The sequence below is a fragment of the Sorex araneus genome, chromosome 4 (assembly GCF_027595985.1).
Source record: "Sorex araneus isolate mSorAra2 chromosome 4, mSorAra2.pri, whole genome shotgun sequence".
Taxonomy (NCBI): domain Eukaryota; kingdom Metazoa; phylum Chordata; class Mammalia; order Eulipotyphla; family Soricidae; genus Sorex; species Sorex araneus.
Window position 1 is genome coordinate 12,051,943 of NC_073305.1, and position 64,701 is coordinate 12,116,643.

At 63.2% G+C, this 64,701-nt stretch overlaps 1 protein-coding gene across 2 annotated transcripts; it reads right to left on the reverse strand.

The window, feature by feature from the left end:
• Positions 1-23,146: 23,146 nt before the first annotated feature.
• Positions 23,147-60,601, reverse strand: PLXNA1 (plexin A1). 2 transcript variants are annotated; one of them, XM_055135114.1, is made up of 32 exons: positions 60,532-60,601; positions 55,464-56,737; positions 52,152-52,334; positions 45,407-45,547; positions 44,931-45,031; positions 44,539-44,662; positions 44,279-44,432; positions 44,053-44,152; positions 43,318-43,432; positions 41,155-41,355; positions 39,965-40,061; positions 38,830-39,023; positions 38,596-38,747; positions 37,582-37,702; positions 37,300-37,436; positions 36,236-36,403; positions 35,806-35,899; positions 35,427-35,666; positions 35,043-35,186; positions 34,658-34,892; positions 32,133-32,275; positions 30,953-31,209; positions 30,594-30,660; positions 28,435-28,581; positions 28,182-28,341; positions 27,667-27,770; positions 27,140-27,236; positions 26,710-26,900; positions 26,437-26,606; positions 24,819-25,031; positions 24,579-24,729; positions 23,147-23,285 (listed from the first exon to the last, which is right to left on the reverse strand). In XM_055135114.1, the coding sequence occupies exons 2-32, from the start codon at positions 56,658-56,660 to the stop codon at positions 23,190-23,192; spliced, it is 5,694 nt and encodes a 1,897-aa protein (XP_054991089.1). In that variant the 5' UTR covers positions 56,661-56,737; positions 60,532-60,601; the 3' UTR covers positions 23,147-23,189. The 2 variants fall into 2 exon arrangements, with proteins under 2 accessions (XP_054991089.1, XP_054991088.1); XM_055135113.1 differs by having other exon boundaries at positions 30,953-31,257.
• Between the last annotated feature and the right edge of the window lie 4,100 nt (positions 60,602-64,701).

Consider the following 64,701-nt stretch of genomic DNA (forward strand, 5'->3'; position numbering starts at 1 on the left):
GTGCATGAGCACAGAGCACCCAATTAGCTCTGGATTGCGAATGGAAAACCCATGGGTGACAAGACCAATTCAGGAAGCCAACGCGAAGGCAAGCAGAAAAGGAAATGAGAAAGATCGGGTAGAAAACAGAAGGAAACTTTTCCTTCAGAGGCCAGTTCAGTCTCACAGAGACGAGCAAAATGCTCAAAACAAGAGCCACATTCTCATATTGAAAGAAGAAACAAACCAGCAAGCCACACCAAGGCAGGGGCAGAGCAACAGCCACCCTCACCAGCTACGAGAGGGCCGTGAGACGGCAGACTTCCGTAGGGGAGGGCCGCCATTTCTTCCAAAGCCAAACAGTCTGGATCCCCGCTAGGAGCCAGCAATCAGGCTCCTGGGTACTTACTTACCCAACTGAGTTGAAAACCCATGCCTAGGGCTGGAACAATAGTACAGCAGGGAGGGCGTTTGCCTTGCACTCGGTCGGTCCGAGTTTGATCTCCAGCATCTCATATGGTCCCCCTAAGCACCGCCAGGACTAATTCCTGAGTGCAGAGCCAGGAGTAACCCCTGAACATCACCGGGTGTGAGTCAAAAACAAAAAGAAAACCTATGTCCACAACACACACACAAAAACACTGTTATGTGATAGCCTCTTAATAATTTCCCCAAACTGAAGGCCTAACAATAGGTGTGTGTGTGGCCAAACAAACGGAATAATCTGCAGTGATGTAGACATGCGCTGCCAAACACACGTACACACACATACACACACACACACAGGCGATAGGTAGAGGATGGCAGGATGACAAGACTATACACCTCTGAGCCCAACTCTATGACATTCTGGGAAAGGCAGAACCATAGAGAGTGAAAATATCAGCAGTTGCTAAATAAAGCACAGGGCATTTTGTAGGGCAGTGAAACTACTGTGTGTGCTACTGGCATTTGGCATCACTGAAAGAGATAGTATGAGGCTGGAGAGATCGTATGGGGATTAAGTCACTTGCTTTGCATGTGGCTGACCCCAGTGGAATCCCCAGCATTGCATGTGGTCCCCTGAACACCACCAGGAATGATCCCTGAGCACAGAGTCAGGGGTAAGTCCTTAGCACACCCAGGGTGATCCTCCCCCCCACACCACAAAAACCCACAAAGAATGTACAACACTAAGCATGAGATAGGCATGAGTCAGGAACAGGGTGTTAATGCAGGTTAGTTCATTGCAATGGTGCGGTCCTCTCATGCAAGATGATTATAGAAAAAGAACGAGCACGCTGGAGGCAATCACAGGGCACCCTCTGTGCAATCTCCTTATCTTCTCTGAGAAGTTCGAACTGTTAAAAACAGAAGCATGATAAAAATTGCGATGATAGCTGCAAACTATGAAACTCAACCTCACACATTATAGACCGTTAACTCACACGGGCCAGAGATAAAGTGCTGGCCTCACACGTGACTTTCCCCACTTCAATCTCCAGCGCCGCCACATATGATCCCCTGAGCACCACTGGGAGTGATCCCTAAGCTCAGAGCCAGGAGGAAGTCCTGGGCACAGCTGGGCTTGGCCCTAAAACAAAACAAACCAACCAAAACAAAACAAAACAAAAAAAGCAACAGACTGAAGTGTAAAATGTTTCGGAAAAGCAGGAGAAGGACTTCAGCATCAAAGGGGCTTTGCAGAGACCCCTTAGGCTTGACCCCAAAGCATGACCCACAAAAGGAAACCGTGGTCAGCTGAAGTTGTCAACATTCAAATGTTTGCTCACAAAGGACCCTCTTAAGGCGATGAAGAGGCAAGGTACAGACTAAGGAAATGGTTGCAAACTCCATGTCCAGAAAGTTCAACATCTAGAACGTAAAAGAGAACTCTCAACATTTAGCAGGGAGAAAAACCCAAACAATTCAATAGTAAATGGTGGCCACGGGCAGGAGAGATGGAATAGGGGGTCGGGTGCTTGCCTTGCACGTGGCCAACCTTGGCTCGATCTCCAGCATCCCATACGGTCCTTGAGGGCCACCAGGAGTGATCCCCGTGCACAGAGCCAGGAGTAAGCCCTGAGCGCAGCTGGGTGTGGCCCCCACCTCCCTCACCCCCACACACAAAAAAATTGTCAAAGAGGTAAACAAACATTTCACTGAGGAAAACACACAGATGGCAAACGAGCACATAAAAAGATGTTCTGCATCATTAGTCATCGGGGGAAATGCAAATCGACATGAAAACTGCACAGATAGACCACACACCTATCTATCGGAAAGGCTAAGATGTAGCTCCCGTGAAGTTATGTGTTTACTGCAGTTTAGTTACTGTGGTAACAAAGCTTCGACATTTATGATTTCGAGGTGCAAAGTGACTGCGGCATCCTCCCCGCTGCCAAACCGCCCGGCCCAGATCCGCACCACTGTCCTTATGTCACTTCTAGTCCTCGAGTGACTACAATTTAAAATGGTGACCACGCCCGAAGCTGGCGAGGACACTGAGAAACGGTTTTGCTCATCTGGCTGGAATGCAAAACGTCCTACCCCTCTGAAAATGAGCTTGTCAGGAGGAAACGTATCATTACGCACAATCCAATCACGGCCATCTTGTGCCTTGATCACAAAGAAAACGGGGAGAGGCTCCTAGGAGGGTCTGGATGTAAATATTCAGGGCAGTGCAATGCAGAGTCGCCCCAAGCTGAGAGAACTCCGTGTCCTTGGGCGGGCGCAGTTTTCAGCAGACGTGGCCGCTGATCTTAGAGCTGCAAGCAATAAAGAACTTCTCCCGGTCCCTCAGAGGCAGCTGGAAAGACCTCCACTCCACACGGCTGCCCGCTGCTGTCTGATCCCCATTCACAGAATCTTGGAATGACAAAATCCTAGACATGGAAAACAGATGCACGGTAGCCACGGAGCGGGACGGAGGGGGTGGGGAAGGCGGCGTGTGTCTCTCGGAGCAAGCGGGAGCGGCAGCCTGGTAGACACGCCACATTCTGCGTGTCCTTGTCAGTATCCTGCTAGAGAGCAACTCTCAGGAAAACTTGAATCAGGGGCCCAAGTGATAGCACAGCGGGTAGAGAGCGTTTGCTTTGCACACTGCCCACCAAGGTGGGTGATCCCCGGCATCCCGTATGATCTCCCGAGCACCATCAGGAGGAGTAATTCCTGAACACAGAGCCAGGAGTAACCCCTGAGCATGGCCAGGTGTAACCTGAGAAGCCAACAGTAAAGAAAATTTTGATTAAAAAACATACTACCGCGACGTATATATTTTGATTAAAAATTTTAAATTGTTGGGGCTGGAGTGATAGCATAGCGGGTAGGGCGTTTGCCTTGCACACGGCCGACCCGGGTTCAAATCCCAGCATCCCATATGGTCCCCTGAGCACCACCAGGAGTAATTCCTGAGTGCAGAGCCAGGAGTAACCCCTGTGCATCGCCAGGTGTGAGCCAAAAACCAAAAAAAAAAAAATTTTTTTTAATTGTTTATTTATTTATTTATTTTTGCTTTTTGGGTCACACCCAGCGATGCACAGGGGTTACTCCTGGCTCTGCACTCAGGAATTGCTTCTGGCGGTGCTCAGGGGACCATATGGGATGTTGGGAATCGAACCTGGGTCGACCGCATGCAAGGCAAATGCCCTGCCCTCTGTGCTATTGCTCCAGCCCCCAAAATTTTTAAATTTTGAATTAAAATTTTGAATAAAAAATATATACATTCCCGGGGCTGGAGCAATAGCACAGCGGGTAGGGCATTTGCCTTGCACGCGGCCGACCTGGGTTCAGTCCCCGGCATCCCATATGGTCCCCCAAGCACTGCCAGGAGTAATTCCTGAGTGCAGAGCCAGGAGTAACCCCTGAGCATCGCTGGGTGTGACCCAAAAAGCAAATAAAAGCAAATATATATATATATGTATATATATATATATATATATATACACACACACACATTCTCTAGGCTTTTGTAATCTGCCTAAGGAATAACGTAGAAGCTAGAAGTGCTGTAAACACAGTATGCTCCAACTCAGAAAACTGAGAACGAGCTCTAATTTTCTTCTTTCCTCCTCTGGTTTTTTGTTTGTTTGTTTGTTTGTTTTTCTCTTTGGGTCACACCCAGCAATGTGCAGGGGTTACTCCTGGCTCTGCACTCAGGAATTCCTCCTGGCGGTGCTCAGGAGACCATCTAGGATACTGGGAATCAAACCCGGGTTGGCCGTGTGCAAGGCAAACGCCCTCCCCACTGTGCTATGGCTCCAGCCCCTCCTCCTCTCTTGTGTTTGTGTTTTCTTCTTCACTTGTTTGTTTGGGGGCCACTCTTCAGTCAGTCCTTGGGCTTTGCCTGTGGCAGTGTTGGGGTGTCCAGGGGTCACCGAGCAAACATGTGCTCCAGCCTCTGAGCGTCTCTCCAGCCCCAGAGAAGAACTTCTGAGGAACTCCTAGACATCCAACAGGTGGGAGCAGGCTTTAAAAATTCCCTAGGACGGTCTGGAGCGATAGCACAATGGAGAGGGCGTTTGCCTAGCACGTGGCCCACCCCGGTTCAATCCCCAGTGTCCCATGGGGTCCTCTGAGTACCAGCAGGAGTAACTCCTGAGTGCAGAGCTGAGAGTAACATCTGAGCATCTCCAGGTGTCCCCCTCCCCCCAAAAAAATTCCCTAGGTGCCCCCTACCCCCACTGCTCAGCAGGAAGCACCTGCCTCACAGGACCGAGGCCTCAGGTTTAACCCCCAGGCTGAGCGCAGCTCTGGCAGCCGTGCCCATGGGGTGTCCACACGGAAAGCATATGTGGTCTTCGGTGCATCATCATGTGTGTGTGTGAGCACCCCGCCCTGTCCCCCCAGGAAAGCAAAGGGAAACAGGGAGGGAGGGGGAGGAGAGAGGAGTTAGGGAATCCCCCGAGAAGGTCTGGTCCAGTACAAAGGCGGGAGAGACGGTGAGAAAATCAGAATGGCCGGAGAGTTGGTACAGAAGGTACCTGCTCTGTGGGCAGCTGACCTGGGTTTGACCCCGGGCACGCTACATGCGCCCCCCCCCCCCCAGCCCTGCCAGGAGTGATCCCTGAGCGCAGAGCCAGGAATAAGTCCTGAGCACCTGCCCGTGGCCCCAAACATCCCCACCCCACCCCACCCCACCAAAAAAAAAAAAATTAGTTAGAAAAGCCCTCGGAAGATCATGGACCAGGGATGTGAAATGTCTGAACAATGGACGTTCCCAGAGAAGAGAGAAAACCAAGGAGAGGAAATGATGCCAGAAAGGGAGAAGTAACAACTCGGACTATCCATGGGGAGCCTCCCGAAGGGCCAGTGAATGGGGCCGGGTGACCCTGAGCGTCCCTCACCCCACCCCCCACTCCATTTGGTCCCAGACACCGAAGGCAGAGACACCCTGCAGCTTTCCACAACCCACACTGGCCCCTGCTCAGACTTGGAACACCACCTTCTGCCGGGCAATCCCAGAAGCCAGCAGGAGGCGGTGATGTGCTCTCGAGACACCCACACCTGGCATATGAGGAGCAAGCACAGATGTCAACTGTCCACCCGAAAGTGTAAATGCAAAGTTTGATATTGGGAATGCACAAAGGTGCACAAAGGTGCAAAACTTTAAAAAAAAAAAATGGTTGCACAAAGGTTGCTCCCATTCAGGCGCTGAGGAAGGAAACAACTGGAGAATGCGCTGGGTGGACGGTCCAGCAGGAGCCTGGGAGGAAGGAGGCCACAGGCCCTGAGGCCGTCGCCAGCCTGGCAAGCAGGAGAGAGAGTTTTCGGGCCACAACAGCTGCCAATTTGAATCTCTGGGGGTTGTCATCAGGAAAAAATGTAAATGGGGGGAGGGAGAGGGATTACTTATGTGTCTGAATAATATTATTAATAATAAAAATAAGCAAACACACCCCCCGAGCAGAGACATTCCAGTGGGAGAATTGTTTAAACAAAAAGAAATGTGCTCGTGGTTTGCTGGATGACTCAGCACCGAGTGTGTACAGGCCCAGGCTGCGCCCAGACTTCACCAAAATTCCTGCAAAGTGGATCCAAAGGGACCTTGAGGTCACAGTGAATACGTCCAGGTCTGAGAGGAGCAGGTGCCCACTGTCCTAGGAAGGACACGCGCCAGCAGAAAAGGCGTCTGGAGGGCGGGAACCCGGGTTCGAGGAAGAGCTGGAGTTAGGGGACAGACTCTCTGCCTGAAACTTGGCAGTGCTCCGGGCACGACGCCTATTTTCTCCGACTGGACACGTTTTATTGTGTTGAAAATGGCTACAAAAAAAAAAAGCCAAGAATTCTCTGCTCACAATCAGACCAGCTGGCGCTCACAGACCATTCTTTTCTCTCAGAAGGACGTTGAAACCAAAGGAGGAACCCCATGCAGCCTTCAAAGACAAGAACAAGACCTGCTGTTGGGGGGTATTCGGAGGGAAATGCAGAACCACGGAGACTGACGTTAGCAGACAAGCGGCGAAGACAATCATTACATCATGGTGCCAGGGGATAGCCGGGAGGACGCTTGCCTTGCATGCAGCCGACCCAAGTGCAATCCTTGGCATCCCATATGGTCCTTAGAGCACCACCAGGAGTGACCCCTGAGCTCAGAGCCAGGAGTGACCCCTAAGCACTAAGTGTGTCCCACAATCAAACAAATGAACATTAAATTGCCTCCTGATTTAATCCAATTTCAAAGTTTGTTCCCTCCCTCGCTCCCCCTCCCCCCACTGCGATTGTTGTTTTGTTTTTGTGTTCACTGTGATTATTTTGTTTGTTTTTTTTTACTTGGGGGTTATGTAAGGGAGGGAGGGGCTATACCAGTAGTGCTTGTGGGTTACTCAGGGGACTGCCGTGCCAGGCAGAGCACTGGGGGGCCCCGCAGGCAAAGGATGCGTTCCATCTTCCCACCCCGAGTCTCTGCCGTGGCTTTGAACTTACCAACAAAGCAGTTCCTGACCCCTAAGCTCCCCTGCATTCCGACCCCCTGGGGAGAGTGTCAGAACCTGGGGGACGATCTCTGTCCCCAGCTCTGTCCCTTAGTCACACACACACACACATCCAGGCTGCCCTGCGACAATTCTGACTACCGACCGGCTAGAGATGTGGGGTTCCTGGAACTTGCTTTTGTGGGTTCACAGAACCCAGAAGTTCTCTAGCTGCCAAGTCTCTGGTTAAGTATCCAAGGCGATCTCATCAGCATCGGTCGGCTGCGAGGGCTCACAGGGGAGGGGGGCGCCGGGAAGCTTCCTGGGTACCACTCTCCCCAAACGCCCCCCAATTTTGCCGCTAGAGCTCTGAGCCCATCCTTGGGCCATTTTAAGTTCATTACTGTTCACTTTTCAGTTCATTACTGGTAACAGAATCCAACTTCCAGCCACTCTCCTCCTGGGAACACCGGCTCTTTTAAAGGGGACCTGGGGACGCTGGTCTCTTAGAGGGGACCACCCACCAGCTGTATCTGAAGTCACCAAAGGCAGAGGTGCCTGAGGGAGGACAGCTGCAGCGAGCCTGTGACCCAGCTTTGCAAGCTGACCCACCCAAGGCAGTGGGAGGATGCGACCAAGTGACCTGCCCTGACCCCTCCTGCCCACGGGGACCTAGGAGCCGCCCAGAGGAGCTGGTCACCCTCCGTGCTAGATTCAGGGAGCTGGGGGAACATGTAGGCAAACCAGCTGCTTCCCTGTTGGGATTCTTTGCATTTGCTGGAATGTTCCAGAATGTGTCTGGAGTCCCAGACAGGTGTGGAGAAAATGGCTGGAGGAATGGGACCGGAGTGGCGAGTGTTTGAATGTCACTTGACATGTCTGAAGGGGACTTTGGGTGCAGGAAGAACTGGGGTCACTCAGGAGCGAAGTGGGGTGAGGCAAGGAAGGGCGTGAAGCAGCCCCCTGGGGCTCTGGGGGGTGTCCACAGGCCCCCACTCTGGGATCCGCCTCATCCAACTAGGGGAAGTAAGTGTCCTTGTGGGGCCGTGGGGACTCTTGTCCCTTTGGCTCCAGCCCCAGGCAGACCTGGGTGTGGAGGTCAGATGAAGGTCACAGCTGTGCCGTCAGGCTGATGCTTGTCAGTGGGACACAGACCCAAGCAGTGAAAGAGCGAGAGAACGAGGGAAAGAGCGAGAGGGAGCAAGTGGGCGCCTAAGAGAGTAGTGAGGGTGAGTGAGAGGGAGGGAGGAGGGAAGGAGGAGGGGAGGGAGGGAAAGGAGGGAGGGTGCTCAGCAGCGGCCAGCAGTGGTCACCAAGTCCTACAGCATCTGGACACCTGAGAGGAACTAGGGCTGAAATCCAGAACCTTCTGCTAAAACTGTGACACAGCCGGCAGGAAGCCATGGGCTGGAGATGAATGGCATGAGAAGATCATCAATGAAGCAGGAAGGAAAGACGGGGCAGGAGCGATAGCTTGGGGGAGCGTGTTCGCTCTGCACGCAGCCAGCCTGGGTTCGATCTCCGGCATCCCTGAGACTCCTGATACCGCCGGGAGTAATTCCTGAACGCAGAGCCAGGAGGAACCCCTGAGCAGCACTGCCTGTGTCCCCCTGCCCCCCACATAAAAAGAAAGACAGATGACACAGATTGTCAGACAATGCAGCCGCTCAGTTCTAAGATCAGGCGAGTCCACAGACCTTCAAACTCCCTCTCAAGAAGGCTAGTTAGTGAGAGGCAAGAAAGGTGAGTTCAGGAGGAAACAAAAGGAGAGTTTCGGGGCCCCCGGAGGAGGGAGACCACATCCCTCACAGGAACGAGGGCCAGGACTCGAACCCTGGTACCATGAACACACACCCTTCCCCACCCCCATCTCCCTGCATGAGCGCGCGCATATGCACGCACGCACACACACACACACACACACACACACACACACACACAAAGGGAGCCTTTTTCCTGTGCATTGGCATCAGACAAAAAGATCAAATCTCACAACAATTCAACACTTTTGCCCAGAAAAGACGCTTTTAATAGATCAGAGAATGGGAGAAAATGTTCGAGGATGTGAGGGACTGAGATTCAGAGCAGAGTGAAGGGAGTCCTGTACTGCACTGTATCACTGTATCACTGTCACCCCGTTGTTCATAGATTTGCTTGTGCGGGCGCCAGTAACGTCTCCCTTTTTGGGGGCTCTTTCAGGATCAGGGGAATGAGGACCATCGTTGTTACTGTTTTTGGCATATCGAGCATGCCAAGGGTAGCTTGCCAGTTTCTGTCGTGTAGGCGGGATACTCTCGGTAGCTTGCTGGGTTCTCTGAGAGGGACAGAGGCTTTGGGGGTGGCCTCTAATCACCTTTACAGGTGTTCCCAGTCTACCGAATGTAAGCTTTTGGTCGACTGGCATGTTGTAATGATCTGCACACTGACAAACACGCACCTGCCTGTGTCTCTGGGCAGCACCTGGGACATCTGCAGCCTCAGGTTGATCTCCTTGAGGTTGATGGAGTGTGCCCGGCGGTTGTTGAGCAGCTGGCAGAGCAGGACCCTATCGAGGAGAGTCTGTGCCAGGTCAAACCCCTGCACCGAGTCCCAGGTCACCCGGTGGTTGGCTGACAGCACCCCACAGTGGATGAGCCACCGCGTGCACTGCCGCCACGGCTCTAAGTCCCACGGTGCTGCGACTTGGCCCGGCTGGGGCAGGCGATGAAGCTGCGGCCACCGCTGTGGTTTCTCCATGCCCCACTGATGCCATTCTGTCCGAATCTTGCAAAACAGCCAGCAATGTCCATCAGGAATCACACGTAGAATTCCAGCAGGGGTCACGCGTGGAGTTTCATGCCTGGCGTGCTGAGCCGCGTGTTGTCTAAGGTGAGATGGTGAGCCGGGTTAGGGAGAGCGCAGGGGGTTGTGGCCGTGTCAGCACCATCTTGCCTCCACTCAAATATGGTGTGGTAGTTACGGAAAATGAGTAGGGAGTGTTTTATGATGTGTTGCATGGCCGCTTTCACGGCCCTGTGGGTTAGGAATATGTTCACTCATACATGAAGCTCGGCTGAAGCATGGCGGCGGTTGGGTTGTGGAGGTCGGCTGCCGGGGCTGGGTAACTTGGGGCGGGGAGGGTTCTCACCCGGCCCCCTCTGGGGCACCCCAAGTGAAAACAGCCTGGCGTGAGGAGTCCGGTGGCATGGTTATGGGAGCCTCATTTTATCTGCTCCCTTCCGGGAGAAGCAGCCGTGAGTTCTGGAGGGTGGCCGAGGAGGAGATTATCTGGCGCTGGCAGGAGGTGGCTTATGGCCGTGACTCCTGGGCCACCAGAGACTGGGGGAAGCAGGCAGAGGATCTCTGCTCCCGGGTCCCGTTGAGCCCAGAGTCCAAGGTAATGCAGAACTTCGTGACCTTGGACTCCGGGCCTGTAATGCAAGCACAGCAAAAAGGCCACGGAGTTGGATTTTTCACATTTCAAAACATAAAACCCAAGTTGGAATGTGAACAGATATGAGTCAGATATGAGGAAAGGAATGCAAACAGCCAGCAGACCCATGAGAAGAAGCTCGCCATTACTCGTCCCTGGGAAAAGGCAAGTCTAAACAGCCACGAGAAAAAAGGAGTTCGCATGTAGACACATGTACACATGTACACACATGCTACACACGTGCACATATGCACACACGCGCACACACATGCATATGCACACATACACATGTATGCACACACGAATACATGCACATGCACACATGGACACACACGTGCACACACACACACACACACACACAGGGCTTGTGCTGGTCTGTGATCATGGAGTCCTTCCTTTCACACCAGTGCCGGGCGTGGAAAAAAATGAAAAGGAGAAAAGTGTGGCGCTTCCTAAAAACTGTGAAATGCGAATTACCTATAATTCAGGAATTCCCCCACCCAGAGTGATCCCTGACACAAGCCCGGAGTAAGTTGTGAGCACCGCCCTATGTGGCCCCCAAATAAAACCAAATTTTTGACTTCTGGGTTCCATCCTGGCTATGAGCCCCAGAGTGTTGTGTTACTCTGACAATATTTTCACTCCTTTAGTTCCGGGGTTAATAGCAATGATAATGGCATAATGACATTTGGTAATTGTTTCTATTCTGATAGTTTAATGCCAGATGATTTAAGGAACTTTCCCTACTAACTGTATACATCCCTCTTCCAGAATCTTTGGTTCTCTCACTTTCAGATCAGATTGTCCTTTGTACCCAAAATAGTTTTTATTGTAAATTTCTATTTCTAGAATTCACTCAAGAAGCAGATTGAAAAGCCCTATTCCCCAACCCCCACCCCAGGATACTGTAGAATCATCTATTGTTATTCTGAATCTAACATTCTTTCAGTACATTTTGTATTAGCACATAATAAAACCACATAACAGAAATCATCAGTGCATCCTGTGTGGAATATATTTTATTGGTATCTCATACTTTCATAGTTTCTTAAGTACATTTTAATGCTTTTAAAAAAATTTGAGCATACTCAGTTGCCAAAAACAGCCCATCTCCTAGATAGAAGGGATACACAAAGTATTGGACATCTCAGAGAAATATATTGGGAAAGGGGAAAAAGAAATGATAGAGCAAAGTTTCTAAAAGGAGGAGGAAGGAAGGAAGGAAGGAAGGAAAGAAGGAAGGAAGGAAGGAAGGAAGGAAGGAAGGAGGAAGGAAGGAGGAAGTAAGGAAGGAAGGAAGGAAGGAAGGAGGAAGGAAGGAGGAAGGAAGGAAGGAGGAAGGAAGGAGGAAGGAAGGAAGGAAGGAAGGAAGGAGGAAGGAAGGAGGAAGGAAGGAAGGAGGAAGGAAGGAAGGAAGGAAGGAAGGAAGGAAGGAAGGAAGGAAGGAAGGAAGGAAGGAAGGAAGGAAGGAGGAAGGAAGGAAGGAAGGAAGGAGAACATTCACATAGGGTTGGAGTGGGCTCAGAGGACAGCGCAGTTTTGCATGCAGGAGGCGGGGTTTCAGTCTCCAGCACCACGTGACCTGAGTAAGCCCTGCAGGTGCCAGGAGTGACCCTGAGTACCAAATCAGGAGTTGGTACCATAGCACCATTCATGTGGCCCAAAAACAAAAAAAGAAAGAAAGAAAAGTGAATGCATAAAAGCAGAACATTCTAGAGGCACTCTGCAGAAAGACAGAGGGGGAGACCTATGCAGGCCAGGCATGCCCCAGCCCCCTGGACTTGCTCTCTCTTCCTCCCTCCTCCCCCGTATTTCCTAAGGGAAACTTTTCACTTGGCTGAAAAAGGAAAGTGAGGGACCAGAGTGAGAGTGCATGGGCAGGGCGCTTGCCTGGGTCAACCCAGGTTCAACCCCTGACACCTCACAGGGTCACCAGAGCACCGCCAGGTGTGATTCCTGAGTCAGAGCCTGGAGCCACCCCCGGGCATGGCCAGGTGTGGCTCCCCAAAACCAGAAAAACAAGAAACAAGAAAGAAAGTGAGCAGACAGCCCACACAACGGAAGGCAGATTTTGCAAATCCTCTCTGGTAACAGAACTGCTTCTCGGATGCTCCCACATGAATCATCGAAAGACAGCCCAACTTCAAACTGGGCCAAGAAGGGGAACAGATGCTTCTCTGAAGGAGACATCTGCCAGGGAACAGCTGGAAAGATGTTCATCCTCGGGAGCCCTGGGGGGAAGATATGATGTCCTGGGAGGTGCCAACCCCCCAACCCCCACCACAGAAACAAGCATGGACTAGAGGCTCCTCCAACTGCAAATACTCATCTTGCACCTCACATTGTGGCTTCTCAGTGTCTGGTCCAACAGCCAGAGAGGAAAGCACCCCTACACCTGCCCCTTACCCGATGAGTGGGTGAGAAGCTGAGCTCCCTCTGCCGGGGGGAATATTACTCTGCCCAGAAGAGGGAGGCTGAGCAGATGCTGCGAAAGCATGGTTTGGAATGAGAGGAGCCTAGTATAGAGGTGTCCCATGTGCCTCCACTTATGCAAAACATTTGCACCTGGCACATTATGGCGACTCAGAACTGATTAGGGGTTGCCAGGGGCTTGGGGCAATATGTTAGGGAGAGGTAGAAGCAGAGGGGTTTGGGGTTTCTTTGGGCTAGGGAAATCCAGGGGAGTATACCAAGAAGCACTGACGGGCCCAGTCCAAGTGGGTGGGTTCTGGCTCAGCAGAGCTGCCTCAGAAGCAGAGTGCCTTCTTCTCCCTGGCCTCACCCCAGCCTGCCCACTCAGAGCCACCACACAGCAAAGAGAGAGCCCAGAATCGTCTCCTTTGGGAGTAGAGAAATCAGCGCCAACACTTGCACATACGTGCACATGCACACACACAGGTGTGTGCACACACAGGCACACACAGCACACACAAAGACACCCCATACTCCCAAGAGAAGAATGAGGGAGGAGAGAGAGAGAGAGAGACAGAGACAGAGACAGAGACAGAGAGACACAGAGACAGAGAGACACAGAGAGACAGAGAGACAGAGACAGAGAGAAATCACAGTGGACTGGGCCCTGTCTGGTCCCAGAGGGCCTCACCCTCACCCTCTCCTCAGTGCCTCTAAGATGCTCCACTGTTATTATTCATGCATTTCTTTTTCTTTCCTCTTTGATTTGTTTCTGGGCCACATCCATGGTGCTCAGGAAGGGGGGGGGCAGTCCTATTCTAGTCCATAGAAACAGGACAGAAGCCAGCACATGTACCAGAAATGCAATTCTACATTTCCTGGTGCACAGTTAAAAAACTTAAGAAGGAACAGGTCAAACGAGATTTAATCGTGTGCTATCTGATAGGGTATCACAGCAACAGGCAATCAGAGTAAACCGTTTTTTTGGAGCTAAGGGTACTTTAGGTCCATAGTTGGTGTTTGCAGTTCTCCACGGTCACACATGACCATGACCAGCACAGGCCACCCAAACTCTGGAAACTGCACGTGACAGAGTGATCTGAAGAGCGTGATAGAGTAGCGAGGGCACTCAGGTGTGGCTGGATCCAGGAGACCCGTCTTCCTACTCACTGCCTCTACCTCTCCATCTGTTCCTACACTCTTTCTTTCTCTTATCTTGACTATTTCTTGTCTTTTTATTCCTCCGAGCTGGCTTCTCTCTGAGCCTGGCTTGTACAGTAACTCACCCCTTCCTCCACTTGACAATGCACTCAAGGGGAAAAAAAATCATGTCTCTAATCAGAGGGCATGCTTCAAGATCATTTCCCCTGGGGGTGTGGCCAGCGCTGAGCGGGGAGGGGGCCCAGGGCTCTGAGCAAGGCTGCAGGTCTAGCCGGCACCCCTGCACCCCACCCCTGCACCCTGCACCACGGCCAGTGTGCCATCTCTGCTTTGCTCAATGGTTTATGCATTTCTCCACCGTCTCAATTCGCTGTAACTTGCTCCCAAACTTCTGCCCTATTTGGAAGCTGAAACAAAAATCTTGAACTTTAAAAATATCTCAATTGAGCGCTATTTAAACAACCTCGTGGTTCACATCATCTCTTTTGGAGGGAACATTAAATCCGAGTTACAGTTCAACTTCCTCACCGGATCCTTTTCTTCCTTCTCCCGGAGATGGCACTGGGGTCTTAAAGGCGCTGGATAAAACTTCCTGATACTTACCCATCTGATAAGCGGTGAATGTCAAAGATATATAAGGCACTGGTAGACGTTTACAAGAAAAACAAATCCAACCCTCTCAAAAACTGGGGAGAAGAAATGAACAGAAACGTCCTCAAAGAAAAAAATACAAATGGCCAAAAGGCACATGAAAAAATACTCTACATCACTACTTATCAGGGAGATGCAAATCAAAACAACAATGAGACTGGCACACATCAAAAGAACAAGAACAACTGGTGCTAGCGCCAATGTAGGGAGAATGGGACTCTCTTTCATTGTGGGTGGGAATGCCAGTTGGTCCAGCCCTTTTGGAAAATAATATGGGCATTCCTCAAAAAAACGAGAAATTGAGCTTCCGTACAACCCAGCACTAGCACTTCTGGGAATATACCCTAGGGGCCCAAAACTCGCAGCAGAAAAGCCATCTGCACTTCTATGTTCACTGCAATGCTATTCACAATAGCCAGAATCTGGAAACAACCGGACTCTCAGAGAACACACAACCGGATAGAGAAACTATGGTACATCCTACACAGCTACCAGGGAAAATGAAGTCGTGAAATTCGCTTGTAAGTGGATGGACATGGAGAGTATCATGCTGAGTGAAATGAGTTAGAGGGAGAGAGAGAGACATAGAATGATTGCATTCACTTGTGGGATATTAAAAAAAAAAATCCATAACATGAGACTAATACCCACAGACAGTAGAAATGATGACCAGGAGCACTGACCCACGGTGGGAAGTTTGCTACAAGTGGGGGAAGGGGAGGCCAGTGAGGCTAGAGAAGCTCACCATGACGGTGAGAGCTGGGAATGGCCGCTCTGGACCAAGAACTGAGAGCTGGGGGTAGGTAAAGGGCTAAACATGATCACCTTTCAGTACCTGTATTGCAAACCAGGGAGAGAGGGAGACGGGGGAAGGAGGGAGCGAGGGAGACGGGGGAAGGAGGGAGAGAGGGAGAGAGGGAGAGAGGGAAGGGAGGGGGGAGAGAGAGAGAGAAAGAGAGAGAGAGAGAGAGGAAAAGAGCTGTGCCACAGAAGCAGGCTGTCGGGGTGGTGGGAGGGAATCTGGGGACATTGGTGCTGGGAAATGTACACTGGTGGAAGGATGATGTTGAAACATTGTATCACTTGAAACCCAACCATGAACAACTTTGTAACTGTATCCCACAGTGATTTAATTAAAAAACAACCCCCCCTCCAAAAAAAACAAAACCTTCTGATACTAGGTGACATTGGGCACATTGGGCATCTAGAGATCAATCCTTCCGTTCCCCTAGAGGGTCCTGTACGGAGGGGCAGGTTGTACACTGCACAGCTGCTGGGCGGCCCTGGCCATGGCGGCCCACTGCGGGGAACCTGCTTCCCCCGGAGCTGTGCGTGCAGCAGCCCAACCCGCTCAGCTCTGCTCCCCTTCCTGGCTCCAGGCCCTTCCCTGCTGCTCAGGCAGCGTCCCTGGGCCCTGGCCCAAGGGACAGGCAGCTTCAGGATAGCTGGCAAGAGGACCCTCTCTGCCCAGAAGCTTTGATCCCTGTCCCCCACCCCCACATTGCTGTCCTGGGTGGGGCTCTGGGGCAGAAGTAGGTTCTTGTGAGTAGGGACGGGGTGTGAGCATTCCTTGGGGGGGGGGGCCCTCCAGGCTGCGGGGCCACAGCGGGGGAAGCTCCCTTTGTGTTTCCCGCAGAGGGGCGTCACGCGGTGCAGGGCCCCCTACTTCGCAGCCAAGGAGCCGTGCCCCAAGCACTTGGCACGGAGCAGACAGCCCGAGCCCCAGACCTCCTCCTCCCGAGCCCCCAGGGCCACAGGGCACTTGTCTGGAAGACGGCAGCCCGGAACCCGCTCCAACACTGTCTGGCTTTCTCTTGGCCCAAAGCCTGTCCCGAGCTCTCAGGTCTGCGTGTTCAAGCCCCGCGGAAATGCTAGGAACGGCAGGAATGTCACACACCTGCTGGGGAGGGGCGGGGGAGGGCGGGCCGGAGCCTGCTCAGATGCTCAGACGCAGCCACTCGGGCTCTCCGGAGCGGAGCGGGCGGTCCAGGCGTCCCGCAAGGACAGGGACTGCTCCGAGGGCCTCTGTGGGACAGGGCCAGTAGGGGCCAGAGCCTGCCGCTGGGCTTGTGCATGGGGGTGGCCCAGACAGGGCAGGCTGGTGTTAGACAAGACGGAGATTCCCCCACCCCAGGGCAGGTTTCAGGGGGACCAGGGGCAGGGAGGGGGACAGGATGTGTGGTCACCTGTTGGAGGGGCTGTGGGCTCTGGGCACCAGAGGTCCAGTCATCCCGGGGGGAGACCAGGGTCCTTCTCTCTCTGCACCCCAGTACCCCGGCCTCTCCCCAGGCAGGAATCACGGGCACCGTCTGGAGCAAGGGCAGTGGAGAGGGGCAGCACGGGGCAGAGCCGAGCCGGGTGGGGCTGGGTAGAGGGGAGCCTGGTGGGGTGGAACTGGGCAGGGCAGGGCAGGGCAGGGTGGCGTAGGGCAGAGCCAGGCAGCATAGAGTTGATCAAGGCAGGATGGGTCCGAGCAGAGCAGGGCAGGGGAACCTCGGCTGAGCTGAGCAGGGCAGGGGAGGGCAGTGCGGGGCAAGGGTGGGCAAAGGTGGTGCGGGAGTCCATCGTCCAGTCAGTGTCCCCTCTGCCCTGTGGCTACTGCTGGGAAACTTTACCGGCCAGGAGCACTTTCTGGGGCTGGAATTTTGGGGAGTCTTTGCTGAGCTCGAACTGGTTGTCCAGATGCCCCCATTTAAGGGATACGGCCTGCCCCTGAGTTCCCCACCGAGTCTTCTTGTGACAGAAGAGAAGGTACATTTAGAGAGAATTCAGATTTGGGGCAGGAGAGGCTGAGGCCAGGGAGCAGGCGCGGGGTCCTGAGAAATGGGTCCAGGGTAAACCCGTGCTTCCTGCTTCTTGGACCAGCAGTGGCCCGGTGAGCCAGAGAAGGGAGAGAGAGAGAGAAGTGGGGGTCTGGAAGGGGGCTTCCTCCGGGTCCCAGCCAAGCCATCTGTCAAACGATATTTTGAGACAGTTGAGGAACTCTGATATGCAAATATTAATTGTTCGTGTGCTGATGACACAGCGGTTACATAAAGAGAAGAGTCTTTACCCACTAAAGACAACAAAGCATGCTCAGGAACAAAGAAGATGTGATTGTGGGGGCTGGGCCAGGGTGGAGGGCGTCGTCCCAAGCAAGGACAGGAGAGGGGCAGAATCCAGGAGGGGGTCTGGCAGGCCAGGGTCACCCACTGTGGGACTCAGGGTCTCTACCCACGTGGGCATTCTGCCTGCCCATTCGGGAAGGCTGGTGCCACCAGGCCGAGGGCTCAGAAGCTGCCTGCAGTGGCAGGGGTGGGATGTTCCCCAGAGGGAGGCAGATCCAGCAACCAGGGGTCTCCCAGGTAGGAGACAGGTGGGGAGGGGCTTGTATTGCTGCTGGGGACCCAGAGGAGACCACCCAGCTCAAAGGAAAAGGAAGTGTCCTCCAATTCCAGAATATTCTGTGGCCCTCCCATGCGAACAAAGCTCAGGCCCTTTATGAAGAGATTCTTTGGAAGTGGTCAGTGGATGATGCTCACGTGCCTGGGGCTGGACGCCCGTTGTGGCCTTGGTCAGGCTCCAGAGCTTCTCACATGGAGCCCGCCCCCAGGAAACACTGGCTTTTTCATGGGCCGGATTGTCCCAGGGTTCCACCAGGCTGCAGCATGTCAGAATTTCCTTCCTCCCCTCTTGAGGGTGAACAATCTCCCATTGTTACAGGCCAAGGATGTCTCTGTTCATCCTCCAGGGACAAGTCGGGAGAGTTTGCGTCTTGGGCCCCCCACGAACAGTGCTGCCAGGTGCGTCTGGGAGCTGCTTTCGGATCCGGGTGCATACCCCGGAGTGGGGCTGCTGGATCCCAGAGTGCCTCCCGCCCTATTTAAGGCAACGCTGCCCTGTTTTCCACAAGCAGCAGGACACCTTGGCCGCCACCATAGGTGCAACCTGGCTTCCAGTATCTCCTGTCCTCGTCTGCTGTGGCAACTCCGTCTACGAAGGGAGGCACTCGGGGCCATGGTGACGCTGTCTGGGCTCAGCCTGGCTGAATCTGTGGGCACATGAGTGACACCAAGGATGCACAGACAGCAGCGCAGAAAGTGTGAATGGACTGACCCCGCCCACTGAGCATGTGACCTGAGGCCAGCCAATCAGAGTCCCCCGTCCTTCAGAGGCTCGATGGGGATTGGCTTCACTAGAGGCACGTGCCCTAAAGTTGGCCAATGAAATCCTTCACCCAAATACTTGCGGTCCTCTCGATTCATCTTGATGGACAACCTGGTGCACCTGAGCTGCAGGTCGCCTGCAGTGGCTCCCCTTTGGGTAGCACTCAAGGTTGCATAGAGGACAGGAGGAGAAAGATTCCCCGGGACTTTGTGGGACCCCCGCCCCGCCCTAGATCCAGCCCTACCGGAAGCCAGACGTAGCGTGGCCTTTCTACCCCAAGAGCCTGCTGCTTCCCATTCATTTCTCAAGCCTGCTCAGGTGAGGCACCTGCCATTGATTGCCGTGGGCCACCCAGTCCGGGAAACTCGCTTAGGTGTTTGGGAGAGAGGGATGGGTGCCCCTCACCGTCAGTTACTGGGCCAGCCCACCTGGTCTCCTGTCTTATTCCTGCTCACACAAGGGGCTCCGTGGAAGGTGCTGGATCACAGGCCAGCCTCACCCCTCTGCCACCCGCCGACACGCCCTGCTTGGCACAGCCGACAAGCCCCGGTATTAATAGCTGATGGTTTTAATGCCCTCGACGAGCAATCAGGAGGCGCGGCCTCCCTCCCGCACTGAACTCCGTATAATTACTCTTGATCACGGCGCCGCGTGCTGATTGCGGGCTCCGAGCCGGGGCGCCCGTTTTCAGGCTGGTGGGGCCGGAGCCCTGGCGCCTAACGAGGGTAATTGAGGCAGGGCTGATTGTGCCGGAAAGCTGGGGGGAGACTGAGCCGTGAGAACGGGCCGCGTCACACCCCAAACGGGACCGCATTTGCTAAATTTGTTTCCGATGCAATTTCATGGTGATTACACTGATTTCGTCTCCGTAATTGAGCCTGGCGCTGAGCGGGCTGCCTGCAGCCGGGCTGTCAGGACGGGCCGCCGTGGAGCAGGAGGTATTGATTATGATTTATGGACGGTTGTCTGCGCCTTCGGCTCGGGGAGCGAATGGGAAGGCGGGCCGGGTTCTCCAGAACCTGCCTCGAAATCCGTCTTTCCCGACTCTCACCTATTACGTGGCGTAGCCTCAGGCACCAGTGTCCAGTGCAACGGTCCCGCACGACTGCGTGGGGCCAACCCCTCACCTTCCAACCATGGGCCCCCAATGGCCCCCAGCTTGCAGGGGCCCTTTGGGAGGCCTCACACCTGTGTCACCAGACCTGCCCCCATCCAAAGTGGTCCCCTGGTGCCCCTGCCCAGAGCTAAAGGTGGCAGAAGTTGCAAAGGGCGTTTGTTAGCGTTTCCCGGAGGGGGAGCGGCACGGCTGTGCGGGATGTTTCCCAAACAGGGTTCCCCCTCATTGAGGCTCTCTGCCAGAGTGCTCCTGATTCAGAAAGTTTGGGAAACTCAGTTCCCCTGAGTTTGTGGGCAGATACCCAGGCCCTCTAGGTCAGAATTTGCCTTTTAGCAAGGCCCTCAAGGAATCGCTGCTGTGAGTCAGAGGTTCCCCACCCTGTTACTCCTGAGAGGCACCTGGGGGAACTATTGTGGGGTGCTTGCTGGGCCCCAGGGACTGCTTGTCTTGGGGGTACAGGCCCTGGCATTTTCCACCTCAGCCTGGGCTCCCGTGAGCAGGTGCACGGCGGGCCCAGAACCCCTTCTTTGGCCCTAGCGACCATGGCAGTGACCGCAGGCTCCAGAAGCACAATGGACCTACAGCCACACCTGCAGCTAAGTTCTGGGGTGCAGCTGCTGGGTGAGGGGCAACAGCACCCCAGTAATTCTGCAGGTCAACCCCTACAGCGCGGGCTCAGACCCTCCCAGCAAGGAAATCCCGGAGCCGTGAGCTTTAGCAAAAATGTTTACTCTCTTCTTAATGTGTGTGTGTATTTACAAGTACTAAATCTGAAGACCAGTAAAATAGGAAATCGCCGTCTATTTACACGGGCCACGGGCCCGCTGCTTCCGTGAGAAGCAATGGTCCATGGGGTGCTTCTCCTTTTTTTTTGGGGGGGGGCGGGTTGTAGGGGGCACTGTGGCCTTAAAGGACAGCTAATTGTGGGCTTTGTCGGAAAAATATCTTTCTTTCTCTCTAAATATATCTACTCTAGCTTGTGTAGCACCAACGGCGTGAGCCAGCGGGTCCCGAGCTGGGAGCAAGCTGGGGGGGGGCTCAGCAAGGAGAGAGCAGGACAGGGCCCCCCCCTGCCGCGGGGCGCCCCGTTCCCTTCTCCACGGCCCCTCCAGGTCCTCAGCCCCAGGGCCAGGAGTGCAGGGCAAGCTCGAGGTATTCGGAGAGGGGAGGCTGCCAGAGGGAGGTGGGTCTGGTCTGCACTCGGGGGGGGGGCGGCGCAGGGGGTGGGGGCGGGGCGGGCGTGATAAGCAGACCGCAATAGCAGCAGTGTCCGGGCCGGGGGTGGGGGTCGGGGGGCTCGTGTTAGCAACCCCTGGCCCTGGGACCACACAGGGGCCCTCGTGGGGTGCGGCCCCCCCTCCCCAGCACCGAGGCTTCGGGGTCAGAGGTCCCGGCAGGCAGATGCCTGGCGGCCAGGGGGGGCGCTGCAGAGCCGGGCGGGCCCTGGGGCCAGTGACGAGGGGGCGGGGCGAGTCCCAGGTGGGGCGCTGCGGGCTCGGAGTGTAAACATACTGCTAAAGTGCATGCCCCTGCAGCCCGGCGGGCCGGCGCCCCCCACCCTCACCGCGACCCACACGGAGGGTCCTTGCCCACATGTGCAGACCCAAGCTGCGCCCAGGCGGCCAGCTCTGCGGGAGAGGGGCACCTAAGGAAGGAGGCTGGAGGTGGACTCCGGGACACAGGGACTGAGGAAACCCCCCCTCCCCGCCCCGGACCTAAGTGTATGTGGAAGGTCAGCTTCCATGAGAAGCCAGAGTCCGGGGAAGACTCGGGGAGGGGGGAGGATGGGGTGCTCCCCCGAGGGACAGGAGCCACCAGAGGCATCCACGCTCTGGCCTGGGGTGAGGGGGGTGCCAGAGGCACCAATTTCCAGAAGCCTCCCGAGTCAGCAGCGCCGGGAGGCCCCGGGAGGCGGCGGCCACAGTTAGCTGTCTCTCCAAGTCCTGGGCACCCTCAGTACCACTGACAAAGCCAGCCTGAAAGGGGACAGCCGCTGGCTGCCTTGCACCTGGGACGGAAGAATTGAAAAAATAAAATAAAATAAAATAAAATTAAAAGGGGGTCTAACAACCTCTAGTATTCCACACTTGCAGAGTAAAAAGATCAAGTCAGACTAGACGCTAGCACGGTCATGCAGGGGTCCCGGGCCACAGCAGGGGGGGCTGGCCCAGGAGGTCTCGCCTCTCCACGGCAAAGAAAAACAAGGGGGGGGCACCCCCGCGGGAAGCTGGCCACCTTCTCCAGGACCATTTGGTATTGCTTTCCCACTGCCTAAGTTTTCTGATTCTAATTTGTGTTTCAAATGTCTTTTCCTCCAGTTAACTATACAGGACCCCACTGGGGCTGGACACGGAGGCTGCAGTCACATATATATATATGTATATATATGCATATATATGTACAGGGTTTTGTTGTTGTTAAAAATGTGTTCTCTCTTGCTCCCGGGGGTGAGGACAGCACCCCACTCCTGGTCCCTGGTGCCCGGCTGTGCCTTCCAGCCAGGCTGGCAGGTGTGGTCCAGGCTGGGGGGGGGGGGGCTCGGGGGGCCCAGCCCCGGCTGCGCACGTGCACAGAACAGCAGGACTTCACGGTTCCCCCTCAAACATCCCGCCCCCAGATAACCCACCACTGTCGGGCCAGCACGCGGCTGACAGCCAACTAGAAGCCACTGAAAGGGGGTGAGGGAGTGGGGCGGGGCGCGGTAGGGGTGGGGTGGGCAGGGGGCCTGCTCCCTGGGGAGCGGGGAATAAATAACAGGCGGGTGCGCTCGTGGCGGAGCCCCTGGCCCCAGCAGCTCCCAGAGGCACAGCCCTGAGGACGGAGAGCGAGGGGTCGGGAGTCCTCCCGGAAGTGGGCAGTGGGTGGTGGTCGTGCAGCCCCTCCACAGGAGGGAGCTGGGGCGTCTCTCGGGGTGCGGGCACCATGGCGCTCCGGCCCCGGCCCCGGCCGCGAGAGCACGCGGTGAATCGGAGGACGGTGGTGCTGCAGCGTTGGGGAGCCCGCGACGGCCCACGGCACAGGCCAACTGCCCTCGGCTCCCCTGGGCCGAGTTCCGGGCAGCCCCTCGGCGGCCAGCCGGGCCCCCTCGGCCCTCGGCCTCTGCGCAGGAAGCTGGCGCCTGCAGGCCCCCTCCCAGCCCTTTGTCCTGGTCCTCCTGGCCTCCCTCCCCGAGGGCTCCGGCCTTCCTGCAGAGTCCCTCCGCGGTCACCCCATTCTCCCTCAAAGGCCCCGGCACGCCCGGGCTCCCTTGGCCCGCTGTGAGCAGCTCCGGGCAGGGAGGACACCTCGGCGGCCGGTCAGCGGCACCTGAGAGAACAGGGCACCTCGCGGGGCGGCAGGGGGCAGCCCCAGGGCACAGCTCCAGGCGACAGAGGCCACCCTGGGCCCTCGCTGGTCTCTGCGGGGCAGTCACGCCGCTGGCTCAGCTGCTCAGGGCCATGGTGTCCACCACCTGCTCCAGCTTGCTGCGGAGCCGCTGCCGCCGCGCCTGCTCGTCCTTCTCCAGGGCCGTCAGGATCTGCGAGACAGGGTGGGCCGTGTCGGGGGGGGGGGGGGCACAGCCAGGCCCCGACATGGCTCCCTCGGTGCCCCTCACTCAGCCCTCAGCGCCCCGAGTCCCCGAAGCTCTAATACTCTAGTGCCGACCCCCCGGGGACACCAGAACTCAGGCCCATCCGCCTCGGCCCTGGGGCCTGCCCAGGACTGGCCTCCAGGCCGCCCCTCCGAGTCTCAGTGTGCCCAGAGCCCCCTCAGCCCCCGAGCCGGGCCTCCCCTCCCTCCAACCTAATCACAGTCCCCCCCATCCCTCGAGACCTCACAGCAGGAGGATGGCGGGTCCCGGCCCCTCGCTCTCACTCGGGCCACCCCCGCTCTGCCAGGCCCCCCTCAGGCCCGCGACCCCAGTGATGGTGCCTTGCCCCAGGCCCCTCCTCCGTGCCCAGACACCTCTCAGGGAGGAACCCCACAGGCGCTCCCGCCCGTGAGCCCAGCTGTCCGGCCAGGCGCCCGCCAGCCAGCAGGGTCTCCTTGGATGTCTCAGAGCACGGGCACCTCCATCGTCTCCCTTCTGAGTCGGCAGAAAAGAAGCTGAACCTGAGCAGGGCCCCCTGAGACCAGGCAGACAGGAGGCACCTTCCCTGGCCAGCTGGTCAGCCTCGGCAAGCTGACCCAGCAGGACTCCCCTGCCCCAGGAGGCGCCCCGGGGCCGGAGCAGCAGTACAACAGGAAAGGCCTTTGCCTTGCACACGGCCATCCGGGGTTCACTCCCCAGCACTAGGTGTGGTCCCCGGCGCCAGCCAGGGGTGATCCTGGAGCCCAGAGCCAAGAGTAAGCCCTGAGCACTGCCGGACATGGCCCCCAAACGGAAAGAGATAAATAAAAATTTTAACGCTCTGGGGGCTAGAGCAATAGCACAGCAGGTAGGGCGTTTGCCTTGCACGCGGCCAACCCGGGTTCAATTCCCAGCATCCCATATGGTCCCCAGAGCACCAACAGGTGCAATTTTTGAGTGCATGAGCCAGGAATAACCCCTGTGCATCGCCGGGTGTGACCCAAAAACCAGAAAAAAAGAAAAAATATATATAATGCTCTGGCCACTTAATGGCCAGAACAGAGGGTGCCTGAGCTTCGGATAGGGAAGGGGGGCTGGGTAGGGCTAGGCAGCAGTGGGCGGGGCTAGAATAGGCTGCAGTGGGCGGGGCTGAGCAGGGGTGGGCGGGGCTAGGGTTCAGTGGGCGGGGCTGAGCTGGTGGGGTCAGGCAGGAGAGGGCAGCAATGGGCTTGCTGTACAGTTGAGTCGGGCACTGCTTACCTCGTCCTTGTACTTGGTGATGTAGGAGTAGATCTCGTGCAAGGCGCTCATGCTGTTAAACTGGCTCAGGTGCAGCCGCGACTGCTCGGCCAGGTATGCGCTCATGTCCTGGTCGCTGATGGCAGGCATCTTGGTGATGTCGGCGTAGTACCTGAACCGGGGGGAGCAGTGAGCGGGGCCATGAGCTGGGCCCTCTGCCTGTCTGCCTGCCCCTCCACCCGCCTGGGCCGGGCCGCCCACCTCTCCACCCAGCTCTTGTAGTTGGGGATGTCCTTGGCGTAGAGCAGCTTGTTGGAGGGCGAGTCTTTGCCCAGCTTGTGCTCGGACGTGGAGCAGGAGTCCATGAAGGTCTGTGCCACCACTGACAGGCAGGCGTCCGTGATGCTGCTCTTGTGGATGTCGAACACGAACTGGGGGTTCTTGATCACGTTCACCCAGAAGCGCAGGGGCAGGCTGGTGGGGGGTGGGGGGGTGGGAGTCAGTCTGGGGCAGGTCACTCAGGGCCCTGGCACTGCTTCCTGAGAGCACCAGCAAGGGTGGACCAGTTGCTCACTCCCATGCAGACGAGGAAACTGAGGCCCAGAGGGGATTCTGAGGAAAGACCGTGTCCTTGCAGCCACGGACTGGTGGGCAGACCCTCCCTATGGTCACACAGGCAGAGGCTGGGCGCACACAGGTGAGACGTGAGCAGGACCCCATGCAGGGGCCTCAGTGCTCTCCCGCTCCGCCCACACGGGCCGTGACGGCAAGGCCGTGACGGGGAACGGTGGGGCTGGGCCCCAAAGGCCTCCCCTGGGTCCCGCTGCCCACGAGCTGTGCAAACCAAGTAAAACTCAGGGAAGCAGAAAATGCAGGTCCTTCAGGGTTTCAGCCACGTGTGAAATGCCCAGTGGCCCTGCACGTAGATGGGGCCATCTGACTGGACGGCAGAGATCTAGAACCTTCTGTCACTGCACACATGGATTACATCCCCCCCCCACTGCCCCAGGCCATGGGGGGCCCCTCTTGGTCCGAGGTCTGGGGCTCGAGCCTGCAGCCCGGGGTGAGAAGCACAGAGGCCAGAGTGCCGGGCAGCAAGTGGCGGGCAGGCGGCAGGGCAGGAGCAGAGCTGCTCTGGGAACTCCCACCCCACACCCCCAACACTGACCCCAGGGAGACACACCAGTGGTTGTGACCCGGGGGGCAAAGTGCTGGGTCCCAGAGCACCTGCCATGGCCCCCACCCGTATGGCTCCCACTGGCTGGCACAGGCGTGGCCATGAGTCTGATACTCATCAAAAACCCGGGCCCACAGGCCTGCCGAGCCCGTCTGCCCAAGACACAGCACACACGCTTGTGGGTGAACCCGCACCCTGGGACATACACACTCAAGAGTGAACACATGCACACACACACACACACTCAGGTGAACATACAACCTGACACACACATATCCGGGGACATACATGGATGGACAGCACTCCTCACACATACACAAACACACACGCATGGATGGACTGCACTCCCTGCACACAAACACACACACACACATGCACGCAGACGGACTGCACTCCCCATACACATACGCGTGCACACACACACAGGCATGGATGGACCGCACTCCCTGCACGCACACACACATGGACTGCACACTCCGCACACATATGCGTGCACACACACACACACACACACACACACACACACACAGAGGCATGGATGGACTGCATTCCCCGAGTGAACACACACGCCCAGCTCCCACTGCCCAGGGCAGAACACGTGCACACTCTCTGGCTGGGTGGGTCAGGAAGGTGGCCTCAGTGGGGCCACTAGGCCACCTGGGAGCAGGGCCCGTCCCCGCCCTCCCCCAGCCCCACGGGCACCAGTTGCTTTTCCAGGTGTGCCGCACGTCTGCGTCGTGGATCTGGTGCTGGTCCGCCTGCTCATCCAGGAAATCAAACATGTACTTGATGGCCAGCGGCAGGGCCGAGCCCCGGTGCGCCGTGCTGAAGATGGTCTCGAACAGGTCGTCCACGAACTTCTGCAGCGTGCCCTGCGGGTGGGCACCGACACAGCTCCAGGGCCCCACACGGCACCCTGACCTCCGGGGGGGCCCCCCCGGGCACCCGCTGCCGCCTCCCCAGGCCCCAGCCCACCTTGGTGGCCAGCAGCCGTGTCAGGTAGATCTCCGAGACCATCTTGCTGCCGCGGTCGCCCTCCCGCTGGTCCAGGTGGTCGTGGTTCTTCACCAGGTGCCAGAGCTTGGTGCCGCTCTCCAGGTCGGGTGTGATCATGGGCGTGCGGGAGCGCAGGCTGTCCGGGCTGCTGGCCGTGCGCAGCATGCTCTCTGCGGCGGGACAGTCCTTCAGCAGCGGCCCCAACACGGCGCCCACAACCCCCCACTGTCCTCCAAACACGGCCTCCACGCCCGGCTCCCATGGCCCCCCAAACACGGCCTCCTCACCTGCCTGCCCACCCCCCACAGCTCCTCAGGGACAGTGACGCGGGACACGGCACGGGCTGACACCAGGTGCCCGCACGGCCAGGGGAGGGCCCCACCCAGGCTGTGACCTGCCCTGTCCTCACCGTATCTGCTGAGGGACTTGGTGAAGGTGGAGGAGTTGGAGATGTTGTAGGCAGACGTCTGCTTGGGCACCAGTGCCACCGATGAGCCATCCGTCACCTGGGAGGGGGTCAGGAGAGAGACGCGACTGTTGGGGTATGTGGAGCCCCAGCTAGTCTGACTCGGGACAGTCTCCGACCACCACTGCGAGGTGGTTTCTACCCGGCTGTCCCCTGGCTGGGGGCAGGTGTGTGGGGCACCCGGCAGCGGGAGGTGAGTCCCCAGCAGAAAGGGGTAGATCTAGACAGTGAGGGGTAGGCAAAGGGGCATGTCCCCGGCTGCAGGGGTGGGCAAAGGGGCGTGTCTCCAGCTACAGGGTTGGGCAAAGGGGCGTGTCCCAGGCAGCAGAGGCAGGAAAAGGGGCGTGTCTCCAGCTGCAGGGGTGGGCAAAGGGGCGTGTCCCCAGCTGCAGGGGCGGGCAAAGGGGCGTGTCCCCAGCTGCAGGGGCGGGCAAAGGGGCGGGTCCCAGCAGGACCAGGCGGGTACCGACCTGGTAATGCGCCAGCGTGTTCAGCCGCTTCCAGTCGTTGTCTATCTTGGTGGTGACATCCTCGTCCTGCAGGATGATGCGGGCCATGCGGCCCTGGCGCCACTCTGTAGGGAAGGGGAGTGAGGGTTGCGGCCAGAAGGCTGTCCCCGCTTCTGGGATGCCCCACTGTCCATGCAGTGGGTGGCGGGGGTGGACGGTGGACAATGGCCCCAGAAACCGGGAACCCGGGAGCACCCATGGGGAAGGGCGTTGAGTGGCAGGTCCTGCTGCCCCTGCAGCCTGCCTTGGCCTGCTCCAGCCCCTCCTGGGGAGACAGACCGGTGCCACCCCCTCCTGTCCTGGCTCCTTGGTCCACCCCCCTCGGCGGGTACCCCAACCTCCTGAACTCACAGTTCACCCCACAGGCAGCAGCCCCCACACTCCTCCCTGCAACCCCTGCCCCATCGGAGCTCTCTCCTCCCCAGGCACCCCTGCACCCCCGCCTTTCGGGGGTCCCTCGGGAGCGCCCCGCTCACCCAGGTCCATGTCCCCCGCCTTGGGCCGCTGCGAGTAGGGGACGCCCTTGTACACCGCGTCCAGCAGCTTCTCCTTGACCTGCGTCACCGTGTCGCAGTTCAGCCCCTTCACGGGCACCTCGGGGGCGTTCTCGTTCTCGGGGTTCACGCAGTTCAGGGTCTGCGGGGAGGGAGGGCAGCGAGTGGGGGGTGGGGCGGGGCACCCGCCGCACCTGTGGGGGGGGCCTGGGGGCAGGCGGGCGTGCCCGCTCACCAGCGTCTTGTAGTCGATCTGCTGCCGGATGAGCTTGTCCTCGCTGAGGGAGTAGCGCGCCTCGCCCGTGATGGCGTCGATGGGGCCCTTCTCCATCTGCTGCTTGATGGCGCAGTACAGCATGAAGAGCGGCTCCCCGGCGCACTCCTGCGGGGGCGGGCGTCAGGCTGCGGCCCTCCCCGGCCCCTGCCACCCTCCAGTTCCAGGACCCACAAAGACAGAGCCAGGGAAGGCGCAGCGGCAGTGACAGAGCCCCCGGGCAGCTGAGCACCAAGGGCCGAGCGCACGAGCCGGCCTTGCCGTGGTGTTCCAACAGGCAGACTCCGGGTCTTCCCCGGGCGGCCCTCCCAAGGCGGCTCGATGCCGGCACCCTGTAGCTCTCTGGCCTCCATGACGCTCTGACCCCTCCTGGACGCTGGCTAGTGGTCCCCAGTCCCCATGGCATGGGAGGCCAGAGCACGGCCGGCTGCTCGCGGCATGTCCCCAGAGCACGAGGGCCATGGCTGGGACCAGAGCAGCTGGCGGGGGGTGGGGGCGGACTGCGGCAAAGAACGTGGGCGCAGAGCCGGCTGGGCCCCTCCTGCCTGCAGGCCGTGGGAGGGGGATATGGACCTCAATGGCCGCCCACTGGCCGCCTGCCTCCTGTCCCCGACACAGCAGCTCCAGGGCCCTCACTGGTGTCGGCGCTGACCAGAGCACTGGCTGAGGAGTGGCCCCGGAGCCCATGGACCTGCCCTCCGACCCCCCTGGGAATCACGTGTCATCTGCGCTTGGGGCCTGGCTAAGCCAGCCAGAAGGAAGAGGAGAGAAGGGGGGTGCGATGGGGGCGCGGGGCCAGGAACAGCTGCTGCTCTTCCCGCAAATGCGCTTGGAAGAAGAGCTGGGGGGTGAGACGCACAGTGGGGAAAGGGCATCTCTGAGGGTCTGTCGGGGTGTGGGGCGAGCGGCCACGGCTAGAGAGTGCAGAGGCCGTGGCCCCGCCCCCAAAGCATCCGGCCCTCAGGAAAGCTGGGGTGGTGTGTGCCAGGGGCCCTCAGACCAGCCAGCAGCCCCCCATGGAGGCTCCCAGCGGTCTGCCCAGAGGGACTGAGCAGGACCAGGGATGGGGACCCCAAGGCGGGAGGGAAAGGAAGGCTGGGGACACCCCAAGGCACAGGTGCAGCCAGTGTTTCTTTTCTTTCTCTTCTTTTGTTACACCCAACGATGCTTGGGGTTAATTCTGGCCCGTGCTCAGGAATCACTCCTGGTGACACTTGGGGGACCGTAGGGGATGCCGTGATAGAACCTGGGACTGCCGCGGGCAGGGCCAGCGCCCTCCCCACTGTCCTATGGCTCCGGCCCCCACTGGCCAAGTGTTTCAGCGCGATGGTCCTGTGCAGGGTCCGAGAGACGCCTCCACGCCTCCACGCCCAGCAAGCGAGGCTCTGGGCTTTACCCCCAGCACTGCCAGGGTGACCCCCGAGCCCCGCAGGGCCAAGCACCATCAGGGGTGGCACCCAAGAAAGCCGAAAAAAGACAACAGACAATGCGCAGAAACTGCCCAGGGGCGTGATGCACATTTCAAGCAGGAAGGAAACGCAAGGTTTGAAAAATAACCTTGGGGCTTATTTTTGCTTCTCCAGTGGGTGGAGGGGAAACTCAAGCGACAGCCCACCTCGTGCCAAACACAGGTGGATGGACGGATGCATGGCCGGCCAGAGAGCTGCCAACCATGTCTCAGGGCCACAAAAGGAGGGAGGGCCCATGGGGATCCCAGCCCAGACAAGGGGAGTCCGGTGCTCTCTGCCCCCGGGACAGGTAAAGGATAAAGTGAGCTACTCTGAAGAGAAACCAAAGTGGTCACTCGAACGCTCAAGCCAAGAGAGAGACGCCAGCAAGATGCCCCCGACCGCCGGCCAGGGGAAGGGGCAGGTGTGTCCAGGTGTGTGGCGGGGCGGCTGTGCTGTGCCCACCGGGCAGACAGGGCAGAGGAGGGCACTGTCACCGACAGCTCTTCCAAAGCCACCAGGGGCGGGGGGGGGGGGGGCGGAGGGGGTGGCAGATGGCCCTTCAGTGCTGGGCAGGCGGGGAGCAGACAGGCGGGAGCCAGACCACCGGGGTTCTGCAGCGGGAAGACCCCACGGCACCCACAGCCCCAGCTGCCCGCCCGGCCGTCCTACCTTGAGGAATTTGTACAGGAGGAAAGTGAACCAGTTGGTCAGCATCTTCTCGGCCACCGACTCGGTCCTGGAGAGAGCAGAGGGCAGGCGGTCACAACACCGTCCCCAGGAGCACCCCATGCTGATGCCCCCAGCCAGGCCTCCCCGGTGGGCTGAGGGCCACAGAGACCCCACCTTGGTTCTGAGCATGACGGCCCCGGCCCACGGGGGGGTGGAGGTGGGGAGATGCGGCAGATACACCGGGGTCCCCACTCCTGGTCTCTGGCAACAGCCCCGGGGCAGGGGCTGCAGCGGGGCCTGGCCGGACAGCCCGCCGGCCTCCCCCGAGCCGGGTGACCGCCCCCTGCCCGGCCCCTCACCGGCGCAGCAGCAGCTTGGGGTGGTTCTTGCTCTCCAGGTTCTTCTCGATGAGGTCGGACAGCAGCTGCTTGAGCACGCCCGTGGCGTACTCCATCTCGCCCTGCAGCGCCGTCATGATGAGCGAGGCCACGTTGCCGCGGTCGCGCATGGAGAAGCTGCGCTGGCCCTCCAGCGTGCGGATGAAGGTCAGCAGGAAGTGCTTCTTGGTCAGCAGCTGCCCGAAGAGCGTCAGCGACTTCTCCACATTGGCCTGCACCTGGCGGGGGACACGGGCCTGCTCAGAACGCCGCAGGGGCCGCCGGCCCTGGGGGAGAGAGGCAGGAGGATGGCCGCTGGCCGGGGGGGGCAGCGGCTCCGCGTCCCCGACAACGTCCCTCAAGGGTAGACGCAGCCCCGCAGCCCGGCAGACACGGGGAGGCCTGGGGGGAGTGCCCAGGGCGGGCCTCGGGCCTCCCCCCATGCCCAGCCCCCTCCAGGCCTGTCTCAGGCAGCGAGAGGAAACCCGACTCCATGCCCACCTGCCAGGCCCCGGGCGGCCTCACCTCAATGGCCAGTGCAGACCAGCCCGCCCCTCCCCCCTCCCCCGATTCACAGGGAGGACGTGGAAACCCAGAGAGGGAAGGAGGCTGGTTCAGTGCAGAGAGGGACACGGGGGCACAGGCACGGCTGGTCCCGGAACCCTGCCCTCTCACCCATACCAAGGCAGGAGCTGCCCAGGCCCAGGCCCCGCACAGAGTGGCGGATTTGGGAACCCTGGCAGGACCTAGGGCCCGCCCCGTTCTGTTCCTTCAGAGGGAAGGTCCCCCGATGGTCACATCAGGGAAACAGGACCCCCAAAACCTGACATGTGTAGTGATGGCACCACCCCGGCCAGAGGTGCCGTGCCATGACCCCGACTGTGCAGGGGACCCACCAGTGACCTGCTGCAAGCATTTTAAGAGGTCCTGGGGGTCCCTCATCCCCAAGGGCCTGTGCCAAGGCCTCCAGGGGCCGCTTCGGTAACCCAAACCTGGGCACCCGCACACCACAGCACGCACGCCCCTTGTCGGGCCACGGGGGCTGTGGGTGGCACCAAGACCCGCAGGGCCCAGCAAGATTGAGGGGAGTCCCTGGGATAATCCCCGGGGGAGACCCCGACAGCCCCCCGCCCTCCTGGGCCCTCCCCAGCTGAGCGCCCACCTCCATCTCCTTGAGCACCGGGTGGTCCTCGATCCCAGGGAAGAGCACCCGCATGGCGTATGTCCGATAGTCGAGGAACGGGATGCCCGCGCCGTCCAGGTCATTGGTCAGCTCGTGGATGTCCGTCTGCAGCTCGGCGAAGGCTGCAGGCAGATGTGGGGTGAGGACAGGCTGCCTGCGAGGGCCCTCATCCATGCCTGGGGCCGCCCTGGACGGCTGAGCCGTGGACACAGCCCACCCTCCCGAAGGGATCGTCAGGGAGACGCAAATGAAAGCCAGGGGACCCGCCAGACAGAGCAGGGACACATGGCAGGGACGGGACCCTTAGCCACGGCTACTGGGAACGCCCACTGGTTCACTCTCTTCAGAAAAGTAACATGAATACTCATAAAAACTAACTGGTAAGTGCGTCTCAGCAGCATTCTGCACTGCGGCACCGCCCACAATAGCCACAAACCCAGTGCCCGAGAACACAGCACCGGACAAAGGGGCCATGGGATGCTCGTGCGCACAATGGAATACGACTCGGCTGTAAGGAAAGGGGAACCACACCATCCGCTGCTCCAGGGACGGACCTGGGGAGCATCAGGCTGCGTGGCGTCAGGAGAGGGACAGACAAAGAAGGATGCTTCATAACTACGGCATGACAGAGAGCAGGGGAGAACAGACATCCCAAGGCAGAAGACAAGACGGTACGCAGGAGCCTCCCGCGGTGGGGGGCAACGCTGAGGTGGGGGGGCAGACACAGGCCTGGGTGGAGTTCCAGACGCAGAGAGAGGTGACAGGTGGAGTCGGGCTGTGGGACCTGTCTGCCCGAAACCCTATCATCCACAGTGCTATCAATCACGAGGCTTCCAATAAAATTTTTTTAAAAAGCTGAAAGTGTATTAAAAAAAAAATTTTTTTTTTTGAAGCTGAGAAGCACCTCGTGACATGTCCCTGGCAACTGGAGTCCAGGTGCTCTCTGAGGGCCCCGGGCTTGGTCACCTGGGCAGGGCGGGCGGTGGCCTGGCTCTCCCAGAGCCCCTGAACCACCTCCAAGCTGCAGCTGTTCTGCGTCACCTGCTCACTCTGGCTCAGTCTCTTAGAGAAACAGAGGCAGACGGGGCAGGGGCAGGCCCTGGCAGAACATTCCGGAGCCGTGAGGTGTTGGCCCTGCAGCTGTGGACTGCACTATCTGATCCGGAGCCAGAGAGCCAGAGATGTGGGCAGTCTGGGGGGCGGGGGGCGGGGTCGCGGCTGGCAGGTTTAATTAAGTGCGGGCCCTTCATCTACCGGGCACGGCTGCCAGGCGTCTGCTTATCTCCACCTGGCTGGCACTGGGGCCCAGAGACCTGCTGGCGCATCGTGGCGCCGCTCCTGCCAGCCTCGGGGACGACCGTGCATTCCCCCCACCACGTCCCCGCCCACACTCGGGGATGGCCTGCTCCTGGGAGGGCGACAAGCGGGCCCCAGCCCCCAGGAGCACACAGCCCTTGGCGGTAGCAGCGTGGGGGTTCCCGTCCCTCCCCAGGCCCACCACCACACCCAGAGCAGAGACTCGCGTAGCTGCCTCCCCACTACCAGCCTGTTGGCTAACACCCGCAAAACACTCCGGTTAACACCCGCGAAACGCTTCCAGTCAAGGCTGACCACTGGTCAGCAAACCTCCAGCAGGTCGGTGGCTGGGAGCACCCGGGACCCCAGAATGGGGCTGCACGGGGTCTGCGTGAGCTCTCCAGCTGGGCAGGACCACTCGCCCAGGCCTCCCCCTGCTCCGCAGTCGACTCCCACCCCGTGCCAGGCACTCCCCCTGACACGTCTCACACACACAGTGAGTGGTTCCTGGGGACCGCCCGCTCCAGCCTGGGCCGCCTCCTGGACCGTCCAACCCCCGTCCAGCCCGCTCTGCTATTTACAGGCCCCCCTCCCCAATCGGGGGCTTCAGGGTCATGGGGCAAGTGACCAGGTGTGGGTCCAGCAGGAAGCGGAGAGCGTCCTCTTTTGTGGCCATTTCCTCACCCCGGGGAAAGAGACCAGAAGAGCGCCGCAGAGGGGGGGCCTGGTCAGTTGTGGGGTGCGTGTGTGCTAACCCCAAGGCTGGGGCCCCTGGGTGCTGCCCCCCACCACAGCCTCCAGCCGCATCAAGGCCTTCCAGAGAGCAGGCTCGGGTAGCGGCCAGTCGGGCGAGGTCTGTGTGGGCTTATGCCATGGAGCCGGGACCCCCACGCACGGTCCACCTGCACAGGCCGTCTGCACTCATGCTCTAGGGGAGAAACTGAGGCACCAGCCAGGGTCTGATAGGTAAGCCCAGTGTGCAGGGGGCTCCCTGAGTCCACAGCCTGCATTTTTGCTGCACCCCAAAGCGATGCCTGGTTCCTGCCCTGTGCCCCCCTGGCCCTGCACCCTACAACCCTGAGCCCCAGCACCCTCAAATCCCTGCACCCCTGCGCCCTCCTGTGTCTGTGCAACTGGGCATGCACTAAGCTTCCTGGCACTCCAGCATCCCCACACCCCTGCACCCCCACAGCCCAGCACACGCTCACCTTCCTTGCACTCCAGCGCCACGCGCGACTCCAGGTTGTCCATCTGCAGCTGCAGCCGCTTGAGCGTGCGGTCAGCGTCTCGGGACTTGCGCTTGTAGGCGATGAGCACGGCCACGATGACCAGCAGCAGCAGGCCGCCGCCGCCGCCGATGCCCACGATGGCGGGCAGCGTCAGCAGGCTGTCCGAGTACACCTGCAGGGTCCCCGGCGAGAACTCGAAGCCGCCGGCCCGCACCTGGGACACGGGTAGGGGGAGGGGGGTTACAGGCCGCTCACACCGGGCTCCAGGGCCGCCCACCGCCGTGCCCCTGGGGTACCCGCGGTACCTGCCTGCCCCCCCCCCAACACCCAGCAGGGGCGGTCCCGGGCGGGGCGGGAGCCTCACCGTGACCTTGTGCTGTCCTGTGAGGTTGGGCGACTCGCAGAGCAGCTGCGTCTCAGACACGGTGAGCGCGCAGGGCGTTGAGCCGATGAGCACCGTGTAGTTGAGCCTCGAGTTGCCGGGTGCAGGAGGCAGGAGGTTCCGGCCCTAGGGGCGCGGGAAAGCAGAAGGGGCCGGTGAACAAAGTCGGGGCACTCCGCCCCCGCCAGGCCCCGCCCCAGGTCCAGCTCCCACCAGGCCCCGCCCCTGCCAGGCCCCGCCCCATCCAGCTCCCACCCATTCAGGCCCCGCCCCCGTCCAGGCCCCGCCCCTGGTCCAGCTCCCGCCAGGCCCCGCCCCTATCCAGCTTCTGCCCACCCAGGCCCTGTCCCCACCCCGCTCCCCCACCTTGAGGATGAGCGGGGAGCTGGGCTTGAGCTCCAGGAGGCCGGTGGGGCTGAGCGGCTCGAGCACGGGGTCGGGGTAGTAGACGAAGGAGGAGCCGTTGAGCGCCAGCAGGGCGCGCACGTCGTCCATGACGAAGCCCAGCTCGTCGGGCCGCTCGCCCAGCTCAGGCGGGCTGCGCTCGGGGTTGTCCACGGACGGGGCACGGCAGACCATGGTGGTGTCATTGTACACCAGGCAGCTCTGTGGGCAGGCCCCGGGCGAGGTCAGGCCTGCAGCGGGCGCAGACCCATGCCCCCACCCGGCTTCCTGCCCAGGGATCCCAGGGCACCCGCGGGGCCACACGCGGTGGGGGGCAGCGGGGGGGGGTGTAAGGACTCACGTTCTCCCTCTCGATGCCGCCGTACTTGGCCCGGATGCGGGGTTCACGCACGGTGGCCAGGTTGGTGCCTGTGACCGTCAGGAGGGTCCCTCCGCTAGGACGTGAGGTGAGGGCAGCTGGTCAGGGTAGGGCTCTGCCCCAGCCCGCCCGGCCTCCCTGGGAAAGGGGTCTCTGGGTGCCCACGCGAGGTGGCGGAACAAGATGGGGGATGGGACAGGCCAGGGACAGGCCAGGGACAGAGACAGCCAGGGCCAGGCCAGGGCCAGGCCAGGGTTCAGGGCCAGGGCCAGAGACAAACCAGGGACAGGCCAGGGACAGAGAGAGGGACAGGCCAGGCATGGGGACCGGCCAGGGGCAGCGAAGACCCGAGCCGGGGATATGCTGGAGCAGGGCCAGGCTGGGGCCGGGGAGGGCGCATGGGGACACCCACCTGTTGATGCTCCACTCGGGGTCGATCTTGAGGATGGTGGGGTCCTCGGTGTAGTTGTACTTGACCTCGGGGTTGGTGAGCTGCGCCCGGTTGATGCTGATGACGATGGAGGCACTGCCAGGGCTCTGGCCCGGGGGCGTCAGGCAGCGGATCTCCCGGGAGTTCCTCCTGGGGGGAGGAGGCAGTGAGGACAGGCCCCCGGTGTCCACCGCCAGGGCAGCGGAGGGTGCCAGGAGGGCAGCGGACCACACCAGCCACCCGGGAAAGGAGGGTGCGGGGCCTCGGGGAGGGCGGCAGCTCTGGGGGGCAGACACCTGTCTGCACCCCACCCCCTCCCTAGCCTGGCCCCCGGCCTCCACATGGCCCTGCCCTGCCCACATGCCCAGCTACCCTGGCCTGGTGGCCCCGGGCATCAGCAAGGGGCCCCCTGCCCAAGGCTTCCGGCCTCCCCCTGCCTCCACGGAACCTGCGGATTTGGGGTCCACTACACTGTGGGTCCCCAGGCCTGGCCCGGAGGCACAGAGCTGGAGATGGGGTGGGGAGAGGGGCTGGAGACGGGAGGCCCCAGTGACCGTGGTGAGCGGCCAGCCGGTCCCGCAGCACCTGAGCCCCATCCCTGCCGCCAGAACCCGCGCGCCCCGAGAGCCCGCAAACGCCAATGATGAGTCTGAAAGCGGGTAATTACCGCAGGGAAATATTTAAAGGGCCGCCCATTATCATCCCTAATCTAAAATTATCCACTTCAGGCCCCGGGCTTTTGCGAAGACTTTTCTTCTTTCTCAGAAAAATCTGAAAATGCTTCTCGTTACGTTGCCAGGGGATTCCCCCACCTCCACAGGGACTGGTCCCGCCCAGCCCCGGGGCCCCACCCTCCCACTCCGGAGGTAGCGGTGTCCATGGGAACCCTGGCCGCCCCGGGGTTTCCATGGCGATCACCCCAGCCGGGCTCTCCATACCCCCTTCGTTTCCCAGGCAACAGGACGGGCCCGCAGCCATCCGAAGGGGTGCCACCAGGAGGAGAGGGGCCCGGCCCGGCCCCCCCACTTCCGGTGTGGCCCCCGTACCAGGAGAAGGAGCAGGGCCGGCCGCCGACCGACACGGCCACGTCGCTGCCGGCGTTCAGGTGGCTGCCCTCGATGCCAATCCAGGTGCCCCCTGACAGAGGTCCCCGAGCGGGGCTCACGCGGTAGAAGGTTGGCGTCTGCGGAAGAAAGAAGGTGTTCCCAGGAGGGCTGCCTCATGGCCAGCCGTCCCCAGGCCTGCGCTCCCCCATGGGGCTGGGCACAGGGGGGTCCGGGGCGGGGCGGGGCCAGCACCCCGTGGGGAGTGAAGGGCGGGGGGCTTACCACAAAGGTGAAGCGCTTGGGCGACAGCGCGCGGTAGTGCGGGGAGCAGTCCCGCACGCACACCTCCACCAGGGCGTCGTGAGCCCGCACCGTGCTGGCGTCCCCGATCTCGCAGACGATCCTGCGGGGACACGGCCCAGGGTCTGCACGCGCACGCACGGTCCCGGCCCAGGTGCCCAGCCACCCCGTCAGGCTGCCTCTGCCGGGCCTGCCTGCTCATGCCCGCCCCCATGTCCACTGGCCCCGTGTCCACCCTCCTGCCGCACTCGGCCAATCCCTGTGTCTGACCCCCCACTTACAACCATCCCTGTGTCTGCCTGGCACACACTCAGACCCCCCGTGTCCCTCTCACACACACTCAAGCCTGCCCGTGTGTCCACCACTCACGTACTCACGCCCGCCCTGTCTACCCCTCACACACTCAAGCCCATTCCCACGGCCACCCTGTTCACACTCCCACCCTCGTGTCCGTCCCTCACAGACCCACCTCTGCCCTGTGCCCATCTGCACGCACTCACCCCCCCCCACAGCCATTCCCTACGCACAACCCCACCTTCACGCCCACTTAGCATGTCTCACTCAGGCCCACCTCCGTGTCCACCCCCGCATGCACTCGCTCAGGCCCATATCGTGTCCACCCCTTATGTGCTCACTCAGGCCCGCCCGTGTCCACCGTGCATGCACTCGTTCAGGCCCGCCCCGTGTGCACCCCACATGTGCTCAGGCCCGCCCCGTGTGCACCCCACATGTGCTCGCTCAGGCCCACCCCGTGTGCACCCCGCATGTGCTCGCTCAGGCCCGCCCCGTGTGCACCCCACATGTGCTCGCTCAGGCCCGCCCCGTGTGCACCCTGCATGCACTCGCTCAGGCCCTCCCCCATGTCCACCCCTTATGTGTCCACTCAGGCCCGCCCCGTGTCCACCGTGCATGCACTCGCTCAGGCCCCGTGTGCACCCCACATGTGCTCGCTCAGGCCCACCCCGTGTGCACCCCGCGCGGCAGGCGGCCACTCACTGCTCGGCGCTGATGTACTCGCTCTCCAGCGGGCTGCACAGCACCTTGCCCACGCGCACACCCAGCCGCACGTCCTCGAAGCGCAGGCCCAGGTTCTCGCCCGTGATGGTGAGCCGGGTGCCTCCCTGCCTCGGGCCCGTCTCGGGGGACAGCTGCGGGGACAGAGGCTGGGACCCCACGGCCAGGCGCTCCGGGCCGGGGGTGGGGGGCCTGGCGGGGGCGGGGGCGGCCTACCTTGAGGATCTTGGGGTCCGTGCAGCGGCTGCTGCCGTGGCGCGCGTGCATCCAGGTGGTGGGTGGGTCCATGGGGCAGTGGGGCCGCAGGGAGCAGCGGCGCTCGGCCACGCACCAGCCACACTCGAAGCGCGGGTCCGCCTTGAGGCACAGCCCGCAGCTCTCCCGCAGGGCCGGGCACTTGTAGAGGTGGGCTGCGGGGCAGGGCGGTCAGCACCACCCTCGTCAGACACCCGCACCAGCTGCTGTGCCCCTCACCACACCCACACACACCCACGAACACCTCCCCATATGTGTACACACACACGCCCATGTACACACCCAGAACCACACACGTATACACACACCAATAAACACACATACACACATGTACACCCCCCCATGTGTACAGAAACATACCCATGTATACACCCACACATCGACAACCACACACATGCACCCTGAACACACACCCATATGCACACATACACACACGCACACCCATGTATATGCACACACACCCTAAACATACATAACTATATGCACACATACACACATGCATACACAAAGCCATACACACTCACACCCATATGTGCACACACATACCCATGTACATACATAACCACAATCATACACACATGCATGCACACACCCATTACACACACACCCATATGCACACACACCCATACACACCCATACGCCCATATGTGCACACACACCCATACACACACATAGCCATGTACATTCCCACACCCACACATATCCATACACACACACATACATACACCCCCCCATGAACACACATACCCATGTACATACCCACACCCACAACCACATAAATCCACACACACACATCCAAACACCCGCCCACATACCCCCATGAACACACATATCCAAATGCACATACACAACACCCATACACACCCACACCCCCATATGCGCACACACATCCATACACATACACACCCACACATACATATGCACAGACACATCCATACACACTTACCCATGTACATACCCACACATACACGCATGCATACATACACATACACACATGCACACATGTACATCCACAGCCCCATACATACATATACACATACCCCACCCATAAATACCCCCACCCGCCCCCCACCCCAGCCCGGCCCACCCAGCTGACCTTGGATGTTCTGCGGGTTGTCGATGACGAAGTTCCCGTTCCACACCACCGAGAGATTCACGGGCAGGTCGCTGATGTCGTTTCCCTCATAGGAGTACTGTGGGCGTGCAGAGCCCCGCGGTCAGCCACTGCCCAGGCGCTGGGGGCCACGGCTCGGGGAGGAGGCTCTGGGAGCACCCTGAGCGAGGCGGGCTCTGGGACTGGCCCTCAGAACTGGGCATTTCCCACTGGGCGCTGGACAGCCTGCGGCACTGACCTCTGCCACCATGACCCGCACCCGCTGGCCCGGCTCCTTCCTGTGCCCCCACCGGGACCCCACCCCAGCAGGAGGAACCCGGCGCCACGGCAGAAGCACCCCAGGGAGCTCGGGGCACCAGGCCGGGCTGGCTCCACGTCCACACAGGCCTGCCGTGCAGCTCAGGGCCCTAGCGGGCGGGAGGCACTCGAAGGTGAGGCCCCAGCCCCCACGCTGGATGGGGGCTCAGCCCTCCCTCCGCAGAGCCCAGGGCCCCGCTTCCAGCCCTGTCCCACTTTCAGCAGCCCTGAGCAATTCATCATTATTTTATCTGCAGGAATTTAATTGGATCCTATCAAATTCCCTGACACTCCCTTTTCCCTTTAAACAGGCACAGGAAAGATAGATGAGGGCCTGCAGCGGGCGAGGGGAGGGTGGGAGGCTGAGCGAGGCGGGGGGCGGGGCACACCGGGAAAGGGATCGGAGGACGTGGGCGGAAGTGGGCAGGAGGTGGCCCTGCACGGGGGCAGGGCATTCCCGGGCACCTGGAGACCACCAGCACCAGAGGGGACACAAAAGGGGTCAGCAGGGAACCCCCATCTGCAGCAGAGGCCAGAGTGCGAATCTTGAGGCCCGTCTCTGGGAAAGTGGGGCTGGAAGCACCCCAGGTATTCCGCTGCACCCCCACCTCCACCTGCCCCCCACATGTGGAGAAACCGAGGCCCACTAGTGGTCCCAGTGCTGAGGCAGGCGAGAGGGTGGGACGGGGCCGGCCAGCCTGGCCTTCCTGCCCCCGCCACCTGCAGAGTCCCCCGCCCTGGCCCACGGCGCTGGGAGGACTTGGCCCCTAATGTGGCTTCCCCCCTGCCACGGGCAAGCAGGCGGCCACCAGGTCCCCTGGCCTGGCCCCTCCCAGCCTGCCCCGGGAGGATCCGGCGTCCCCGGGAGGACTCACCGAGGAGTTCTGGCACTGCAGACTGGAGCTGTTGAAGCGCAGGGCGGGCACGCGGGCCGGGCCGCCCGGGATGTGGAACAGACACTCGTAGCCGCGCTGGCCCGACTGCGGCTGGGGCAGGTTCCGGGCGGCCAGCGTGATGGGCTTCACCACGCCCACGGGCACGTAGATCTGCGTGGAGGGCAGGATCTGCGGGCAGTCCTGCGGCGGAGGACGAGGCCGTGCTGAGCTGGGTGGGGGTGGGCGACGGCCCTGCGCCCCGGCCCCGCTACACCCCTTTCTCGGGTGGGCAGATGGAGGGTGCAGGAACGGGCTGTGGGCCCTGGGGAGAGGCTGCGGCCGCGCCAGGACCCCTCTACTCTAAAGGGACTCATCTGGCCCACAGCTGAAGAGGCCCGGGGGACCGAAGCAGCCAAGAGTGGGGCGCTGGGGCCACGGGTGCTCAGCTGGGGGCCCGGGGAGCAGGTAAAAATAGCCAGAGCCCGGCAGAAAAACAGCCGGGGGCCCCGGGGACCCGAGATTCGGCAACAATAACTGATGCAACCGCCCCCCTTCCTTGCGGCACGGCTGGCGGCAGCGCCGGGAGCTGCCCCTCGGGAGCGCCACCAAGCCAGGCTTTAAATAGAGGCGCTGAAAACAGCCAGCAAAGTCCCTGGTCCGGCCCCAGCTCCCCGGGGGCCAGGCGGGAAGACCACTGCGCACAGGGGGGTGCCGGTCCCCACAGGGCCAGGGGTGAGGGGGGCAGGGCAGCCGACGTGACAGGTGCTGCCGTGCCCTGGGCCGAGCTGGGCGAAGGGGCCGCCCACACCGGCACACTCCGGGTCATGGGGGGCCCAGTGCGAGGGGCCCAGTGCGAGGGCTGTCCACCCCCCCCCCCCCCGCCGCAGTGCCCTGGCCGTCGGATGGAGTCCCGAGTCCGCCTGGGGAGCACCCCGAGGGTCTGAGCACCCCAGCAGCCCGCCCTCGGCAGCCCAGGCTCCCCCTCCGCTCTGCTGACCCCACGGGTGGGGGTCTCGGGGCAGGCGTGGCACCACGGGGGGCTGCGGCCACACACACACACACACACACACATACACACACACACACACACACAAACACACACACACGGGCACATGGGCAGCCGCCCAAGCCCAGTCTGTCTCGGGACCTCGAGACGGAGCAGAGCTGGTGCTGGCCAGGAAGAGGACAAGCAGCAGAGACCTCGGGGTGCGGTTGGGGGGGGACCCCGAGAGACCCCGCGTCACTGCACAGAACTTTCGGGCTGGCGGGCAATGAGGTCGCCCGTCCTGGGGGGCTGCCCGGCCGTTCTGCTCGACACCCCCGCCCGGCGCCCTCAGGGGGTTCCACTCTGGACAGGGGCGGGGTGGGGAGATGCAGGGTTCTCAGGGCCCCTCCCACCGCACAAGGGGGCCAGGAGGAGTGGTGGGGGTAGGAGACCCGAGACCTGGGGGCCGGTACTGTGAGGAGGGGTCCCCAGAGCAGGAGCTGGGGCCAAAGATGGGCAGAGGGTGCCGAGGAGAGGAGAGCTGGGGAGGGGAGTGCCCATGCCCAGGGGCCCCCATGGCCCCGACCTGCACAGCTCCCCGAGACTGAGCTCCCTGCATCCAGGGGCACCCACCACGCCTGCACCCTGCCGCCACCCCCACCCCAAGACACCCCTCGGAAGTCCCCCAGGGCTGCTGGCCCCACCCCAGACGCTGCCCTCTCCGGCCCTCAACTCTGCCTGCATCCGCCGTGTGTGGCATCGTGCCAGGGGAGGGCACGAGGCTCTGGGGGGGGGAAGGGGCAGTGGGGGTGTCTGGGGAGAGTGTGGGGGGTCAGAGCAGCCCTCCCCGCACCCCGCCCACCTTTATCCTCCCAGCAAACGGACTGACCACTTGAAAGGAGCATGGCACCAGTGCACCCTGGGACCGGACATGGGACCCCCGCCATCCTGCACCCCAGGGCTGGACACACGAAGTCCACCTGCCTGACCCTTCCCTGCCCAGCAGGCCCCGGGCAGCTGCCCTGCCCCAAGAGCTCGGTCCTGCTGCCACAGTGCTAAGCCCTGCAGGGGGGTGGGGGCCGGCCCGCCCTGCCCCGCCCCCTCCCGTGGTCTCCCTGTGGTCTGCAGGCCCCAGGCCAGCCCAGGAGAGCCCGGAGGACGCCCCGCGGGGGCCGCACCTCAGACACGTTAACACGGCCCTCCAGGAAGGCACAGTCGGCGGCGTTGTGTGTGCACACGTGACGGTACTTGCACCAGTGGCAGGGGAAGGAGCCGTTGACACAGGACAGGCAGCTGTGGGGAGAGCGGGGTGAGGGGCTGCAGCTGCTGCCCAGGCCCCCGGCGCTGCCAGGAGCCCACCTGGGACGACCCCCGTGCGCCCGGGCAAAGGCAAGGGCCACCACCAGGAGCCTGGCTCCTCCTCTCCCCAGAGGTCAGCCAGAGCGGGGGCCTGGGGGGTCTCCCTCCTGGGCTCAGCTCATGCCCCTCTCTCTCCAGCACCCCCCGCCACCCACGGACCTGCCGGTGCCCGGCCAGCCAGTTTCCCAGGGGACAGAGAACCTTTCTACCCAAGAAGCCCCCCCACATTACAACAGCACCCAGGGGAGCCCCGTGAAGGCGTGGGACGGGGTGGGCAGGAGCCCAGCCCCCAGACAGCCTCGCCCAGCTGGGCCCCGTCACCCCCAAGACCCTTCCAGGCCGCCACTCGCCAAGGGGCCCCTCGTGGGCCCCAGGCCTGCAGCCCAGCAGGAACCCACAACCAGCTCCCCCTGCCCTGCCGCCACCATCACAGGCCAACTGGCCTGGCCAGCAGAACCCCAGGGGCCGCGGGGACCCGGAGGCACCCGGAGCAGCAGGGGGCCACATGGCCTGTGTCCCCGCAGCCCCGCCCTCCCGCCCTGCCGCCCACTCACGCCTGGTGGACGCTGCAGTTGTAGAATACAAAGTCCACAGACGCGAACTTCTTGCCCGTCTCCTTGGACTTCAGGTAGAGCTTCACCGCGCGCTGGGCACCTGGGCACGGAGCGACGGCTGCTGAGGGCGCTGGGGGCCCCCGCAGGACGGCCCCCCGGGGGAGCGAGGGTGGCGAGGGCAGCCCCACCCCCACCCGCAACACCAGCGCCCCGTGGCAGCGCTCACCCTGGCCCCGCGTGATGGGCGCCACGTCGCGGGCGGCGGGCGAGCGGCAGTGGACCTGCCCGCCCTCCAGCACGCCCTCCGACTCCGTGAAGTCCTCGAAGGAGCAGTTGACGCCGGCCGAGAGGTCGGGCACGTTCCAGGCCTGCAGCACCAGCTGGGGGGGCACAGCGGGAGGGCGGGTGAGCGGCTGCCGACGCCCCCGGCCCGACCCCCTGCCCCGGCCCTGCCCCCCGCCCCCCGCCCCCCGCCCGAATACTCACCGGGACCTGGGACATGGTGACCGAGACGTTGCGGGGCTGCACGCTCAGCTGCACGCACTGCAGCAGGTCCGAGGCAAAGCGCTGGGGCTCGTCCGCCCGCTCACACGCGTCCTGCCGGGAGCAGCTGCGGGCACAGTGGCCGGTGGGCGGGGGAGGGGGGCAGCAGGGGCGCCGGCCCGGGACCCCCCGCCCAGCTCCAGCCTGGCAGGGGTGTGGCCGGCCCCGGGCAGCACCTGGAGACACCCACCCGCCTCGCTGTACCCCATCTCTACTGGGGTGCAACCGGGCCGGCCGTGGCTCTGCCAAGCTGAAGCCAGAGCAGCCGGTGCAGGTGAGACCAGGAGGAGCCGGGGCCCAGAGACCCCCTCCCCGAGCCGGTCACGCGCACTCACATGCTGTGCAGGACACACCAGCCGCAGTGGGGGTCCCGTGAGCCCAGACAGCGCTCGCAGGACGTGTACTGCACACAGCTCTCCACGGGCACCCGGGTCACCTGGCGGGGAGGGGGGCGCTTGGCGTCAGGCCCCGCCACAGAGCCCCCCCGGCCCATTCTCCCTGCACCCACGCAGCCTCTTCCCTGCAGGGGCCTGACCCTCAGCCCCAGGTTCACGGCGGGGTGGAAGAGGCCCCAAGGGAGCAGGGAAGGGGTCAAGCCCAGCCCCCTGCAGGAGGGGGGCGGCCGGCCGAGGTCAGAGGCCACAGCCTGGCGCTCGGGGCTCGCATGCCCCCCAAGTCCTACAGCTCACCCTTGCCCTGGGGGCTCCCCCCTGCGCTGATTCTTGAGAATATGCCGGGAACAGGGCCCTGCAGACAGTGTGGACGGAGGGTGGGGCCCCCGCAGCCACGCCCCCACGCCCGCGGCCCCCACCTGCTTCTCCGTCATGGCGTAGAGGTACTGGCGGTCGGGGCTCAGCACCAGGTCGCGCAGGATGGGGCTGCCCTCCTGGGCCACCACGCTCTCGTAGGCCAGGGCCGGCCGGCCGCCCGGGCTCGCCAGGTCCACCAGGATCTGCAGGGGCACAGGGGCCGGGGGGCCCAGCAGGCCGCCGTCACCGCCCGACAGGAGCAAGCGGAAGACCCCAGCCCAGCCCGAGGAGCCAGGGAGGGCTGAACCCACCCACCAACAGAGGCAGCAGCCCCGGGTGCGGGGCTCTCTGGGGGCTGCAGAAGCACAGCCCCCCGCCCCGCCCCCAGGCTGGGCTGGGCCCCTTGGGAGAGGGGGAGTGTGCGTGCACTTGCGTGCACGAGGGGGCTGCAGGGAGCAGGGGGCACCCGGGGGGCTGGCACGCCCTGGCCAGGTGGCAGGGGCGGGGGCCCGCGTGGCGGCGGTGCGGAAATCTATTCCAGATCCCCAGCAAACGGGGCGGTAATTAGCCAGCTCTTCTCCGAGTCGCGAGGCTGCAAGTATTTTTAGTCGCTTTTACCAAACAAACGTATTTAATTAACAGAGACACCCAGGGGGCTTCCAGAGATGGGGCTCCTGGGGCTGGCTCCGGGGCCCGGGGCACCGACCCCGATTCTCACGGCCTCCCCCGTGTGCCCACGTGGCCATCCAGCCCTCCCCGCCCCTCCCCCCTGCCCCCAGCACCCCCCCTCACGGGACTGGGGGCGCCCGGCCGGCTGGGGGGCCCGGCCAGACCCCAGGCCCCCGCAGCTCCAAAGGGGCGAGGACAGCCGCCAGGGTGGGGCGCTGCGTCTCTGGGCCAGAGGCTGCGGCTGCGGGAGGGGGCGGGCACATTCCTGAGAGCCCACGGCCCCCCCACATCCGCTCAGCTGCCTCCCGTCAGGCAGTGGCTTAAGTCAAAGCAGACGGGAGTCACTCAGGAACCGCAGGCCGGGCCCATGGAACGGGGTGGGGGGAGAGACGGGGAGGTGCGGGGGGGAGGAAGGGGGGCGGGGGAGGGAGAGCTGCCCGTCCGTGAGCCATCCCCTACTAGCCACACGGGGTGGGTGTGGACGGGGGTCGTGTTGGGCCCACACAGCCCAGCTCTGCAGTAGGGGCAGGGAAGGCCCACACTCTGCCTCAGTTTCCCAGCCTGAACAGACACAGCTACTGGGGGGAGGGGCAGTGCCCGGTTGGTGAGCAGGTGCCCAAGGCCAGTCACAGGCCTGTGGCCCCAGGGAGGGAGCACGGAGGGGTGGGGAGAGGGGAGCAGCAGCGGGGACGGGGCCCAGGCCCAGCCTTCCTCGGCCCCTTGGCACAGGGTGGGCGCTCTCCCACCCCCAAACCCAGCCCTCCTCATGGCAGCCTGCAGGGGGCGCTGCCCCCGTGTCGGCCCAGCGGGCTCCTGGAGCTGGACCCCGCCCCCACCTGACCCCTCTGCATGGGGGGCTGAGGGATCCCAAACGTTTCACAGAAGGCCGGGGCCGGGCCGGGCAGGCTTCCTCCCGGAGGTCCTGGGGGCGTGGCCCCGACTCGGAATGTCTGCCCTGGCCAGCGGCAGCCGCCCCCAACAGGTGCCCCCAACAGCTGACGCGGCGGGGGGGCAGGGGGCGGAGGACATACAGCCCAGCTGTCCGTGCAACGGGAGCCCATCTGTCCACCCAAACACACGAGCCAGCCCCGAGGACACGGGGGCTGCAGGGCGCAGGCAGACAGCCCAGAGCCTAGGCGGTGCCCGCCGGACTGGGCACTGGGCAGGCGGGGGGCTGGGGGCCCCTGCTGCGGGCCTGCAGGTGCCAGGGTGCGAGGCTCGAGCAGGTGCACCTGAAGTCTGGGATCCCCCCGGGAGGGGTACGGCGCGTGGCGGGGCCTCCCGGGGCGCGGGGGGCGCAAGGGGCCGGCACGGGGCCAGGCAGCTGGACTCAGGGCCAAGCGCGTGCCGACCGACTCCAACCCTGCCCACAGCTGTCCCCTCCAGGCCACCCACCAGGGGTGGCCACCCCACGGCAGTGCGGCTGGCGGCGCACCCAGGAGCCCCTCCCCGTGCAGCCCCCCAGCCCTGCCCCCCTGCCCCAGCCGGCAGAGCCAGCCCCGCTCACCTGCAGAGGGACCCGCCCTCCACTCCCAAGGCCGGGCAGGACCATCCAGCTGCCCTGGACACAGAGGGCAGCTGCAGAGTCCGCACACTCACCCAGGGCCGGCCCAGAGGGATTGGGTCGCTGCCTGTCCCTGGCCTCTGCCCGGCCTGGAGACCCCTCCCTCCCCCCCGCCCCGGGGCACCAGTGCTGGGCAGGCAAGGTGCAGAGCGCAAGTGGCCGCCTCCCCCTGCCCCCGCATGGCCAGCCACCCCCCAGAGAGGCCAGGACCCGAGTCACCCTGTAGGAGCACCACCGGGGCCCCAGGTTGGCGCTCCCAGGCCTCGGGGGCCAGAAGCCCCAGCTGCCGGCCGGCCGCCCCTGCACCCAGCACAGGGCCTGGCCAACTGCTCCGGGCAGGCAGCTGATGGGTCGGCCAGGTCAGCTGTCTGTCCAGCCAGGGCCACAAAGAGCCCATTCTCCGGCGAGGGCCGGTGGGGGCTCTGGGGAAGCTGTCTGGGCAGCCGGGCTGACCGCCAAGGCCGGCACGCGCACTTGTGCCCGGAGGCGGGGGGTTGCCCGCCCGGCCTCGACCTGGGAGGGGCGCATGCCCCACTCTGCCCCCCCAGGCGGCGGCCCCTCGTTCCCCGCAGGTCGGGGGCCACACCAGGGTCTGTCCCTGGAGCTAGGGGCCTGAGGAGGGTCACGGGGGCAGGAGTCCCCTCCCCTCGCCGACGATCCCTGCTCCCCCCACACACACTCGGAAGAGACAAGGCCCAGCCCCCTCCAGACCCTCCCCTTGCAAACGGAAAAAGCACCAGCACCTTGCCGGTGGCAGCGACTGGGTGCTGAGCACAGGGCCTGCGGCGTGGTGGCACCAGAGCCCCCCCGGGCCCTCCCTCCCACCACATCTCAGTGCAAGACACATGCAGGGCACAGCGGCCCAAGCAGGGGCCCACTCGGACCCTCCGTGCCTTCATTGGTGGCAGACAAGCCCCACGGCTGAGCAGGACTGGAAGCTGGTGGGGTGTGGGGGAGGGGGCTGCAGGGAGAAGCCCCTCCAGGGCTGGGCATACACTTGCCACCTGCTGAAGGGGACACGGCAGCCCCCCGCCCCAGCAAAGTCCCCAGCAGCCTCACTCCACCCCGAGTGCTCACCTGCCCTCAGGACTGAAGCAATCCCCTGCAAACCAGGGTCCCCGCAAAGACCAGCGGAGCCAGCCCTGGCCCTCCCCGGGGGCCCAGCCTGACCTCTGGAGGCCTCAGCCCGCTCGGCTCCGCCTCACGCTGGGGGCCAGCGCCCGCTCCTGGCAGACCTCCTGCCCCCAGCTGCTCCGGGCCCCCCATCCAGCCGGAACCCAGTGCCATGGGCGCCCCCTTCTTGGGAAGTAAACTTTGCCTTGCAAGTGCCCCCGCACCCCCCAGGAGGCTGCCCCACTGGGCTGGCCCAAGGCTGGGCAGCCGCTCTAGCCCTGCGGGCACCCGGGCATCCTTCTCTATGAGTGGGTCCAAGGCATGGACATCCCCGCCGACCTCCGGGCAGCGGGAGGCATGCTCGGGCCCAGCAGGGCAGAGAAGCCGGGCGAGTCCAGCTACCAGCACCCAGAGGAGGGGGAGAGGGGGCCGGGGCTGAGCAGGGCTGGAGCCCGTGGGCTCGCGGTAGCAGCTGCCCAGGGGCGGGGGCGGGGTGCAGCATGCTTTAGCGCCAGTCACCGCACACGGGCCACACAGGTGCTGGGCTGTGGGGGCCTTGCCAGGGGCCACTGGAGTTCAGCCTGGCCTCCCCAGCGCAGTGAGACCCCGTGGCCCAGGGAGGGGCTGCGACAGGAAGCTGAGGGGCCAGGGATGCCTGGCAGAGTCAGCTCAGCTCACGCTGTCCCCACGCATGCCCCTGACCTCCGACACGCAGCCGGGCAGTGGGGGGCAAGGACCCCCTCAGGGTGGGCAGAGGGGGCTTCTCTGTGGCAGGGGAAACAGAGGGACGGGGGCGCCTACGGGAAACTCCCGCCCCACCCCCCAGCAGCACACGAGCCTGAGCCTATCGCATCTCACACCAGGAACCCGCCTGCCTGCCCTGTTCGGGGGCGGGGAGGGCAGAGGGCCCACCCCTGCTGCCGCCCCAGGGGTCCCAGCCCAGACCGCTGCCCCGCAGCACACGGGGCTGGCCCGCCGTGCGCTTTCTAAAAACGGTGAGTGAGCTGCCAGCGTGGAGCAATCGGGATGTCCCACACAAAAGCACGCTTCCAGATTCTCCAGAAAAACCGGATGCTCAGGCAGACGCCCCGGTGCTGCTGGCACGGCCCAGGGCAGCCCCGCGTCGCCGCCCCGCTCTGGGCAGGGCCTGTCCCCAGCTCGGTGTGGTGGAGAGGGAGCGCGAGAGGGTAAGCGGAGCAGGCGCCAGGACCTGCACCTCCCCACCCACTGGGGCTGGCGCTGGGGACTCCCCCAGGTGCCGCCCCGGGAACGCCCCGCAGGGCCCTGGGGTGCCCGGGGAAGCGGGGGGAGGGGGTCCAGGCGGCGCTGCTGGTGGGGGCAGGTGGCAGGCAGGCATCTAGGGCCGCTCTGGCCCGAGGCTAATGGGCTGCAACTTTACACAGCGCTCGCGGGGGTTGGCCCACGGCCAGCAGCGTCCCTGGAGCCCCCAGTCACTTTGTAAAGCCTGGGAAGGGCCGGGCCCGAGGAACGTGGGGCGGAGCCAGCCTGGCGCCAATGGTGTGCAGGGGTCCGGGACGGAGCCCAGCAGGTCAGAGGGCAGAAGGCAGTGCCCACACGCTGAGACCAGGCCTGGACCACGCCCTGGAGGGGGCGATGGAGGGGCTGGACGCGCTGCCCGCAGAGCCAGACTGGAGCGGGAGTGGGGCTGGGCCGGGCGTGCATGCGTGTGCTTGCGTGCGCATGCGCGCAGAGCGGGGTGCTGAGAACCCCCAGGTCAGGGAGGCGCAGGGTGAACCGGTCTCGTGCGCCTCCCGCACCCTCGCGCCAGCTTCGGTGAGAGCCCCGGCTTGGGGAGGCCGAGAGGGCTGGAGAACCGGGTCCCCAGGAACCAGAACGCAAAGGGAGGGAGGGACGCTGGCAGGCGGGAGACCCCCAAGGCTGGCCCCCGGGCATAAGGCCCGCCGCCCCAGAATCGGGACTTCCTCCTGGAGGGGATGGGGGCGTCACCGGGGCGGGGCCCCTTCTTTCCGCCAAAGACCCCTGGAAGAGGGAGGGTGGGGGGCTGCATCCTGGGCCAGGAGCCCTGGGATCGGTCTCTGCTGCTGTGTGACTGTCCACCTGTCAGCTGGAGGACAGGAGGGGGTGGGGGCCTGGCGCTCACTGACAGCCTGATGGGCCGCTGCCCCCACAGTCTGCCTGGTTCTTTCTCTCCCGGCTTGTGGGGAAACTGAGGCTGGGGGAGGCTGGTGAATGGAAAGCCAAGAACCAGCTGAAACCCACCCATGGGTGTGAGACCACGTGTGAGACCCCCCCCACAGGCCGGAGACCCCAGGATCCCTGCAGAACCGGCAGGCGGCAGAGTTGGGGACACCCACCACAGGTGCCTCCAGAGCCCTACCGGGGTGGACCCCCACAAAGCCACAAGGAGGAAAGGACCGGGGCTGGGCTGGGGCTCTGGAAGGGGGAGGAGCAGGGAGACCCCAGCTGTGACTGAGCTGGACTCAGTTTCCTTCCTCAGGATGGGGGTCGGGAAGCAGCCGAGCATGACTGACGAGACATCCCGGACACCCCCTCCCATAGTGGGGCTGGGGCCTGGGAGTGCACAGGGGTGAGGTGGGGCTGGGGCCTGGGAGTGCGCAGGGGTGTGGCAGGCCTGGGAGTGCGCAGGGGTAAGGTGGGGCTGGGGCCTGGGAGTGCGCAGGGGTAAGGTGGGGCTGGGGCCTGGGAGTGCGCAGGGGTGAGGTGGGGCTGGGGCTGGGCAGTGCGCAGGGGTGAGGCAGGGCTGGGGAGTGCGCAGGGTTGAGGCGGGGCTGGGCAAACCCATTCTCCCAGCTATCTGGAGTGCCCTGTGGGCACAGACAGCACCTCAGCCAGTAGTCTGCCGCCTCATGCGTCCACCTGGGGCCCCCCAGCCTGCTTCCTGCTGGAGGACGGACTCTGGGGGGCCCCTGGCCCAGGTGGACCCTGCCAGGCCCTGCCCTCATGGTCCCTGCAGGCAGCCTCGCAGCAGGGGGCAGGGGGGGCAGCTCCGTCCCTGGCCCCGGGGGTGGTCGACTGAGCTGAATCAGCTCCGACTCCGCTGGGGACAGCGGTCATCCCGCCCTGCCGCCCCCCGCCCCGTGGGGCTCCCTCTCCCGAGCCCAGGCCCCCGAGAAGTGGAGGAGATGCCGTGTCCCCAGCACCCCGCCCGCTGTCCCCCGGCTCCAGACGGCAGGGGTGGGGCGCGGGCGCTGCCCTTGGCCTGCCCTTGGCCTTGCATCTCCCGCAGGCAGTGCTGCCTCAGCAGACACTGGATGCCAGCGAGGAGGGGTGCGGGCTGGCCGCCTTCCGGGGGTCACGTGTGCCAGCACTGCTGGGGGCCGGGGGCGCGGGCCCCTCCCCAGCCCCCAGACACAGGCTGGGGCTGAGGGAGGAGAGGCCAAGAGGGGGCCCGGAGGGAAGTGGGGCCTGGACGTCCTGGCCAGCCGGACCCCCGTGTCCCAGGCCCCCCCGCCGCTGACCTTGCGGATGCGGCCGCTGCGCGTGCCGGCAAAGACCACGGTGCGGCCGCGGTAGGCGTAGGCGGCCACGGCGCTCAGCCCGTCCTCCCGGTCCACGAACAGCGGCGTGCCCTCGATGGGCACCGTGCCGCCCAGCGGCTGGTTGAAGTCCTGCCCGCAGAAGTCGTCATCGATCTGCAGGGGCTGTGGGGAGAGCGGAGAGGCGGGGGGGGGGGTCAGTGGGGGCGGGGCTCTTGGACCCCCCCACACCAGACCAAGCACCAGATAAAGGGGGCCCCCACGCAGCAGGACCCCCACACGCCCAAGCCCCCCGTGGCCCGCCGGAGAGAGCACAGATGGGAAGTGACGAGGTGGCCGCAGCGATGGGCACTCAGAGGGCAGCTGGGCACACAGTAGGGCGACGGAGTCAGGGGGAAGCCAACGGCACGGGGAGGGGCTGGCTGAGGAGGAGGCTGGAGGCCCAGGGGCGGTTCCAGAGAAGGCAGCGAGGGCAGGCCCAGGCGGGGAGGGGTGGGGTGGCGGAAAGGGGAGTCAGCCCACCCACCATGGCAGGGCACAGGCCCGCGAGGAGCAGAGCAGGCTGAGGGGTCCGAGCTGGGCCAGGCACAGGCCCACAGGAGGAGCAGGCAGAGGGGGGCTGGGCTGGGGAGGGTTGGGTGGACTGAGATGGGCCCAACTGGGGTCCAGGAGGAAGAGGAGACGAGGGCTCTGAGGAACGGTGGGCATCATCCCGGGGGCGGGGGGAGAGGAGGCAGGGACAGGGGTGGAGAACAGGACACACTGCCCCTCGGGAGAGGCCAGGACAGCGCAGGGGTGAGGCAGCCACCCCTATAAGGCCGGCCCCTGGTCTGATCCCTGGCACTGCGTACAGGGGGCCCCTGAGTACCACCGGCTTCAGCCTGAACCAGCTTAAGCAGATCTGGAGGCTGCCAGCCTCAGGCACCAGGGGCTCCTGGGGGGGACCCCCATCCCGGCAAGACACCCCACACCCCACAGCACAGCTGCAGGCATGAGAGGGAAGGGCCTGGGGCACCTCACCACCCCGTGTCCTGAGGACAGACCAGTGTCGCCCCAGTGCAGGGAGCGGGGAGGAAGGAAGGGGAGAGGGAGGGCCCTGAGAGCCTCCTGGACGCGGAGAAGCCCCTTCCACCCGGGCAGGAAACCGAGGGGGTCCCAGAACGCAGCTGGCCAGTGCCGGCCGCCAGGCCTGGAGACGGCGGCAGCGCGTACCCAGACAGAGCAGCCGAGAAGGTTCTAGGGCCGACAGAGTGCCGAGGGAGTGACGTCACAGAGGGGTCCAGCCCTCAGCACCCAGCGAGAAGCGGCAGGACCTCGAGGCGCTGGGCCCCGGCAGGGGTGGGGCCGCAGAAGGCCGGTCCGTGGGAGCGTGCCGAGTGGCCTCCCAGGACAGGTGTGGATGCGGCACCTGCTGCACGGCAGCCTGTGACCGGAGTCACAAATATCCAAATGGCCTTTGTCAGGGAAAGCCGACCTCGAGGGTACTAGGTCGGAATTCCAGGGCCTGGAGGACACAAGCACCTCGAAGGCTCTAGCAGTGACAGGCTCCGACTTCCTGGAGAGCACCAGTACTCCGAGGACAGGCACACCCAGAGCTCTAGTACCGAGCGAGGACTAGCACCCAGGGAGTTCTACTCTCTAGGGGATCTTAGTTCAAGAGTACCAGTACCTACAGGGTACCAGTGCCTAGAGAGGTGAGGTACTTAAGGATCTCAGTTCCTCAAGAGTGCTAATAGTACCTAGAATACGGATACCCAGAGGGCTCAAATATCCAGAGAGTACTGCTGCCTAGGGAGTTGAGTATTTACAGAGATCTGGAGCCTAGAGAACACCACTACCCAGGGAATACTAGTGCTAGAGAGTTCTAGTACATAATACTAGTACAGTTCTAGTATATAACACTAGTATCCAGAGAATACTAGTGCTAGAGAGTTCTAGTATATAACACTAGTACCCAGGGAGTACCAGTGCCAGAGAGTTCTAGTATATAATACTAGTACAGTTCTAGTATATAACACTAGTATCCAGAGAATACTAGTACTGGAGAGTTCTAATATATAACACTAGTACCCAGGGAATACTAGTGCCAGAGAGTTCTAATATATAACACTAGTACCCAGGGAATACTAGTGCCAGAGAGTTCTAGTATATAACACTAGTACAGTTCTAGTATATAACACTAGTACCCAGGAAATACCAGTGCTAGAGAGTTCTAGTATATAACACTAGTACAGTTCTAGTATATAACACTAGTACCCAGGGAATACTAGTGCCAGAGAGTTCTAGTACATAACACTAGTACCCAGGGAATACCAGTGCCAGAGAGTTCTAGTACATAACACTAGTACCCAGGGAATACCAGTGCCAGAGAGTTCTAGTACATAACACTAGTACCCAGGGAATACCAGTGCCAGTGAGTTCTAGTACATAACACTAGTACCCAGGGAATACCAGTGCCAGAGAGTTCTAGTACATAACACTAGTACCCAGGGAATACCAGTGCCAGAGAGTTCTAGTACATAACACTAGTACCCAGGGAATACCAGTGCCAGAGAGTTCTAGTACATAACACTAGTACCCAGGGAATACCAGTGCCAGTGAGTTCTAGTACATAACACTAGTACCCAGGGAATACCAGTGCCAGAGAGTTCTAGTACATAACACTAGTACCCAGGGAATACCAGTGCCAGTGAGTTGTAGTACATAACACTAGTACCCAGGGAATACCAGTGCCAGAGAGTTCTAGTACATAACACTGGTACCCAGAGAATACCAGTGCCAGAGAGTTCTAGTATATAATATTGGTACCCAGAGAATACTAGTGCTAGAGAGTTCTAGTATATAACACTAGTACCAGGAGATTCTAGTACCAGAGAGTTCTAGTAGATAATACTAGTACAGTTCTAGTATATATCACTAGTACCCAGGGAATACCAGTGCCAGAGAGTTCTAGTATATAACACTAGTACCCAGGGAATACCAGTACCCAGAGAGTACTAGTACTTACACAGTTCTTAGTTTCCCGAGAGCACCAGTACTTAGAGGGTACCAGTGCCCTGAGTTGTGGTACTTAGAGGGTCCTAGTTCCTCGAGCGTACCAGAACTTAGAGGGCACGAGTATAGCCAGGGAGAGCCAGGGCCTGGAGGGTCCCAGTGCCCAGAGGCCTCCGACACCAGAGACAGCCACACGCACCGGCCAGTACCCGGAAGGCACCGAGACCCAGAGGCGGCACCGAGGAGGTGCCGGACGCAGCCGAGACGGCGCAGCCGGCGGGCCTGGGCTGGGGCACTCACCGAGTTGATGCAGCCCAGCTCCTTGTTGAGCAGCCAGGGCAGGGAGAGCTTGCCCTCGCCGCGGTAGCAGGACTGGATGCGCTCCTTGATCTTCTCCTTGATGGCGCGGAGCGTGAAGAGGCACAGCACGGACTCGCGGGGCGGCTTCACGCGATTCTTCTGGCCCTGCGCGAACACGGTGAACAGCACGTCCTCGTCCTCCGCCAGGCCCAGCTGGCGGGCCAGGGTGCGGCCTGGCCGGCTCAGGTAGGCGTCCTGCACCAGGCGGTACTCCACGCCCGCCTGCTCGCAGCCGATGGGGAACTCCACGTACGAGTAGAACTTGGGGTCGTCCACGCAGAGCCGCACGATCTTGGAGGTGAAGAAGTGCTCGCCGGCCGCGTCGGGCGAGGTCAGCTGCGTGTCCAGCTGCAGCGTGAGGTAGTAGACGAACTGCTCGCTGCGGAAGCTGTACACGTAGTAGATGTCGAAGGCGGGGAACTTGGACAGCGTGTCCGACGGGATCTTCAGCTGCGAGGACACGAACTCGTCCTGGTACACGAAGCCGAACATGTCGGCGTCCTCCTCGTTGGCCATGAGCCGGCGGCTGGACAGCGTGGGGAAGTACTCGGACTTGCCGTCGATGGGCGTGCCCACGAAGAGCTTGGCCTGGCCCTGGCCCGGCGGCCCGGCGATCAGCACGCCCGCCATGCTGCCCGCCTCTCGCACGCTGGACAGGTAGTGCTCCTTGCGGTGGTGGGGCTCGCCCAGCTTGAAGAGGTCGTCCAGCCGCAGGAACTGGCAGATGCCCTGTGAGGCGCTGCCGCAGGCCAGCAGGCGGTTGGCAGCATAGTCCAGCAGCAGCAGCTTGTTGACGTTGTCGGTGCTGCCCAGCCCGTGCGGGCACGACTGCACGCTGGGCGGCGGGTAGCACTTCTCGTTGTCCTCCACGGGCCCCGTCACGTGGGCGCGCAGCAGCGTCAGGTTCCCCGACAGCTTGTAGATGCGGTTCACGGCGCCCACGTACACCTCGCCCGTCTGCTCGTGCACCACCAGGTGCGTGAGGCCCCAGTCCGTGGCCGTGAAGGTGCGGAAGGCAGGCCGCGGGCCCATGCCCGCCCGGGGCGCAGCTGCCCGGGTGCCCCCCGCCAGCAGCAGCAGCAGCAGCAGCGGGGGCGGCGGGGGCAGCGCCCGGGGGCTCAGACGTGGCAGCTGCATGTCGGGCCCGGCCTCGGGGTGCAGGGGCTCAGGTCCTTCCCGCGGGGCCGCGTCTCACGGGGCCGGGAGCCTCCGCCCTGCGGGGAGAAGGAGCAGAGGGTGGGTGGTGAGTGGGCACAGCCCTCGCCAATGGGGACGGGAGCCCCTCTCAGCCTGAGACCCCCGCCCCAGAGGAGCCGGGGTGCAGAGAGGCCCCTCCTGGTGTGAGGGCCTGTGTGCAGTGCGTGGCACCGGGCAGACCTGGGGTCCCCAAGACTAAGCCGATGGCCACAAGCTGCCTCTGGATGTTCAGGGACAGAGTCCAGGGATAGAGCCCAGGGCCTAGGAAGGAAGGCCAGACGACCCCCAACTGGAGGCTGTGACCTCTTGTCTCAGAACACACCCAGGCCTAGGGCACACGGACCTCCCGCCCCCCGCCCCAGGCCCAGCACTATCCCCTTGGGGGGCTGACCCTGACCTGTCACAGCCCCCCCTCCCACCACCCGGAACCCGCATCTGCTCTGCACAGGAGCCACAATGGCGCCACCCAGCGCGCCGGTTGGGAACCTGATCAAAGCCCAGCTCCTCGGAAAGGGGGTGGGGGGCCACCCAAGGGGAAGGGGAGTCGGAGCCCCCCAATCCCCACCCAGGCTTCTGAAAAGTACAGCAGCAGCAACTGGACAGGGGCTGAGCCAGACTGCCCCTCTGCAGTCAGCGGGCCCTGGGAGGGGTCACTTCCTGCGGCCAGCCTCAGTTTCCCTATCTGTAAAGCAGGGGAGACTAACAACTCCTTTCATGGATGAGAGGAGGACATGCCCAAAGGGGCCATCAGCAGGAACATGCCCAGGTGCCATCAGGGCCCCACCCTGGCCGGTGACAGCAGGGCTGGAGCCCCAGCGATCCCAGGGTGCCCATTTAATAGGTGGGAATGCTGAGTCCCCAAGGAGGCAGGCTGGGAGCTGGCCCAGGACAGCAGGAGGCTAGACAGGCTGGCTCCTCCCTGAAGCCCGTGGGCTGGGGTCCCTCTGCAGGAGGACCCCACATACTTTGCAATCCCTCCAGCTGGTGACAGCGGTGCACCCCCGACCACCCCCGACACTGACTTCCGACCTACAGCCCAGAGGGTCCACGGCTCACTGTGCCCAGCCCCACTGACCCCGTTCTGTGAGGCAGAGCCTGGCCTGTGAACGAAGGAACAAACGAGCAGGAAAGGATCTGCTCCGTCACTTCCCACACCCACTTCTGAGGTGGGGAAACTGAGGCTGAGATGGATGGGGGCCGGGAGGGGGCAGTTTTCCACCCGGGCCCCAGAGAACCACGTCGCACAGCCTCCCTGGCAGGCCGGGCGGCCGGCGTCTTTCCCGAAGCTCTCTGCCCGGACAGCACCCGGGAGCGCGGAGGCTGGGAGAGGCCGGGCACCGCCCCCTGGATCTCAGGAGCCCAAGGCAGTGGAGGAGAGGAGCAGCATGAATCACTCAGTTTATCAGTTCAAAGCAGGCCTACAATTACCAGGGGCCGGGCTCGCCCCTCCCCGGGGATAATTACACAGGTCTTAATGCAATTACGGGCCCCACTTTTTATATTAAACAGGAGGGACCCGCTGGGAGAAGCCACTGTCCCGACTCCAACAGGGGCCCGAGTTCTGAGTTCCGTGCGTCCCTCGTCCCTCCCACCCTCAGCACGGGCTGGCCGCCGAGGGGACCCGAGCCCCGAGGGGACGCCCGTGGCCTCCAGCTCCCCGGGGCCTGCCGAGACCCTGCGGTCATCGCCATGTTCTCACAGACACAGGGCTCAGACTCCAGCACCCCAAGGTCACGCAGCCAGCGCCGGCAGGACAGGGCTGGGCTCCCACGCTCCCCCAGACACCGCGATGCCCAGCCAACCTGCCGGGGCCTGACTCCCACACGCCTCGCGTCTGCCCAGGAAAACGTTCCTCTGTGCCAAAGTGGGGGCGGGGGGGATAGCCCCAGCAGCTCCCGGGCCCTGTGGGCCGGGCGGGCACCTCCAGGGCCTCCCCACCTGCTCTGGACATTGGGGTGCTGGGGTGCGGGGGCAGAGCAGCGAGGGTGCAGGCGGGGCCGGAGTCCAGGGGGCCGCACAGGAGGCAGCCCAGGTGGTGGGCCATGCGGGTCAGAGCCCCACGGGGGAGGGGCAGCTGACCTACATTCAGTGTGTCCACGGGGCGAGGTGGCCACAGCAGCGTCCAGCCCCCCTACCCCTCCCCACACCACCCAGAGAAACAAAGAGTCTTAGAGCCCCTCTCCCTGAGCTCCAGGTCCCTGAGGGGGTGAGAGGGGACTGAGGAAGGGGCTGTCCCACTCCCAGGGGAGGGAGCTGTCCCGTCACCGGCACCCTCAGAGCAAGTCCCAAGACACCCGGGTCTCACTCCTGACCAGGATCCGGGAGACCCCTCACAACCCCTCACAGTTAATCACCCGGCTCCTACCCAACCCCCCTCCCGCTAGGCGCCCCTGCTCTGGGGACCTGTGGGGAAATTACACAGGGACCCCAAGGGCTGTGTGCTCCGTGCCGGGCCCCACAGCGGCAGGCTGGCCTCGCTGCCTCCTCCCCCACTGCCGGCAGGCGGGCAGTATCCCTGCCTCTCACCTCTGCCCGCTGGAACGGGCGGGCAGAGTCCCGGCACCTGGGCTGGCCTCACACACCCCGAACCAGCCTGCCAGCCTGCAGACAACGGGCCCCACAGCCCAGAGGGGCACCAACCCGGAGATGGAGAAGGGGCGGCGGCAGCTCGGAAGGAGAGGGCCGGGCAGCACGGAGTGGCCGGGCGAGGGGCTCCGGGCAGAGTCCCCCCTCCCCAAGCGCTCCGACGCACACACCCCTTTCTTTCAAGGGGCGTGGCCCCAGCACCCCACAGCTGAGCCGGGGGCAACTGAGGGGGTTCGGGGCGTCCCGCCCGGTCACTCCGCACCCTGCGCCCCTCGCCCGGGCCGTCCCGGGATCCCCGGAGCGCGCGCCCCGGGCCTCCCGCGGCTTCCCCGGGCCGCCCCGCCGCCGCGGGCGCGCGGCTCTCCAGGCCCGGGACTGTCCAGGAAGCAATCGGAAGGCCGGGAGGGAAGCGCGCTGACCCTGGAGAGGCCCTGCGAGGGGGCAGCGGCGGCCGAGGCCCGAGCCGGCGGGCGAGCCGGGGCGCGGGGGCGCGGGGCGGCCTGCCGGGCGGCACCCCCGCCGCCCCCTCGCCGCCGGCCCGGAGCGCGGCCCGCGGGCCCGGCGCGGACACGGACACGGACGCGGCGCCCCCGCTCCCCGCGCCCCGCTCCCGGGCCAGAGGGGGCGGGCGCGGGCGTCGGTCCCGGAGCCGCGGCTCCAACTTCCACCGCGGCGCCCCGGGGGCCGGCCCAGGGCGCAGCCCCGCAACCGCCTCCCTCGGCTCCCGCGGCCCGGCCGGCCCGGCCCGGCGGCCGCGCCGCGCAGCTCAGCCCGGGCCTGCCCGGCCCGGCCCGGCCCTGCCCGCGGCCGCACGTCCGAACCCGAGGTCCGGCGGGCCGGGCTCGGCCTGGGCACCCGCAGGGCCCTCCGGAGGGGCCGCCGCAAACTTTCTCCCGAGCCTCGAAGGAGGGGGCAGCGGCCGCCCCCGCCCGCCGCCCGGGGCGCTGCTGTCCGGGGCTCGGCCCGGCCGGGCCGGCGGCCGCGGGGCCTGGACCGGGTCCGACCGCGGCCGGGCGGGGACGCGACGCGCCGAGCGCCGGCGCCGCGGCCGCGCCCGGACACACGCGGGCGCCGGGCCGGAGCCGCAGGGACCCGCGGAGCCGCGGACACGCGCGCCGCAGTCCCCCCGCGCACGCCCCCCGGCCGCGCCCCCGCGCCCCGCGCCCCGCGCCCGGACCCCCGCGCTGCCCCTCGGCGCCGCGGGCCAAGTTGCGCCCCTACTCACGGGCTGCCCCGGGGCGCGCCCCGCCGCCGGCCATCGCCGCGCCCCGCCGCCCGCGCGCCGCCGCCGCCCGTCCGCCGCGGGGCCGCCCGCGCTCCGCTGCGTGGCCGCCGCCGCTGCCCAGCATGAATGGGGCGCCCAGCGCCGCGCGGCTGCGGACCGGCCTCGCTCTCGCCGCCCGCCGAGCGCCGCGCCGCGCGCATGCGCCCCCCGCCGCCGGGGGGCGGGGCCGCGGGCGGGGCGCGGGGCGGGGCCGCGCGCGGCCTGCAGGGGGCGCTGTGCCCCGCGCCGCGCGCCCGCCCGGGCCCACCGCGCTGCTTCAAAGGGCGATGCGGCCGCCCGCCTTAAAAGGCCCGGCGCGAGGGGCCGTGTGGGGGGCGGGGGGGGCGGCGGGGGGCGCGCGCGAGGGGCACGGGCGCCGTTCGCGGAAGGGTAAACTGAGGCCCGAGCCGGGTAGGCACCGGGGGACGGGCGGTGCCGGCGGGGGCCCCTCTCCGGGCCCGAACGCGCGCCCCGCGCCCCTACCCCGCCCCGCCCCGCCCGGGCGCCGGGAATTCGCGGATGGGGGCGGGGCCCAGGAGGAAAGTTGGGGGTCCCGCGTCCGGAGCTGGCCGTCCCGGAGCGAGGAGGGCGCGGCGGACGGCCCGGGAATGGGAGCGTCCAGGGCGCGGAGCGGGAGGGAGGTGGTGTCGCAGCTGGGGCAGGTGATGCCCCCGAGCGCCCTGCGACCGGGCTCTGCCCTAAGTCGCGGCCCAGTGTCCCGAGCCCCCCTGAAGGCCAGCAGGCACCGCCCCTCGGAAGGTCACGGGGAGGGTGGGAACCTGCAGAGCCGGCTGGCGGGGGCCCTGGGTCTCCGCCCTGGGTGCAAGCCCCTCCTCCCTGCAGAGAATCGCTCCCACGGGACTGCCCTCCTGTGACCCCCGCTGCCTCCTTTGCCCTGGGTGCCCTCCTCTCCCGGGCTCAGCCCAGCCAGGTCCGTGTCCGTCTACACTGGGCGTCCCCCACTATGTTGCCCCCACTCCAGCATGGGGCCACCTGCTGCCCTTGGGGCGCCCCCCAAGTGCCAGGGCCGGAGCAGGTGTGTTTAACTGGGGGAGATAGCACATGGCACCCGGGCAGTGGGGCTCACCCTCTCCAACGCTCTGGTGGGCTGTCCGCGGGGCTGGAGCCTGAAGGAGCGGGTGGAGCCTGGGTTCTTGGTTGCCCTTCATTTGCCCGCCCTGAACCAAGGCGGGCTGTTGCTGCAGGGGTCCGGTCGCACCAGCGCAGCTGACCCTGCACAGCCTAGTCTACTAGCAGACAGGTAGACTGAGGCAGATGATGACTTAGGTGCAGCCTGTGGGCTCCAGACAGCCTCTCAGCTCACTACACACCGAGATATACACTCACATACATACATACATTCACACACTCGCATATACATTCAGCACATATACATACACATACTCATACATGCACATTCACATATACACAGCACACATACGTATACACACATACTCATACATACATGCATACATACCCATATATATACATTCACACTTACACAACACATACACACTAATGCGTTCACTCACTTATATACTCATACACATCACGCACTTGCATGCACACATATACCAACACAATGCACAAATACACACTCACTTGCATACACATATAGTCAGATACAAACATATATGCACATACACAAATTCACTTACACTAACCACACACAACAGGCACAATACACACATGCACGCACACACACGCACACACACACACACACACACACACACCCCTCACCCAGTATCTTCCTTCCTTGATGATTCTGAGTCACGGCTGCTGGGATATTTGCTCCTGGTGTCACAAGTGGGGTCTCACTTTTCTCATCCGGGAAATGGGCAGCACCCATCGCTCCCCAGGCTCACCCCAGTTTCCTTCTGTACCCCCTCTGCTCCCCTCACCCCTTCCCCTGCCCCTGAATCCCCCAGTCCCCAGAGTTGTCCCAGGTCACACTTCTGGCACCTGCCCCCTGTCTTCTGCTGACGTCACACTCCCAGCAGTGATAGGGGCTCCTGGGCGGTAAGACCCGGGCACCGGGTGGCCCCCAGTGCCCGGGGTGCTGCAGAAAGTGAGCAGGACAGAGCAGAGTCTCTGCCTGCGGACGGCTGGGGCCTGGGACGCGCCTTCCCCGACTCCTAAACTCAGAGAGAAGGAAGCCGTGACCCCACCGGATTGCCTGGACACCGACTCCTTTCGTTTACCCAAAGTTCCCAGTGTGGGCCGGGTGCCGGCATGCGTGAGCCTGTGCACCGCGTGATCCCCCGCCCCTGGGGCAGCCCCCACCGCACCAGTGACCGGAGGGGAAGCAGCAGGAGCGGGGATTTGGGCAAAGACACTCGAAGCCTGTGGTGTGTTTCAGAGGATGGGGGAAGCCCAGGAGGGGAGTCCCCGGGGCCTGTGCCCCAGAGAAACGGCCCCTCCCTGCGGGCCCAGCAGAGATGCAGAGTCAGGAGGTCAGCACAGATTTGCACCCTGGCCTGCAGGCTGGGGGCTCCCCACCTCAGATCGCGGGAGGGGAAGTGAGTCAGCAGGCTGCAGCTCGGCCCCCTGAGCTTCCTCTGCGGGTTTCGCCTCTGTGGCTGACGGAGTTCAAGAGGCCACAGGCTGTGGCTGTGTGTGTTGGGGGGCGGGGGAGGCGCAGACAATGCCCCTGGGCGGCTGTCAGCCCAGGCTCCGCGGAGGGACCCGCTTCTGCACAAGGAGGGCTCAGGGCTGTCAAAGGAGTTGCAGTTTCCAACCCCTGCCCCCTCCCCCAGACCCTCCCCCGCCCCACACCCTCCAAGCCTGCACCTCAGCAGGGCGAGGAAGGACTCCCGGGAGCAGTGTCGGGGGGGCCCTCAGCACCCTGGGGCTGGCTACTCCCCCCCTCCCAGGCTCGGGTGGACAGAGCCCCCTGATTCCTGCCTCCGAGCAGGTGCTTCTTAGGGCGTCCCTGACCCCTGGGTCCCAGCTGGGTGGGCAGAGGCTGGGCACCTGCGGCCACCAGTGGCCACTGTCTGCAGGAAGTCCACTCTGGACAACAGGGCAAGAGGGGGCTGGGGGCAGGGGCTGGGGTCAGAGAGGAGGGGACCCCGTGGCACCACACAGAACCCTCCCCAGCCGACAGGCCTGGTCCTCCCTCCCGACGACAGGCGTGGTGCTGGGCCTGGAACGGGGAGGAGGCTGCCCCCCCATGGCTCCTCTAGCCCCCCCAGCCCCTGTCCTTGCCGCCCCCACCCCCACTCAGGAACAGACACTCGGTGGAGTAGGAGCTCCGAGGGGCTGGTGAGTGCAGGAGGCGAACAGAGCCGGGCAGAGACTGGGCCATGCTGGGGCTGCTCTCCCACGGGCCCTGCTGGCCAGTGACCTTGGCAGAGCCAGGAAAGTGCTCAGGATGGAGCCCCCTGGTCTGTGCGCTCCCACCAGTCCCGTGCCAGCGGTTGGCACCCAGTGGCCAGATCAGGCAGCTTTCTCGAGCGAGCCAGGGTGCGGGCAGGATGTGGGGACTGGCCCCTCAGAGCCCACGGGTAAGTAAGCAATACCCACGGGCTGGATGCAGGGCATGCAAAGCCTCTGCAGCCCTGGGTCCATGGTGCCCACCTGCTAACCGGCATCTCCCATAGTGCCCTGCGCTCTCCCAGGGTGCCCAGAGCTCGCTCAGGGTGTCCTGAGCTCTCACCTGTCCAGCCTCTGGCTCCACAGAGGCCGTGAATGGCTCCAGCCCTGCCAGGCATCTTCTGAAATGCACCCCCACTCCCACCCCCTCCGCCAGGATGGCTCCCCGCCTGCAGTGGCCTCCACCCACCCCACACTTCACTGGGCTTCCTGTTCCCCACCCCGAGCCTGGGCTCAGGGCTGCCACCCTGTTCCAAGGACACAGAAGCAGCCCCCCTGGCCCGCCATCTACTCCCACTCTGGCCTCCCGGCTCTGCAGGGGCCACTGGGGGGACTGGCTGAAGGGACAGGCTGGCAGGGAGAGAAGTTACAAGGGTGGGAAGAGCTGGTCCCCGGAGGCCCTGATGGGGAGCCTGTGGCCTGGGGTCCACTTCCCACCCACCAAGACTGTTCCAAGGGTGAGGAGCTGAGGCCAGGGAAGGGCACCATGGCCCTGCATCTGGCAGCCCAGAGTGGACCCCAGGAGCAGGGGAGAAA

Excerpts from the sequence above, each read along its gene's own strand:
- PLXNA1 (XM_055135113.1), bottom strand. The coding sequence starts at position 56,660 with ATGCAGCTGCCACGTCTGAGCCCCCGGGCGCTGCCCCCGCCGCCCCCG. Across the intron at positions 52,335-55,463 it reads AGCTGGGCTGCATCAACTCG|CCCCTGCAGATCGATGACGA; the intron begins GTGAGTGCCCCA and ends CTCTCCCCACAG. Across the intron at positions 27,237-27,666 it reads ACACGCTGGCGCATTACCAG|GTGACGGATGGCTCATCGGT; the intron begins GTCGGTACCCGC and ends ACCCCCTCCCAG.